The 72,089-nt window shown below is 33.7% G+C and overlaps 4 protein-coding genes across 4 annotated transcripts; 1 reads left to right on the top strand and 3 right to left on the bottom strand.

Annotated features, from left to right (window-relative positions):
• Positions 1–19,359: 19,359 nt before the first annotated feature.
• LOC139839660 (F-box protein PP2-A13-like) lies at positions 19,360–22,289 on the top strand. Its single transcript, XM_071829792.1, has 3 exons — positions 19,360–19,805; positions 20,612–20,730; positions 21,714–22,289. Exons 1-3 carry the CDS (start codon positions 19,464–19,466, stop codon positions 22,105–22,107), a joined length of 855 nt encoding a protein of 284 aa, XP_071685893.1. The 5' UTR covers positions 19,360–19,463; the 3' UTR covers positions 22,108–22,289.
• Positions 22,290–24,502: 2,213 nt separating this feature from the next.
• Positions 24,503–28,010, bottom strand: LOC139841501 (uncharacterized). The gene is made up of 10 exons (XM_071831717.1): positions 27,937–28,010; positions 27,631–27,755; positions 27,347–27,483; positions 27,201–27,267; positions 26,956–27,008; positions 26,665–26,719; positions 26,497–26,571; positions 26,263–26,380; positions 25,705–25,751; positions 24,503–24,721 (listed from the first exon to the last, which is right to left on the bottom strand). The coding sequence occupies exons 2-10, from the start codon at positions 27,739–27,741 to the stop codon at positions 24,611–24,613; spliced, it is 774 nt and encodes a 257-aa protein (XP_071687818.1). The 5' UTR covers positions 27,742–27,755; positions 27,937–28,010; the 3' UTR covers positions 24,503–24,610.
• Positions 28,011–29,029: 1,019 nt separating this feature from the next.
• LOC139840212 (bifunctional dTDP-4-dehydrorhamnose 3,5-epimerase/dTDP-4-dehydrorhamnose reductase) lies at positions 29,030–32,509 on the bottom strand. The gene is made up of 2 exons (XM_071830438.1): positions 31,962–32,509; positions 29,030–29,941 (listed from the first exon to the last, which is right to left on the bottom strand). The coding sequence occupies exons 1-2, from the start codon at positions 32,409–32,411 to the stop codon at positions 29,486–29,488; spliced, it is 906 nt and encodes a 301-aa protein (XP_071686539.1). The 5' UTR covers positions 32,412–32,509; the 3' UTR covers positions 29,030–29,485.
• A 5,749-nt stretch (positions 32,510–38,258) lies between these two features.
• LOC139839662 (protein phosphatase 2C 29-like) lies at positions 38,259–44,308 on the bottom strand. Its single transcript, XM_071829793.1, has 4 exons — positions 42,396–44,308; positions 41,233–41,346; positions 39,923–40,187; positions 38,259–38,855 (listed from the first exon to the last, which is right to left on the bottom strand). The coding sequence occupies exons 1-4, from the start codon at positions 44,181–44,183 to the stop codon at positions 38,731–38,733; spliced, it is 2,292 nt and encodes a 763-aa protein (XP_071685894.1). The 5' UTR covers positions 44,184–44,308; the 3' UTR covers positions 38,259–38,730.
• Between the last annotated feature and the right edge of the window lie 27,781 nt (positions 44,309–72,089).

Raw genomic sequence — 72,089 nt, forward strand, 5'->3', positions numbered from 1 at the left:
TGTGTTGAAGACTTTTGTGGTCGGTATATATAATACTTTTGACCCCATATAAGTAGTGCCTCCAAGTCTTTAATGCAAAAACAATCACGCCTAATTCCAAATCATGTGTCGTATAATTTTGTTCGTGAATCTTCAATTGTCTAGACGCATAAGCAATCACCTTCGTTCGTTGCATTAATACACAACCAAGACCTTGCTTTGATGCATCACAATAAATCACAAAATCATCATTCCCTTCAGGCAATGACAATATAGGTGCCGTAGTTAGCTTTTTCTTCAATAACTGAAACGCTTTCTCTTGTTCATCATTCCATTCAAATTTCTTCCCTTTATGCGTTAATGCAGTCAAGGGTTTTGCTATTCTGGAAAAGTCTTGGATGAACCTTCTGTAGTAACCAGCTAGTCCTAAAAACTGACGTATGTGTTTCGGAGTTTTCGGGGTTTCCCACTTTTCAACAGTTTCTATCTTTGCCGGATCCACCTTAATACCTTCTTTGTTCACTATGTGACCGAGGAATTGAACTTCTTCCAACCAAAATGCACACTTTGAAAACTTAGCGTACAATTCTTCCTTCCTCAATACTTCTAACACCTTTCTCAAATGTTCACCGTGTTCTTGGTCATTCTTTGAGTAAATAAGTATGTCATCAATGAAAACAATGACAAACTTGTCAAGGTATGGTCCACACACTCGGTTCATAAGGTCCATGAACACAACTGGTGCATTAGTTAAACCAAACGGCATGACCATAAACTCGTAATGACCGTAACGTGTTCTGAAAGCAGTCTTTGGAATATCATCTTCTTTCACCCGCATTTGATGATACCCGGAACGTAAGTCAATCTTTGAATAAACAGACGAGCCTTTTAGTTGATCAAATAAGTCATCGATTCTCGGTAGTGGGTAGCAGTTCTTGATGGTAAGTTTGTTCAACTCTCGGTAGTCGATACACAACCTGAATGTACCATCTTTCTTCTTGACAAACAAAACAGGAGCTCCCCACGGTGATGTGCTTGGTCGAATGAAACCACGCTCTAAAAGTTCTTGTAATTGGCTTTGTAGTTCTTTCATCTCGCTGGGTGTGAGTCTGTAAGGAGCACGAGCTATTGGTGCAGCTCCTGGTACAAGATCTATTTGAAATTCAACAGATCGATGTGGGGGTAATCCCGGTAATTCTTTCGGAAATACATCGGGAAATTCTTTTGCAATGGGAACATCATTGATGCTCTTTTCTTCAGTTTGTACTTTCTCGACGTGTGCTAGAACAGCATAGCAACCTTTTCTTATTAGTTTTTGTGCCTTCAAATTACTAATAAGATGTAGCTTCGTGTTGCCCTTTTCTCCGTACACCATTAAGGGTTTTCCTTTTTCTCGTATAATGCGAATTGCATTTTTGTAACAAACGATCTCCGCTTTCACTTCTTTCAACCAGTCCATACCGATTATCACATCAAAACTCCCTAACTCTACTGGTATCAAATCAATCTTAAATGTTTCGCTAACCAGTTTAATTTCTCGATTCCGACATATATTATCTGCTGAAATTAATTTACCATTTGCTAATTCGAGTAAAAATTTACTATCCAAAGGCGTCAATGGACAACTTAATTTAGCACAAAATTCTCTACTCATATAGCTTCTATCCGCACCCGAATCAAATAAAACGTAAGCAGATTTATTGTCAATAAGAAACGTACCCGTAACAAGCTCCGGGTCTTCCTGTGCCTCTGCCGCATTAATATTGAAAACTCTTCCACGGCCTTGTCCATTCGTGTTCTCCTGGTTCGGGCAATTTCTAATAATGTGGCCCGGTTTTCCACATTTATAACAAACTACATTGGCATAACTTGCTCCGACACTACTTGCTCCGCCATTACTCGTTCCGACACCATTTGTTCCTTTCGTTCTATTAACCCCTGGTCCGTAGACCTCACACTTCGCCGCGCTATGACCATTTCTTTTACACTTGTTGCAAAATTTGGTGCAGAACCCCGAGTGATTCTTTTCACACCTTTGGCATAGCTGCTTCTGATTGTTGTTGTTGTTGCGGTTATTATTGTTGTTGGGATGATTGTTGTAGTTGTTGTTGTTGTTGTTGTTGTTGTTGTTGTTGTTGTTGTTGGGCCGTTTGTTGTAGTTGCGATTGATGTTGCGATTGTTGGGATAATTGTTGCGATTATTGTTGTAATTGCTGTTGTTGTTGTATTGGTGATTCTTATCACCGTTTTCCTCCCACTTTCTTTTGACTTGCTTCACATTGGCCTCTTCAGCAGTCTGTTCTTTAATTCTTTCTTCAATTTGGTTCACGAGTTTGTGAGCCATTCTACATGCCTGTTGTATGGAGGCGGGCTCGTGTCAACTTATATCTTCTTGGATTCTTTCCGGTAATCCTTTCACAAACGCGTCGATCTTCTCTTCCTCATCTTCGAATGCTCCCGGACACAATAGGCACAATTCTGTGAATCGTCTTTCGTACGTGGTAATATCAAATCCTTGGGTTCGTAACCCTCTAAGTTCTGTCTTGAGCTTATTGACCTCGGTTCTGGGACGGTACTTCTCGTTCATCAAGTGCTTGAATGCTGACCACGGTAGTGCGTACGCATCGTCTTGTCCCACTTGTTCTAGATAGGTATTCCACCATGTTAACGCAGAACCTGTGAAGGTATGCGTAGCGTACTTTACTTTGTCCTCTTCAGTACACTTACTTATGGCAAACACCGATTCGACCTTCTCGGTCCACCGTTTCAATCCGATCGGTCCTTCGGTTCCATCAAATTCCAAAGGTTTGCAGGCAGTGAATTCTTTGTAGGTGCATCCTACACGATTTCCTGTACTGCTAGATCCAAGGTTATTATTGGTATGTAGCGCAGCCTGTACTGCGGCTATGTTTGAAGCTAGAAAAGTACGGAATTCCTCTTCATTCATATTCACGGTGTGTCGAGTAGTCGGTGCCATTTCCTTCAAAATAGTTAAATGGAACAAGTTAATCATACAGAATATTAAGAGTAGTTAATAGTATTTCGTAGCATAATATGAACTCATTTATAAAAGCTTTTTCTTCATATTAGCGTTTTATAAGTTTAAATTCGGGTAGTACCTACCCGTTAAGTTCATACTTAGTAGCTAATATACAATTCAACTACTACAATTCTATATGAAAAACTGATTATAATAATATTTCGCGTTCAAACTTTTATACAATATTTTACAAACTTACAATACCGCTTATTTTACATAAAGCATGAAATATAGCACACAATAACTTTGATACAAGATAGTTGTGAAGATAATTCTAGCTAGTACACAAGTCGTTCAGCAAAGGCAATAAAGACACGTAATTCATACGTCTAGAAACAAGTCATGCATTCTGGTTTTACTAGGACTACTTCCCATCCTTGGTCTTGTGCAACATAACCGTTATGGCCGTTGATAAGACAGCGTGTTGTAACGTCGTCAAAGGGAAGAGGGTTACGTAATGTCCAACAGTCCCGTAATAATCTAAAAACCTCATTTCTTACCCCAATTACTGACTCCGTCACTTGTGGAAACGTTTTGTTTAATAGTTGTAGCCCGATGTTCTTGTTCTCACTTTGGTGAGAAGCGAACATTACTAATCCGTAAGCATAACATGCTTCTTTATGTTGCATGTTAGCCGCTTTTTCTAAATCACGAAGTCCAATATTCGGATATATTGAGTCAAAATAATTTCTTAACCCGTTGCGTAAAATAGCATTTGGGTTCCCCGCAATATATGCGTCAAAGTAAACACATCGTAACTTATGGGTTTCCCAATGTGATATCCCCCATCTTTCAAACGAAAGTCTCTTATAAACCAAGACATTCTTGGAACGTTCTTCGAATGTCTTACAAACTGATCTCGCCTTAAATAGTTGTGCCGAGGAATTCTGGCCGACTCTAGACAAGATTTCATCAATCATGTCTCCGGGTAGGTCTCTTAAAATATTGGGTTGTCTATCCATTTTGTGTTTTTAAACTGTAAAATAGACAAGAGTTAGATTCATAAAAAAATACTTATTAATACAAGCAATTTTTACATATATCATAAAGTATAAGAACACTATATTACATATATTACACCACACGAATACAACTATCTTATTCCGACTCGCTCGTTTCTTCTTCTTCGGTTTTGGTTCGTTTTGCCAAGTTTCTAGGGATATATGATGTTCCCCTAATACGAGCCGTCGTTGTCCACATTGGTTTAGAAAAACCTGGTGGTTTAGAGGTTCCCGGGTCATTGTTACAACTTAAGGACTTCGGGCGTTGACGATACATATAAAGTTCATCGGGGTTGGAATTAGATTTCTCTATTTTTATGCCCTTTCCCTTATTATTTTCTTTTGCCTTTTTAAATTCAGTTGGGTTAATTTCTATAACATCATCGGAATTCTCGTCGGAATCCGATTCATCGGAGAATTGGTAATCCTCCCAATATTTTGCTTCCTTGGCGGAAACACCATTGACCATAATTAACCTTGGTCGGTTGGTTGAGGATTTTCTTTTACTTAACCGTTTTATTATTTCCCCCACCGGTTCTATTTCTTCATCCGGTTCCGATTCTTCTTCCGGTTCCGATTCTTCTTCCGGTTCCGACCCTTCTTCCGGTTCCTCTTCGGGAACTTGTGAATCAGTCCACGAATCATTCCAATTTACATTTGACTCTTCATTATTATTAGGTGAGTCAATGGGACTTGTTCTAGAGGTAGACATCTATCACATAATATCAAACGCGTTAAGAGATTAATATATCACATAATATTCACATGTTAAAAATATATAGTTTCCAACAAAATTTGTTAAGCAATCATTTTTCAAGTAAACACGGTCGAAGTCCAGACACTAATGCATCCTAACAAATTCGATAAGACACACTAATGAAAAATTCTGGTTCTCTAAGACCAACGCTCGGATACCAACTGAAATGTCCCGTTCTTATTGATTAAAAACGTTCCATATTAATTGATTTCGTTGCGAGGTTTTGACCTCTATATGAAACGTTTTTCAAAGACTGCATTCATTTTTAAAACAAACCATAACCTTTATTTCATAGATAAAGGTTTTAAAAAGCTTTACGTAGATTATCAAATAATGATAATCTAAAATATCCTGTTTACACACGACCATTACATAATGGTTTACAATACAAATATGTTACAACAAAATAAGTTTCTTGAATGCAGTTTTTACACAATATCATACAAGCATGGACTCCAAATCTCGTCCTTATTTAAGTATGCGACAGCGGAAGCTCTTAATAATCACCTGAGAATAAACATGCTTAAAACGTCAACAAAAATTTTGTTGAGTTATAGGTTTAACCTATATATATCAAATCATAATAATAGACCACAAGATTTCATATTTCAATACACATCCCATACATAGAGATAAAAATCATTCATATGGTGAACACCTGGTAACCGACATTAACAAGATGCATATATAAGAATATCCCCATCATTCCGGGACACCCTTCGGATATGATATAAATTTCGAAGTACTAAAGCATCCGGTACTTTGGATGGGGCTTGTTGGGCCCGATAGATCTATCTTTAGGATTCGCGTCAATTAGGGTGTCTGTTCCCTAATTCTTAGATTACCAGACTTAATAAAAAGGGGCATATTCGATTTCAATAATTCAACCATAGAATGTAGTTTCACGTACTTGTGTCTATTTTGTAAATCATTTATAAAACCTGCATGTATTCTCATCCCAAAAATATTAGATTTTAAAAGTGGGACTATAACTCACTTTCACATATTTTTACTTCGTCGGGAAGTAAGACTTGGCCACTGGTTGATTCACGAACCTATAACAATATATACATATATATCAAAGTATGTTCAAAATATATTTACAACACTTTTAATATATTTTGATGTTTTAAGTTTATTAAGTCAGCTGTCCTCGTTAGTAACCTACAACTAGTTGTCCACAGTTAGATGTACAGAAATAAATCGATAAATATTATCTTGAATCAATCCACGACCCAGTGTATACGTATCTCAGTATTGATCACAACTCAAACTATATATATTTTGGAATCAACCTCAACCCTGTATAGCTAACTCCAACATTCACATATAGAGTGTCTATGGTTGTTCCGAAATATATATAGATGTGTCGATATGATAGGTCGAAACATTGTATACGTATCTATGGTATCTCAAGATTACATAATATACAATACAAGTTGATTAAGTTATGGTTGGAATAGATTTGTTACCAATTTTCACGTTGCTAAAATGAGAAAAATTATCCAATCTTGTTTTACCCATAACTTCTTCATTTTAAATCCGTTTTGAGTGAATCAAATTGCTATGGTTTCATATTGAACTCTATTTTATGAATCTAAACAGAAAAAGTATAGGTTTATAGTCGGAAAAATAAGTTACAAGTCGTTTTTGTAAAGGTAGTCATTTCAGTCGAAAGAACGACGTCTAGATGACCATTTTAGAAAACATACTTCCACTTTGAGTTTAATCATAATTTTTGGATATAGTTTCATGTTCATAATAAAAATCATTTTCTCAGAATAACAACTTTAAAATCAAAGTTTATCATAGTTTTTAATTAACTAACCCAAAACAGCCCGCGGTGTTACTACGACGGCGTAAATCCGGTTTTACGGTGTTTTTCGTGTTTCCAGGTTTTAAATCATTAAGTTAGCATATCATATAGATATAGAACATGTGTTTAGTTGATTTTAAAAGTCAAGTTAGAAGGATTAACTTTTGTTTGCGAACAAGTTTAGAATTAACTAAACTATGTTCTAGTGATTACAAGTTTAAACCTTCGAATAAGATAGCTTTATATGTATGAATCGAATGATGTTATGAACATCATTACTACCTTAAGTTCCTTGGATAAACCTACTGGAAAAGAGAAAAATGGATCTAGCTTCAATGGATCCTTGGATGGCTCGAAGTTCTTGAAGCAGAATCATGACACGAAAACAAGTTCAAGTAAGATCATCACTTGAAATAAGATTGTTATAGTTATAGAAATTGAACCAAAGTTTGAATATGATTATTACCTTGTATTAGAATGATAACCTACTGTAAGAAACAAAGATTTCTTGAGGTTGGATGATCACCTTACAAGATTGGAAGTGAGCTAGCAAACTTGAAAGTATTCTTGATTTTATGTAACTAGAACTTGTAGAATTTATGAAGAACACTTAGAACTTGAAGATAGAACTTGAGAGAGATTAATTAGATGAAGAAAATTGAAGAATGAAAGTATTTGTAGGTGTTTTTGGTCGTTGGTGTATGGATTAGATATAAAGGATATGTAATTTTGTTTTCATGTAAATAAGTCATGAATGATTACTCATATTTTTGTAATTTTATGAGATATTTCATGCTAGTTGCCAAATGATGGTTCCCACATGTGTTAGGTGACTCACATGGGCTGCTAAGAGCTGATCATTGGAGTGTATATACCAATAGTACATACATCTAAAAGCTGTGTATTGTACGAGTACGAATACGGGTGCATACGAGTAGAATTGTTGATGAAATTGAACGAGGATGTAATTGTAAGCATTTTTGTTAAGTAGAAGTATTTTGATAAGTGTATTGAAGTCTTTCAAAAGTGTATAAATACATATTAAAACACTACATGTATATACATTTTAACTGAGTCGTTAAGTCATCGTTAGTCGTTACATGTAAGTGTTGTTTTGAAACCTTTAGGTTAACGATCTTGTTAAATATTGTTAACCCAATGTTTATAATATCAAATGAGATTTTAAATTATTATATTATCATGATATTATCATGTATGAATATCTCTTAATATGATATATATACATTAAATGTCTTTACAACGATAATCGTTACATATATATCTCGTTTAAAAATCATTAAGTTAGTAGTCTTGTTTTTACATATGTAGTTCATTGTTAATATACTTAATGATATGTTTACTTATCATAGTATCATGTTAACTATATATATATCCATATATATGTCATCATATAGTTTTTACAAGTTTTAACGTTCGTGAATCACCGGTCAACTTGGGTGGTCAATTGTCTATATGAAACATATTTCAATTAATCAAGTCTTAACAAGTTTGATTGCTTAACATGTTAGAAACATTTAATCATGTAAATATCAATCTCAATTAATATATATAAACATGGAAAAGTTCGGGTCACTACAGTTTTACCGTTTACATTTGCCGGATGCTGAGTATGACCATCTTCCTCGTCGGACGAAAAACAATCATTGTCATCCGCATCAATCATCTCATCTGAATTAACCGAAGCTTGATCTTCCTCTAATGGAACATGTTCATCAGTCTTATCTTCAATGTCAAGATCAACTTTTAAAATATCTCTCACATCTTCAAAAACACTTACATAAAATGGTGCTCGATTCTTACAATCAACTAAAACTGAATCATTTATAACGTGTGGATCTTTTACTTTGATTAGCATTCGTTCAATCGTTAGGTTTTGGTCGCCCTCTAACTTGCAATTCTTCTTTTCCAAAACTTCACCCCACCAACTCCCAATCTTTTTGAAAGTAGTTTCATTCCACACCATAACTGGTACCCCAAGAACATTTACCCACGTAACCCTACCGGACGAAAAATAGGTGTTTTCCCATTTTCTAAGGTTGTTAATCTATCTCTTAATGCCATGATGCTCGTTCTGTAGAATGTTATTGACCGCTTCTGATGAATTGAGAATTAGCATTACGTCTAACCCACCGATATACTCGATGGTTGCATCGATAAGTCCTTCAATCTCACATAGTCTCTTAACTTGGTGCATTAGGTTGTAGTCTTTGACCTCCCCCACAATGGCCGTATTAAGGGCCATGGAATTGTCGGATTCATCATTGAGTATGACCATTCTAATATTCTCATCACCGTTAAAACCTGCGTTTCTTACTTTAGAGTCTCGAAATTGTACAAATTTACGATCAGGTTGTTTTTCCTTATCTTTCTTGTTGAATACTTCTGAAGGTGTAGGGTTATTTCTGATGAAATCATTCTCCTGGTTCTCATCTTGCTTTGGTACTTCTTTCCAAACTTTTTTGTTTTCCTTTGGATTTTTGGACACATTCATCTTCCACACCACTTCTTATTTTCTAACATAAGAATCCCTAGAGTTAAATTTCCCGTAAGTATTGTTCATTGCCTTTGCGTGGAAATGATTCTCTCCGTCTCTTTCCTTTGCCCTATAAACCTTCAACCCCCATCCAAGAATTTGAACCCTATTTAGGGTACGTAACAGCCGATCCATTTCGCTTTCACATACACCTTCAAACCTAACAAACCCGAATCTGTGGCCGTTTTGGAGTCGTTTTCTAGCAAGATTAACATCCATAACAACACCGAACTTCTTGAAAGACCCCCATAGTTCAGCGACTCCCCAGATTTCTGGAAAGTTATAGAACATAAATGACGTTAAGAGGCGTTTGTTAACACCCATCGATCGATCCCTGTAGCAGTTACCCTTGCGTGCTCCTCGTTGTTTCATCCATCCATCTTCGACGTCGTTCAATCCATCTGTCGAATATGCAGAAGCGGTTTCTTTTTTGTTTCTCTCTCTAAATGTTTCTCTCTCACACATGTTTTTTGTTTTTGAAATAGTGGGGTTTTAGATGTCAACATTTTAAAAAATAATAACGCATTTATTTATATATAGTAACATAATATTATTCATACAACGATTTTAAACTGTAATTAACTAGTTTTGTAATTAACTAGTTTACAAATTATTAGCTTAAAAAGATCAATTTATTATTATTTAGCCAACAACTACTAAATAACCTAAGCTCCGGTCAACAAGTCTTATTTGTTTTTAATTTTTAGCTAATATATTAAGGTCTCATTATTATATCTCGAATAAATTCTCAAAACTAATGAGACGGCTTGATTAAACGTTCGTAAAAAAATGATTTGGCACGAGTGAAATATCGTTTGGATAGACACCGCCAAGTGAAAGTAAAAGAATCCAAGTGAATGGTTTGACCCTTGTTTTTGTATTTTTTAGAACTAGTTAGTAGATTTTAAGGAAAAAGAAAAATTCCTTTTTCATATAAATAGAATGAGTTTCGGATCACGCGTTGCGACGGTTGCAGTTGGATATACGTTGTTTGGTACCTGTTCGTAGTATCAGACAATATTTATGTACAAAATGCCTACATATGTTTACTACCTATTACATACATATATAAAATAAAATGTACATTTGAAAATTTGTGAACACAAATATTTATAGAAAACACGATATTTCCGAAAGTAACATATTTACTGATTCTTTCTCTTCTTTATTTCTATCATAACCACCAAGCCTTGTTGAAGAACTCGATCGTCAATGTACCATCTTGTACAACCCACTTTAAATGACTCATCGTTAATTCGTACATAATCTTTTAATTGGATGTAGAGGGAAAATTTGTGTTTGTTGGAACAATTGACTAATTAAGTCATTGTAATGTTGTTGATTTGCGTCCCTCCTTAGTTTCTCGGTAGCGAGGTGGTAACTTAATAAATTTTGATGATAAAAAAAATATTATCGTGTTTTCTTTAATTCTCTCAAAGAGAAACAAATATACCTAATAGCCCGCGGGTTGCGTAGGAACATTTTAACGTCTTTTATGAAACTTAAATGTTGAGCGATAACTGAGATAAAAAATTACGAACAAAAAGAAAGAAAAAAGGGGCATGAGGACTCGAACTCATGTCTTTTTCCCCTTACAAAATCATGAACTTACATGTTGCTCTAGCTATTTAGTTGATATAATTAATTGATTTGGTTATATATATTATGTATCTAAAATGTTTACTTTAAAAGAAACTCCGTTTCGAATATAGTTAATTGCGTTTTGTTCGTAAAATTATTTCGAGTTGAACGGTGATGGCGGATAAACCTAACTCGCATCTAAAAAAGCGATAAATCCGGTAAAAAAAGTTGGTGAATTTTATTTATTGATTATTATAAGAAATTGAAAAGTTACAAGTTACTGAACATTTACAACTTTTACCCTTGAATAATTACATCTTTAATCCGGTAAATATATTCCTTTGGCCAAAACTATACTCCCTTATAAGTAAAACGACCAAAAAAGGGTTGGTATTAGTATATATTGAAATGAAATGAAATGAAATGGTTAGATGGGCGTTTAATATTTTTCTATTTAGGTATTAGTATTTTTTATTTTTTAAAAGCTTAATCCAATTACACTCTAAAAACAGTATTAATTATGCATTTTTCAAACATACTTAAACTAGTGTTTTAGACCATTCTCTATGCATATTGATAATGTTGTGATATTGTGGTGTTGTGGAGGGATTTTTGTTGGCGTGCCTTTGTTGCGGAATTAAGTGGACATTGTGGTAAATGTATTGTTGTGCCGTTGTGTTGTTGTGGGATGATGATGTGACATTTATTTTTTATTTTTGGTATATTAAAATATTGATTAATTATTTAAGTTTACATAATTAAAATGTTAAAAAAAACGAAATTATTAAATACTAAAAATTAAAATACACTCGTTAAAAAAAGAATAAATAGATAATTTAAATCCTAAAATACGTTAAAAATATCCTAAAAAAAATACATAATTAAAAGTCCTAAAATATAATAATACGAGTATATAAAACATTGTTTAATTTTTTCCGTCGAACGAGTCCTGACTCACGTAACCTGACTCCAGGCTACTTGAATCATATGGCGCCCGATTAATAGCTGATTCGCTCATGTTTACAAGATACAATTCAATTCGACAAGGTCGTGTCTTGGCTCGCTCTTTTTGCTTATCTCATTGCTCATCCGTAAACAGAACCATCAGCGATTGGTGCTCTTCGTCAAAATACACAATATTTGTAAACACGTATGGTGTTTCTTTTTCGAGAAATTTTTTCAACTTTGACCAATCAAAGTCGGAAACGTCAACATCTTCAAAAGATTTTTTTTCGCCATCAATGTATGACTTCCGGTCATACTCAGCTCGCCCCTTGTAATGCACATCAATGGAAACTTTGTTTGAATTCATGGTGTGAAATTGTGTTTGAGAGAAATGGTTATAAAATGATTTGAAATGTGTGATGTTTGAGAGAAATGTAAATATGAAATGTGTATAAAAAATGGAATTGAGTGTATATTTATATTGGAAATTAATTTTTTTTTTATTTTGCAAACATCCGTAAATGGTCGACATTTTCAAACATTCAAACCGCCAACCAATCAAATTGTGCCATCTGGACTCGCTGACCGTTGTATCCTTCGTGGTTTCTTCCCACAACGGCATAACGATGCTGTCGACAATGGTTGCACAGTGGCCGTTGTCGACGTTGTGGAACAACAAAAGGCCTCCGTTGACACGCGTAGTGAGTGGTCTTAATGTCTTGTATTTATATTTATAGTTAGTGTCATAAATTTTAATTATTAATGTAATCACTTTTATTAATGTGATATTTATTAATTATTAATGTAATATTTATTAATTATTTTATGTATTTACATGTAATTTAGAAAATGTTCTGGACAAAACATTCATCAAAATATTGTATGATTGGTTTTGACTTGGATGTTAAGTTCATGTTTATATTAGTAAATCGAATCGGATGAATATCTATTAGATCGAATGTTAATTATCATTCAGAATCTCCACTATTAATTGTGTAACCAAGCGATCAATTAAACATCCACTTTTAATACACAATTGTTGTGGATACATTAATTTTGATGATGGAAATATCAATTCTCATTAATCAATAAATAATTTAGTACGAATATTGTGTTTGGTGAAAATAGTTGTAGTAGGAGTTTGTAATTAAAGTTGGAGTTTGTAGCTGTAGTTGAAACTTATAGCTGGAGTTGGTAGCAGAATTTTATTTTTGAATTCTGAAGGTGGGAGATGCATATTATTATTTTTATGTGTTTGACAAAATATACACAGAATTAAATTGAATCATATTGATTTCTATAAACTTATTTTATAAGATACTTTCTAATTAGGTTTTTTTTATGAATTTTCTATTGATAACTTTAGCGACTGTTATTAGGAGATAAATTATGCAAAACCCAATAGTACATTTGTTGGTTGATGGTAGTTTTTTTCATGAAAGTGGACGGTTATTTTAAATTTACAAATCATTATTGTGTGTCTAAATTTTTAATGATAACTTTTAGGGTTGTTATTAGAAAAATCTTTTTTTTTTTTTTTTAAGAAAAAACTTACTTTTTTTTCCAAGTTCTAGTAAATCTATCACGTAAATATTGCTGTTAGTTTGAAAACGGAGAAGAAAAAAAATAGTTTATGTTATAATAATAATAATAATATAGATATGGATAGTCAATTTTGGTGTATACATATAGTCAATTTTGGTACACAAAGTATGTATTTTTATATTGAGATTTTAGGCTATAAATACTCATGAATGCAAGCATTAAACTTGCACCATTTCTCACACTTACAAAGTGTTTCTTTCTTTCTCTCCATTATCATCTTTGTTCTTACACTTCATTATTAGTATTCTAAATCAAGAATCAAATCACTAAAGGTAGTTATAAGCCTACTGAATTATAACATCAAGAATCAAACCACTAAAGGTAGTTATAAGCCTACTGAATTATAACATCAAGAATCAAACCACTAAAGGTAGTTATAAGCCTACTGAATTATAACACGTTATCAGCACGATAATCTTAATACTAAATATGGTTGGCTCTGCCACCAAAATGATATATGGTCGGTTATACCACCAAAATGATATATGGTCGGTTATACCACCAGAATGATATAGGTCGGTTATACCACCTGAAAAAATATATGGTCGACACTGTCGCCAAATTTTCATTTATGTTTACTAATATTTATATTTTTGTTATATAACATTTATTTATGATTGCTTACACATGGTCGACACTGTCACCTACTTATCATTTATGTTATATTAAATTTATGTTTAATGTTTATATACTTATGAATATAAATTGACTCTAATTTATCATGATGTTTGTTTTAATTTTTGATAATAGAAAATGTCGAATCTGGAAAAGCTTAAATTTACTCCTTTAGAATCAACTGGAAACAACTACATGCCATGGGTTATAAAAGTAAAAATGCATCTTAAATCAATGGGCATTCTTGAAACCATAAATGAAAACAACACTTGTTCTGAAAAAGAACAAGCTACGGCATGTTGCTTTATTCATCAACATATTGATGAATGCTTACAAAATAATTATGTGACTGTAGAAGATCCCCATGTTTTATGGGAAGGTCTCAAAAGCAGATTCAATAATCAAAGAGAAATTTTACTTCCAGCTGCAATGGAACAATGGAGAACATTAAGGTTCCAAGACTTTAAGAAAGTAAATGAATACAGCTCAGCTCTGTATAATACATGTTCACAACTTAAATTCTGTGGACATGAAATTAGTGATGCAGACATGATGGAGAAAACTTTCTCCACAATGAATGCTGCAAACATCACAGTGCAAAGAAATTTGAGAATGCTAAAGTTCAAAACATATCCTGAACTTAATTCATATCTCTTAGTTGCAGAGCAAAATGATGAGCTATTAATGAAAAATCAGCAATCCCGTCCTACTGGTACACTTGCAATCCCTGAAGCAAATACTGCAAATAATTATAAACAGGGACAAGGACGCGGGCAAGGTCGTGGTTATAATAACCATCACCATCATCATGCCAAAAGCCATAACTATGGTAGAAACCATCCTTATGGTAATGGTAATGGGCGTGGACGTGGTCGTGGTCGTGGCCGTGGTGGTCAAAGAAATAGTAATCCACGAAAATATAAATATCAACCACAAAACAAGCCCATTAAACAAGATGTTGAAGAAAATTCTTCTAAAAATTCTGAAGAATCTTGCTACAGATGTGGTAGAATGGGCCACTGGGCTAATACTTGCCGAACATCTAAACATCCTGTTAAGATGTATCAGGATTCGCTGAAAGGTAAAGAAAAGGAAGTAAATTTTGTGGATAATATTGATCCAACAGTCACTGAGAAACCATCTGATTTATATGAAGATTTCTTGAATGTTTAAGTTGTGTATCTTTTGAAAAATAAACGATTTAATATCGTCTGTCTTTGTCATTATGTTTGCTAAATGTTTCAGTACTATCTATTTGCGTTTAAAATATTGTGTAATATTAATGTACTCACTATTTATTTCTTATATATGAAGTTCAATATGAATTTTGCTGGAATACAACATCAATCAAGTGGTGGAGATCTCTGTATAGCAGACAGTGGAACTACACACACTATACTTAAATCCGAGAAATATTTTATTGATCTAAAACCAACGGAAGGAACTATACATACAATATCAGGACCTGCTAACTTGATAAAAGGGATAGGAAAGGCAAATTTCATACTACCAAATGGTACAAAATTTTTAATAAATGATGCCTTATTTTCTCCCAAGTCAAGCAGAAATTTATTGAGTTTCTCCGACATATACCTTAACGGGTATGATTATCAGTCAGTGACAACAGAAAATGAGAAATATTTAAGTATCACTGACAAGAGTCATGTGGTTGAAAAACTGCCAAGACTTAGTTCTGGATTACATTATACACATATAAATGTACCAGAAATACATATGGTAGTTAACGAAAAATATATTGATCCTGGTGTATTCAGTTTATGGCATAACAGATTAGGCCATCCAGGATCAACAATGATGAAAAGGATTATTGAATGTACTCATGGACATCCACTAAAGGATAGAAAAATCCATCATGATACAATGGTTCCATGTACATCTTGCTCTCTTGGAAAATTGATAACTAGACCCTCACCACTTAAGGTTGAGAAAGAATCACCAATGTTTCTTGAAAGAATTCAAGGTGATATATGTGGACCAATTCATCCACCATGTGGACCATTTAGATATTTCATGGTTCTAATAGACGCATCTAGCAGATGGTCTCATGTTTGTCTGTTATCAAGCCGTAATGTGGCATTTGCAAAATTTCTTGCCCAAATTATTAAATTGAGAGCTCATTTTCCTGATTACACCATTAAAAGGGTGAGACTTGATAATGCTGGTGAATTTACATCTCAAGCATTTAATGACTATTGCATGTCTATAGGAATTGTTGTTGAACATTCTGTTGCTCATGTGCATACACAAAATGGTTTAGCCGAGTCATTGATTAAACGTTTACAGTTAATCGCTAGACCATTGATAATGAGAACAAAACTCCCTGTATCTATATGGGGTCATGCAATTTTACATGCTGCTGCATTGATTCGCATCAGACCAAGTGCAAGTCATAAATATTCCCCCCTACAACTTGCTTTTGGTCAAGAGCCAAATATTTCCCATCTTAGAACATTTGGTTGTGCAGTGTATGTTCCAATTGCGACACCACAACGTACAAAAATGGGTCCTCAAAGGAGGTTGGGAATATATGTTGGATATGAAACATCTTCAATATTAAGGTATATTGAACCTATGACAGGTGACGTTTTTACAGCACGTTTTGCTGATTGTCATTTTAATGAAACATTGTTCCCTAGATTAGGGGGAGAAATGAAAAATAAAGAAAATGATGTTTCATGGTGTGAACCTCAATTAAAGTATCTTGATCCTCGCACAAAAGAATGCGAGACAGAAGTTCAAAAGATAATGCATATACAAGAACTTGCAAATCAATTGCCTGATGCATTTACAGATACAAAAACGGTGACAAAATCATATATACCAGCAGTAAATACTCCAGCTCGAATTGAAATTCCAAAAGCTGGCAATAACGTCACTCATGAATCTTTGCCACGTCAGAAACGTGGAAGACCAATCGGTTCAAAGGATAAAAATCCTCGAAAAAGAAAATCAGCTGATAATGAAGTAAAAGAAAGTGTTCAAGAAGAACCACAAATCAGTACTCCTACTGCAGAGGAGATTGATGATGTCAATACAGAAATTGCAATCAATTATGCATATTCAAAAATATTATGGAACCGAAATGAAATGAAAAATCTTGATGAGAAATTTTCATTTAATGTTGCATATGACATCATGAATAATGATGATGATCCAGAACCAACATCTATGGTTGAATGTCAAAATAGACATGATTGGGCTCAATGGAAAGAAGCAATACGAGCTGAATTAGAATCACTCAATAAAAGAAAAGTTTTCGGATCCATCATTCTCACTCCTAAAGATGTGAAACCTGTAGGATACAGATGGATTTTTGTCCGAAAAAGAAATGAGAAAAATGAAGTTACAAGGTATAAAGCTAGACTTGTAGCTCAAGGTTTTTCTCAAAGACCGGGAATTGATTATGAAGAAACTTATTCTCCTGTTATGGATGCAATTACTTTTAGGTACTTAATCAGTCTGGCAGTTTCTAAAAATTTAGAAATGCATCTCATGGATGTTGTGACTGCTTATCTATATGGATCACTTGATAGTGATATATATATGAAGATACCTGAAGGATTTAAGGTACCAGAAGCATCAAATGCAAAACCCAAAGAAATGTATTCGATTAAATTACAAAGATCTTTATATGGGTTAAAACAATCGGGACGTATGTGGTATAACCGATTAAGTGATTACTTGATAAGCAAAGGGTATACAAATAATCTTACTTGCCCTTGTGTTTTCATTAAGAAAACAACATCCGGATATGTGATCATAGCTGTTTATGTTGATGATCTTAACATCATAGGTACAAATAAAGAGATCCATGAAGCCATTCAACTTCTAAAGAAAGAATTTGAAATGAAAGATCTCGGAAAAACCAAGTATTGCCTTGGTTTACAAATTGAGCATATGCCTAATGGTTTACTTGTACATCAAACAACATATACTGAAAAGATTTTGAAACGTTTCAATATGGACAAGGCAAAACCATTAAGTACTCCTATGGTTGTTAGATCACTCAATGTTGAAGCTGATCCATTTCGTCCATGTGAAGATCAAGAAGACATTCTTGGACCAGAAGTACCATATCTTAGTGCAATTGGAGCTCTTATGTATCTTACAAATTGTACAAGACCTGACATTTCTTTTGCAGTTAATTTGTTGGCAAGGTTCAGCTCTGCTCCTACCAAAAGACACTGGAATGGGATCAAACACATATTTCGATACCTTCGAGGAACTACTGATTTAGGATTATTTTATTCTAACGAATCAAAACAAGATTTGGTTGGTTATGCAGATGCAGGTTATTTATCTGATCCACATAAAGCTAAATCTCAAACTGGATATGTATTCCTAAATGGAGGTACTGCAATATCATGGCGTTCTCAAAAACAAACACTTGTTGCTACATCGTCAAATCATGCCGAAGTGATTGCATTACATGAAGCTACTCGAGAATGTTTTTGGTTGAGATCAATGACACAACTCATTACTGATTCTTGTGGACTAGAACGCGATAAAAGTCCAACAACTATCTATGAAGATAATGCAGCTTGCATAGCACAGATGAAAGAAGGGTATATCAAAAGTGACCGAACAAAACACATACCACCTAGATTCTTCTCATACACTCAAAATCTCATTAAGGACAACCAGATTGAAATGAGATATGTGCAATCTAGCAAAAACTCTGCTGATCTTTTCACGAAAGCACTTCCAACTGCTATTTTCAGAACACACGTTCATAACATTGGCATGAGACATGTTCAAAAGATGTAACAGCTGAAGCGATGTCTACTTGAGGGGGAGTCAACTCCATGCTGCACTCTTTTTCCCTTAGCTAAAGTTTTTTCCCACTGGGTTTTCTTTAGCAAGGTTTTTAACGAGGCAGTAATTTATAGTTGATCTTCAACAAAATAAAATTGCTATCCAAGGGGGAGTGTTATAATAATAATAATAATATAGATATGGATAGTCAATTTTGGTGTATACATATAGTCAATTTTGGTACACAAAGTATGTATTTTTATATTGAGATTTTAGGCTATAAATACTCATGAATGCAAGCATTAAACTTGCACCATTTCTCACACTTACAAAGTGTTTCTTTCTTTCTCTCCATTATCATCTTTGTTCTTACACTTCATTATTAGTATTCTAAATCAAGAATCAAATCACTAAAGGTAGTTATAAGCCTACTGAATTATAACATCAAGAATCAAACCACTAAAGGTAGTTATAAGCCTACTGAATTATAACATCAAGAATCAAACCACTAAAGGTAGTTATAAGCCTACTGAATTATAACAGTTTAAACTTTCATAAATTAGTACTCGTATAAAGTATATAAAGTTGTCAGCAAAAGAGAACGTATATAGTTCCCTCCATTATAAAACGCACCTTCTATTAAATAAAATAAAATGTAACATTATAAAACACCCACTTCCTTTATCAATCTCACCCCCGCAACCCACTGAGAATTTTCAGATAATTCATTAAATTTTCAGATCAAAATTAAAACCCCTTAAAAAAAATCTGATCTTGAGATTGGGTTTTTGTCTATGGGATCCGGGCTTTCATCATTTCTTCTTATGTGTAGTAGCACCACCAATGCTCCGGTGAAGTCGCCGGAGCCGTGTCTCGGTGATCTGCCGGAAAGTGTGGTGGGTTCTGTTCTGCTGTACTTAACCCCACAAGATATATGTAGACTCGCATCTCTTAACCGTGCTTTTCGTTATGCATCAACGGCTGATTTTGTCTGGGAATCAAAGTTACCAAACAATTATGATTCTATTATTTCCAGGGTGTTTGATGATAATAAAAATAAATTTTCATCTACCCTTTGTAAAAAAGAAATTTATGCAAGGCTGTCTACACCTAGTCTAATTGATGGTGGTACAAAGGTATGATCTTTATTTATTAGCTTTGTTTTGGTTTATTTTGTGATATATTTACAATTTTGATCCAAAAAATACTCAATAAATATGTGTTTGTGACTTTTTGTGTGGAATTAGATTAAAGTTTGTTGCTTTACGCCTTGGTTATTTGATTTTGGATGAATAATGTATTTTTGGTACAAAAAGTCTTTAAATATATAAATATGTGTTTGTATGAACTGAGGTGTGCTATGCTGATTAGTGACCTGGGTTTATGTGAAAAAAGGAAAGATCTTGAAAAATTAGATGAATTGGATTGTAGTTAGTTTGAGTAAGTACTAATTATATGCATTTCTTGAGCTCAAGTAAGTAGTGCAAACCATAAATAGCAAAATTTTATCTGTGGTGCACTTGTTTTCTCTTCTTGTGTTGTTGTTTGTATCTTGGTTGTTCAGAAATCAAATTGGGTGATTTACTTAAACCGGATTATATAATTGATTGATACGTTAATCGGATTATGAGTTTGTAAGTTAGAGATAGTTAAGGTAATTTTACATTGAGTATATAGAATTTAGTTAGTAGTCTTCTTAGAACAACTCCTTGCATGTTTCTCCTAAATAATCATATACCATTGAAGATTGTTTCATCAACATTCCAAAAAAATGATTACAACTTAAAGCAACAATATAATTAGTTTACACGAACATGATCTAAACACCCCCAATTATAATTTGAAAATCATAGAACCAGATTATGTGATTTTGGTTTTTCCTTAAATGGAGTCTTGTCCTTAGATAAAGTTTTCTAATATTATTTTAGAATACTTTATGCAGAAAGTTTGGCTGGATAAAGGTACAGGAAAAGCGTGTGTATTGATATCTTCCAACGGATTAGCAATAACGGGGATTGATGATCGTAGATATTGGAGCTGGATTTCGACCGAAGAATCTAGGTGAGTTTTTGCATTTTTTTTATTACCTGTATATTAAGATACTCTTTTCATGATATTTTAGATTAGAGTTGGCAATTATTTACAGAAGTTTTTATATTTAATATATGTTCGATAAATTTTAGTCTATTGTTATTGATGTCATTCACAATGAATCCAATGTTAGTCCGCGACAAAATTATGTGTTTCTTTGGTAGGTTGGTATTTCGAATATGGTAATCATTTTAGAAAGTTGTTATTTCCTTGGCTCCAAATATGGGCGGACCTACCGGTCCATACATGGCCCGAAAAAGATATTTTGTGGTGCTTTCAACGTGTTATTTGGATTCTTCTTTTAAAAAACTGGTTATTGTTATCATGTTATGTTATGTTTAGAGCCAGTGGCAAATTCTAGATCAAAGCTCAATGGGCTCCTAATTTTTTTTTTTTCACAACTAATTATATATATATTTTTGTTTACCTCTAAAAAACTATAAATCCTAAAAATATATGGGGTCATGTAGTAAAATTTAGTGATCTCCTGTACAATTTGAAGAGTACTTCGTTCCAGACTAGTGGGGTCACGGGACCCCACTCCCTATTACCTAGACTCGCTAGTGTTTAGAGTTTACCCTAGACAAAAATCTTGATTAGATCCACCACTAGACTCAATCCTAAGAGTAATCTTAGTAGTTGATGTTAAGCTTGTTCTTGATATGCTTATTTAGATATATGAACTTTTAGTGAAGATATTGATGAGCAAAATTCAATCAGACAAAACATACACAGTTTAAATAATGTGTAATTGATGTTGTTTGATGGAAAACTATATTCTCGGTTGATGGAAAATTCAGAAATCTTTTGTTTTGTATGTGTCGTTATCATGTATTGTCCCAAACAAAATGGGAGTCACAATCACAAATTTCATTTTTTGACCCTATATGCACATGATGAACACACTGAAAATGATAGATGAGTAAAACAAATGAGATTTTTTTATTGTGTAGATTCCGTTCCGTAGCTTATCTTCAACAAATCTGGTGGTTTGAAGTCGATGGAGAAATTGACTTCCCTTTTCCATGTGGGACCTACAGTCTCTTCTTCCGTTTACAACTTGGGCGGTCCGGCAGGCGGTTTGGGCGGCGAGTTTGCAACTCCGATCACGTCCATGGCTGGGACGTAAAACCGGTAAAGTTTCAGCTTTCGACTTCAGATGGTCAAAAGGCGATAAGTCAATGCTATTTAACGGAACCTGGAAAATGGAATCTTTATCGAGCTGGTGATTTTGTTGTTGAGGATTCAATGGTACCGATGAAGATCAAGTTTTCGATGACGCAGATCGATTGCACACACACTAAAGGTGGACTGTGTGTGGATTCTGTTCTCATTCGCCCTAAATGAAGATTTGAAAGTTTTGTTTGATAGATGATGTATAAATGTAGGTTAAAAGCAATATTTTTTATTTGCAACTAACCTTTTTTAGTAGAGTGCTTCTTGTATATGTATGATAGTATATATTATATAAATAGTGAGGTGAGATCAATAACTACGTAGTATTAATTAGTGATTTGTAGTTTTGTACATTTTTTAAATTGCTTTTGATAATTTATAGCTGTGTTTGGTTTGTTATACAAATCTTCAAGGTTTGATTAAATTATTTAGGCTTTTTTTAATATTATTATTATTATACATTTGGATTTGATTCGATTTGATACATAGAATATATGCATGGTTAGTTAGATAGCATGGTGCTTTTACCTAAAGTGCACAAAAAAGCTCAGCTATTAGTGTGTATAGTGAACAAGATCAAGATTTATGAACAACTAATTAGTACCCCCTTTATTAGATTTGACTTTCGGGTAACGTGTACCACAGCTTCTAGCTTGGTGGTATCTCTATTCCTTGTGTTTGGGGCTGAGGTTGATGTCATAAGTTCGAGCCTCGCTCAGCTCACCCCTTTAATTAATCTGATTGAAATATGGAGCTCAATTATTCGGGTCTATGTGAGACGTCATTCGAAGGTTTGATTCGATTACTTTTCGAATATATTTTTCATAACTAATGTTGGGTATTATAATCATAATGTATTCCGTATAATCTATATTTTCTGTAACGTTGCTTAGCTATGTATCAAGCACCTAAAAGTGCAATAGACCAGTAAAAAAAAAAAGTTAACTAGCATATGACTGAAAAAATGATCTAGCTATATTTTGTATGTAAGCTTCTGGTTACCAAGAAAACACGCATCATGTTCAATTTCTGAATTATTCGAGTTTGGGTCCAATGATTAAATTCGACATAAACTTGCAAATGTATTCTATTAACTTTTTTCCTTTATGTCCTTTTGGGTTTTCTCGTATAAATATGTATTCGCTATAAGAAAAGATCATATGTTCGGCTATAAAGCACGAAAGATTATGTGTTGAATTATATATATTCAATAGCCACTCCTTGTAGGAATCATCAACATTATTAGGTAGCATTTAGTGATTAGAGTTTAATTTGGACTTATACTCAAACTTTACTAGCTCTAAACTCTAGTTCTCTAAACACTACACAATGGACAAGCCTCGTTTAACGCTTCATACTACTCTTTCCCCTCTCTGTTGCCTCGTATGGCTTATTTCTTTCCATTCAGGTTTTAATTGTATCTCTATGATACAAGATTTTTTTCGAGGCCGTCATGTTGGATGGAAGTTCTGGCTCTTATATATCTGTAATTAGGATTTTGTCGTTTCTTCGTGGTCGTAGCAATCACTTCAAGCAGTGAAAACAACCAAAGATGCGCTCTAAGTCCTTGGGCTGTTGAACAGAATCCAACCACACTGGAATGGATGGTACAAAATCCTCCAGCTTTTAATATTTTTGAAGAACTTCTAGCTATCAAGGGGACGAAAAGCTCTGTGAGGTAAAAGAAAAAAAAAGTCGCCAATTGCTACTAAGGACCTAACAGAACTTTTAGAAATTAATCATTTTTCGGCATGGTTATCTGGAGAGTTAACGGTTGGTCACCCAATTCTCACATGATTTGCACTCGGGTAATTTATTTACTTGATCATCCTTCTCGCCCAGCATCCACGATTTTTTTTCTTCCCTTTTTTGATTGGTTGAAAACTATATTTGTCTGTCCATTTTAACTCTAATACTGATCTAAACAGTGACTCACACTCTTCTACTTTTCACTCTAGTATTTCCAGACTATGAACAAAACCCGTTTCTACTCCTCGTGTTGTAATGTGTCCGCTAGTACCACGTCTTTTCATATATAAAATTTAATTTATTTATTTAAAAGCATGCCCGTATATATCATCAATCATCAAGTATTCGAGTGAGATATTTTGTTGACAGCCTTGATCCAGCTAGAATATACGAATTACTCGTAATGTCAAATGTCATATCTCACCCCCACAACCATTCAAAACCAAGGAAATGTTTCTATTTATTTTTAAGCAAAACTAACTTAATAGTGAGGGGACATCATTTGATTTCAGCTTCAAATGTATCTATTATATTGTCACATCCATGTATACCAAACTTCTTTAGTAACTTCCCAATCAATGGAACCACGTTTTTAGAAATATATGATAAATCAACATTGAAGTTCGATCAATAATGACTATTTGTCCATGGTATTAAATGGGAAATGCATCCTGATTCCTGATCACCCACACTTGAGTTTCTAGACTACATGTACTTAGTCAAATACCAAACAAAATTTCCACAGATCATCAAGTATAATAATAATATAATAATATAAATTAATTTAGACCAAACCAAACTTCTAGAACATCTGCCATAATCTAAAAATTTAAATAATTCAAATACACCAAACTTTGAATGGCAAAACTAAAGCATGAAGTTAGGTGCTTGCATTATACATCAATAAAGCAATAAAGTAATGGTTCTAACTTTCTTGTTGGTTTTCGTTTGGTCTTCGATACGGCATGAATCTGTGGTCTTTTGCGGCGTTTTTTCTCCTCTTTTTCTCAATAAAGGATGCAAGCTGGCCAGATGCCTAATAGATTATACAGGGAAAATAAATATTATATTAGGATTGATAATTTTGGACATGAGAAATATATATAGGAAAAGTGAAGATAAAAAAAAGTGTTGTTAGAATTTTATTCTTTGATTTTTTATTGGGTCAGAGCCAGTGGCGGATCAAAGATCGAAATTAATGTGGGTCCTTAATTGGGAAGATAACATAATAAGGTCTAATCTGTGGGTCGGGTTAGATCATCAATGTAAAACATAAAACATATATTCAATTATAGTACCTAGCATCTTTCGTAGACGTGGCTTTATAAATTACTACTCCGTATCTCACATATTTCAATAGATTACACAAAAAGTCATTCAAAATATGGCTAATCTTTGGTTTTTCATACTTTAAAAGAGACTGATTTGAGCAAAAACAATTTAGTACCCTTCATAACATGATAGTTAAGCCTTTTAAGTTGCTGTATATATAATGGCTAAATATTACTACGTATTAATCACTTTGATAGCTGTGTAAGTTACATGACGTGTATATACAATACAACTGTTTATAATAGTAAGGTAGTAAAGTTATGAAAAATAAGAATCCTTAAATTCTAGTACTACACTATATTACAAATAGAATATAGATTATAGTATGGGTAATTTTACTTTTCTTTAAAAGAATACATATATAATGAGAACTTAGAAGTAAAGGGCTGTTTATATTTAGGGACATATTACATATATATAAGATAAGAATAAAGAAAAAATAAGGTTGAGGATTAAAGTCGAACTCAACTCGGCTCCTTCAATGGATCAAAACCAAAAAAGATAAAACCTCTAAGTTGGCCTCTATTGTTAAAAAATTCTTTTAAGGTGGTTCTAATACGGAGTACTATTTAAGGTGGTTTTCTAACCCGTGAACATGTCAAAAATCAAAGTTTATAAACTAGAAAATGCTAGTTTCTGCATCTAAATATAAAGTTTGAAGAGGAAATCACACATAAAACTAAATACCTTGAGTTTCTTGAATTTCTCAACAAGTTCCTGCTTTCGGATTTCGGCTGCAAATGAATAGAGGACACAGTTGATTAATTAAGGGCATCAAGGTACTCACGAAAGGATAAATAAATAAAACTTGCCAAAAGATACAAACAAAAACTGAAATCTGGAACATTAACTTATAATTGGGTCAATTTGGCCTATCTTTGATCTCTAACGGGTCAAAGGGGGGAAATAAAAACTAAGGAAGTAGAAACGGGTTAAAATTCCCCTGAAGTGTATTTGTAACTTGAAGAGCATTTTCTAAATCCTATTACCGAAAAAAACATACTACATAGTAACAAAATAATTCATATTTCACCCACCAATGGATTATACAAAATACTTAAAACTTGGACCAAGAAGTGTACTGAGTTCAGCGTACACCAAACCCATACCAAATAGTTGTCCACTTTACAGTTACTCAATGTGACCGACCTATCCATTTAACCCTACCAGCTACATACTCTGAGAGAGAGTGAGAGAGAGAGAGAGAGAGAGAGAGAGAGAGAGAGAGAGAGAGAGAGAGATTACTTTTCTTCAAATAAAAAGGTTTTTTCCCTTGTTTTGCTGCCTCTCTTTCCTTCTTCTTGTGCTTTACAAGAATCTCTTTATCAGTATGCTTTGTGGATGCTGATTTCAACTGCTTGTCCTAGCACAAACATAAATATAAATAATAATATAAAAAAAAAACACTATAATACTACAATGCTAACACGTGACTTATATCATATTCATATCCATTTTGGTAAGTAAGGCCCTACTTACAATCCACGCTGCTCGCTCTTTCAACTCATCAAAGGCTTCTGGGTCCTTTGTTTTCTTCATCTGCTTCTTCAATCTCTATCAACACCATAAAATGTATTTAACAAAAACTGTTGTTTACAACATAGCAAATCTATTAGGGTACACACGTTTTGAATTCTACAAATGTACCTCTTTCTCAGCAGGAAGTTCAATATCATATAGAAAGTTATATCTCTTCTTGAACCTGCAAGACACAAAGTATAAACTATTAGATCTCTTCGACACCGACAGATTTTCTAAAAAAGGCAGTAGTTAAATAGAGTTCACAAGTTCATTAACATTTGCAGTAACTATTGGCATATTGGGAGCTCAGAAGACAGTTAAACAACTGTTCTGTGAGGACAAAGTAATCAACTAGACATAGCAATTTTGAACTCCATACATCTTACACAGATAACTGAAAGGGTAGATATAAATTACCCATCTACGTCTAGTGTTCCACATAATGATTCAAATCGCGGGTCACGAATAACCTGGTTAAAAATGATGGATAAAAAAAAAAAAAAAGAATTAACATCACCATTTTTAAAGAAACTGAATAACACTGTGATAAGCAAGCAAAAAGTGAACGCGTTGTGATTATGCGGCAGAGAATAAATATAGAGAAACTAGTTCGCAATTAATTGATTACCCAAATTATGTGACATATTCAACGCATAACTCACCTTTTTAGGTGCCTGAATGACTTCTCTAAACCTACCAACTGGTTTTTTGCTACTAATCTCCATTGGCCTGAAAATAGAAAACCGCAACCATTCGCAACTCAACCAAGAATATGATCAAACAAAAGTAAATTGAACAAATAAAGTACCTATTCTTGTTCTCTCTTTTACCCTTCCTCTCTAACTTAGGCTTCGAATTAACCACATGTGATCCATCCGAACGTGCCTTCTGCAACTCCTCAAACGTAACATTTGCAAGCACTTCATGTATCTCGTTCTCCTCATCCTAATCACACAGTCATCACATAATTAACGAACTTTTCAACAAATTTAACACCAATATATAATTGAGTGTATCATATTCATAATGTTACATCATACATAACTACAACACATCAATTTCAACAATGTAATTGAGTATAATAAGACTCACATCTTCAGAAGCTGATTCTTCTTCAGCTACTACTACTTCTGATTCTTCGTCGTCGCTCACATCGAATTTGATTTTACTCGACGTAGGCATATCATCATCGCGAATCTTCATATTAATCTCCAAATCTACATAAATTTGTTTAAGATGTCATTATTATCAACCTAATTACACTCTAGATTCTCAAAAAATTAAATATAAATCAACTGAAAACAACATAAATGACCTAAATTGCAGCTGCTAATCACAGCAGGTCAATTCGATTTTTATTAAAACTTGATAAAGTCAAAAGAAAGACTGCAACTTAACTAGCAGGATGATGCGTCGAGTTGTTAATGGAAATATATCGATTCACCGAAAGCTTTGAGTGAATTTGTGCGAGAATGAATCAAGCAAGGGTGGAACGGAACGGGCGAACGGCTATCAATATAGGTCACACTTAAATCCAGTAACAGAGCCTATGAAAGCAAAAACTATTCGGCCCACTAAGTTTCAACCGGCCCATCTTATGTACGAATTTATATAAACAAGTTAAAGAGCCCGCGGTTCCCAGCGGAACTCCAAAGCAGGTTCTAATGTTAAATTCAGTGTTCGAAAAAAAGAAAAAAACCAACGTGTATGAAAGGTGGACCCAACTATTTAGCGTTTTTTAAAAATCATCTGTTTTGCGAGTAATTAGTTGCGTTGTGTTCGTAAAATTATTTCGAGTTGAACGGTATTGTTGGAAAATTTTAACTCGCGGCGAGCGAGAAGATATGGCCCGTTGAAAATTTAGGTGGAGTTTATTTAAGATTTTTTGTGAGAATTTTGATTTGACATTTTGACCCCCTGGTTGGGAGGCCGATTTGTATTTTGACCAAAGTTAAAGGGTCAATTTGGAAAAATCGAATTTTAGCATTAAAATAATACTATGAATAGTAAAAACATAGTTTCTATTAAATATATATTTATAATTATAATTATAATTATAATTTGGTCCAATGGTCAACCGCTTAAGTAGTGACACGGTGACATAACGGAGACACCAAGGATGTGTTTGTTTATGTCTTAATTGAATTGTTCACCATTCAAGTCTAAACCATTCCACATTTTTTGTTTTTGTTTCATGACTTTTGATGGACATGTGCGGTTGAAGTTCAATATTTAGCGTAAAACTATTCAGAGTTGAAACACTCTCTTAACCATTAATCACTTGAACTTTCTGCTATATCCTGCTACTCAATTCCAAAACACTTAACAAACAAGTATATGGAATTATTCAATTAATATATTGTTAATTCAAAATGATTATCAAACAGCTTATTTACATTCAAATGAAAATTTATTCAAAGATTTTATATCATTTAAATTATAAATTATTCAACGCTAAATCATTCAAATGTACTCTGTATCAAACATCGTGAGTTCCTCTTAATTGAAACAAATTAAAAATAAAATAAAATAGTAGTAGTATAATATAGGTACTATTTTATAGCATAGAGTACAATACAAGTACATAGACATTATTTATGACTTCATGAGTACCAAATGATTGTTGTGACTTGTGAGCATGATGGAATGCCTCAGTTTGATCAACAGCCCACAACAAAGATCCATTCTGAATAAGCTAACTACTGCTGAGTAAATCTGAAGTATCATTTCACATGAACATAAGAAAATAATTTCATTCATACAAAAAAAAAAAAAACTATATCATTTCCAACAAGTTTATTCAATATCAAAACAATCCAGAAAATAGAACCCGAAAAATACGCAATATCGTAAGAAAATCTTCAATGGTGCCCCATGTAGTTTGAACATACAACAATAACATTTTCAACAAAACTAGCCCGAATAAAAGCAACTTCAAACCTTAAGATTAAGCTGCAACGGGGGTCTTGCGGTTAGGCTCAAACACAAACTTCACAAGTGATTCTTTGATCGATAAGAGCTCGGGAAACTCAGTTTTCAACTTTGTTGTATCGAGCTCGTTGTTGCTTCTTGGTGCAACAATCACTTTTGCTTGCTCCTCAAGATTGAAGTTCTTCCATGTGTACGTTGGGTCAATGTACTCACGGTACAACTCCAATACTTCGTTATGGCTAACACAACCGGGGTTAGTGAAATTGTAGATCCCGGTTAGGTTTCTTTTAGCCATTTCTATGGAGATTGGAAGAAGTTCGTCGAGAATGGTCATCGAGTTTGGGATGTTGACCACTTTTTCATAACGAGAGATTTTTGTGATGAAGTTTCGGGGGTTTGTAAGATCTGATGAGATGGGCATTCTTACACGTAATGTGCATACATTTTCGTAGTTTTTGAGCAGTTCCTCTACCTGCAGGTCAAACGAAATAAAAACATAAATTTCACTTCAACTTTGACATAAACATCTAAAAATTCCCACATTCATCAAGTTCAAACAAGAACATCATAGAACACATATCATTAGAAATGGTCATTGCATAGATCCCCATATTTGTATTAAGGTTCGATAGAATGAAAAAGAAATAGTACAAGATTTCTAAAATGTTTACCGTCATGATGGTCCTCATTTCATTAAGTTTTACTCCAATATTAAGGTGAGAATGACATTATTGCTACCACAAGACAAAATTGTACAAACCTTTAATATGTGGGTGTCCCACAAAACATAAGATCCAATACAAGGTAGATGCACAAACTTTCAATATTGTACTCAGGTTAAGAGGATGTCTTATCTTGAAAGGCATGTAACAAATTTTCTTATGAAATCTTAGAGCGCTCCCAACCATGACACTCCCAACCATGACAGGGTTTCTTCCAGGACTAACCAATCATTCAGCGCCACATCAGCACCTCCATCCCACTTTCTTCCCAGGACTAAACCTGGACTAAACACTCACAACAATGACATACCTCCTCAAATAAATTGGGACCCACTTAAATTATTTAATTAAAGATGTTACAAGCTTTAATGCTCATGGTACAAGCAATATATACGTCCAGCCGTCCTCAAATATGTTGTAAATGGACAAGAACCTGGGCGGAAGAGCTGGGCTAGACCCCTGGACTAGAGCTGGGCTAAATGGTGCCATCAGTGTCCTGGACTAAAACTTGGGCGGAGCCTGGGCGCATGCGTTGGGAGCACTCTAACGTCTCTAACCATTTGACCGTTGGTCTCTGGTTACATAATAATGATTCAACGACACTGAATAACAAGGTGTCACGAGGTAACTTTTGTTTAGTCGCGATATTACAAACTTCAGCAACACTTTTAGATTGATATGTTTGGTATCAATCAACTTTAAACTAAATCTTGTGGTCTAATGCATATTATATAAACCTATGAATTTCACTCAACCTTTTTGGTTGACACTTTAAGCATGTTTTGTCTCAGGTGACGAATAAGATGATTGCCATGAGTGCTACTTGATGAATTGAATGCTGCTACATGGACCATGGTTCTTTTGTTGGTTGACTTTTTTTTATTTTATATGTACTTAATACCTAAAGAACTGCTACATTTCATTTAGTTAGATAATAAAAGATAATTAACATAAAACATACAAACTAATACAAACCAAAGAAAGATTGGTTTTTTCTTGAAGATGAAAATTAAGATCTCATTTGCCACCAAGATGGCCTAGTGATGGGTTCCAAATCATTTATCAGTTGATCTAAATAGTACGGATACATGAAACAAGACATAGTGCGAAAATAACCCGACGAAATCTTATGTTTTTTTTTTTTTTTGCATCCAAATCTCAGATGCACCACATTTTGGTAAGAAACTCACACGAACACAATATCATAACAAAATATTGCACAACTCTTCAGCATTGCCTTAATAGTTATTAAAAATTGAAACTTGATATAAAAAGGCTAACTTTTCTTACACTATCTCTAGTTTAAGTGAAAACATAACATGGATCCATGAAATGAACATCTAATTAGATTAAAGTTCAGGGTTTTCTTAAGGATGCACATCTAGACCTTAGATCCATCACACTTGTACCACCAAATGAACACATAAATAAATAAATAAATAAATATACCATGGCACAAATCTTCAACATTATACAAAATCTTCAAGATATACAGTAACAAAAAAACCAAACATGTTTATATATCTTGTGGGTCCCAAACTAATAATAAACTAATACTAACATAAACCCATGAAAACTTCAATGAAATCTAAGGTTTACCATACCAAGATCTTAGATCCACCCTATTATTAACATCATATTCGCATAAAACATGGAATCACGAAAAGGGTCATCACAAAAATCATCAAAATCACACAAATTTAAAAGGTCAACCAATAACAACAAAGAGGTTAGGTAAGTAAAACAATAGAAAAGTGAAAACAAACATACCATAGCTTTAGTCTTGGAGTAAAAAGATCCAGTAAAATTAGGAATATCCTCTTCCTTAAACCCATCACCCGACCCGAGCTGATGACCCGAATCATACTCAAAAATACACCCAGTAGCATAATTAATCAAAATCAACCCCTTTTCACGGCACACGTCAGCAAGAGTCAAAGTTCCAACAACATTAGTACGAATAGTCTCAACTTTATGTGACTCACACCAGTCAACATTTGGTCGGCCGGTGACGCCAGCAGCGTTGAACACGTGAGTAGGGTTAACGGTAGCAAGGTCAGCGATGAGGGTGTCACGTGACTCGAGCCTGCCGGAACCGTAAGTGTATTGGATGTTTTGAGATTCACAGATTTTGCCGAGTAGACCGCCTATCCAACCGGTTCGACCGTAGATCAGGAACTTTAGTGGGGCAGCGGTTGAACCGTTGGATTGAGAAACCATTTTTAGTTATTTGTTGTTTGTTGATTATTGGTGTAGAGGTAGAGTGATGGAGTGATTGTGTTTATAGGGGAGTGAAGAAGGTGGAAGAGAAATGTCATATTATATTTGGGGATTTAAAACTGTAATAATATTGTAAAACTAGTGTCGGTTTGTGATAAAATTATAATTTGTGTTATAGCATTCCCAATCATGACGGAGTGATTAAGACACTACTACATCATTATCACATCACCATTTCATTCTTATTTTTTTCTTATCACTAACACATCATATATCACTCTTAATTAGGGGTGTTCATTTTCGGATATCCAAAATTTCGGATATCCGAAAATTCGGATAGTGAAAAATCCCATCCGAAATCCGAATCCGAAAATCGGATATCCGAAATTTCGGATTCGGATATCGGATTATCCGAATATCCGATATTTTTGAAGAACTTCGAATATTTTCGGATAATTTTCCGGATATTCGGATAATTTTCCGGATATTCGGATAATTTTCGGATATTTATCGGATATTTCGGATATTTTTCGGATTTTTTCGGATTTTTTAAAATTTTCGGATATTCGGATATCCGAATATCCGAAAATTTTAAAAACTCCATCCGATATCCGAATCCGAAAAATCGGATATCCGATTTTCGGATATCCGAATTTTAGGATATCCGATTTTTCGGATATTTTCGGATTCGGATTTCGGATAATTCGGATTCGGATTTCGGATTCGGATATTTTGAACACCCCTACTCTTAACCATCACACTCAACAACAACAACAACAACAACAACCCAATACCACCTGGGTGGTGTAAGAGGAGGTGAGATGTAGACAATCCTTCCCCTATCCGAGAATAAAAACAAGTCATTTCTCCACCCAGAGTGAAACACTCTCAAAAGTAGAGAAAGTCATCACTCTCTATATTCGACGGATAGAGAGATTGCTTCCTAGTGGACCTCCGGCCAAAAAGTAGGAATTTTTTTTTTTAAAATAAAATAAAATTGAGCCGCCATGAAAATGATAATATCAAATTTCCACGGGCTTTTAAATCATGCCTGAAATTACCTTTAGGCTCTAAGAGTCAGTCAAGTCGTCAATAAATCGACGATTGCTATCGACTCAATAACTAGAGCCGTTTTCAACCATAACACTCAAACACTATAGATTAATTAATTAAATTATAGTACAAATATTAAAATAAAATGTACAAGTATTTTTAATAAATTCATCTGTGATGAAAAATGTTTAATATTGACGAAATGAAAGACTAAATGTTATTGGCATAACTTTAACAATTCACTCCTAGTGGTGCTAAACATTGGCTAGCACATTGGCGATGTATTGGGAATGCTCTTAGAAAAATAAATAAAATCTCAATTAAAAAAATGTTAATTTTGTATTGGTACGCGTCGCGCAGGTCTACTGACGGGATTGATTGATATAATTAAGGGATTTAAGGGTAAAAACGTAGTTTAATAACTAAAACCGTATAAGGTGGGCATTGAAACTATTTTCAATTCATTTCTTCACTCCACTTCCAGAAAACTTAGTGAGAGAGAGATAGCTTCATCTTGAGTTTCTAGCGTGAGAAAACTCTCAAATTGGAAGAGATCGAGGACTTTTGGGTGTGCATAAACTTTAATAGAGATCATCCTCGATCATAGAGCGTGTTCCAGCTGATTTTAACTTCTTTACTCAATATCACTCAATTGGTAAGAACCTTAACTTTTGCTTTGTGATTTAATTTAGGGTTTTAAGGTTTGGGTTGTGATTGGGGGTTTGTGTGACCCAAACATTGTGCCCAATTTAAGTGTTAATGTTTTAAAAGCTGAAAATTTGTATGCGATAGTGGAATTAGGGTTCTTGAGTTAGATTTACGAAAACTTATAAGTTTGGGTCTTATTATCATGTATATGGACCTTTGTAAGTAAGTTTTGGGTAAATTTATGTTAGGAAGATTAGGTGCATGATGAAGGTGATTATATGGGTCACTTCAATCAATAGGGGTTATGGTTGACTTTAGAAAAATTTGTTGGCTTAATTGTGTGTGTGTGTGTGTGTGTGTGTGTTGGGGGGGGGGGGGGGGGTCTTGTTTGTTTAGGTGTGCTAAGGAGCAGTGTTGTAAAAAAATCCGATTACTCGCCGATTAATTCCCAATTAATCATTTTAAGAGGAATCTGTTCTGATTTTTTAAAATCCGTTTAATTAATAGGTCAACGTCAATTCATGGTTCAAAATCGAATTTAGTAATCAAAGTCGGTCAAAGTCAAAATTGATCAACATTTTAACATGAATTTAAGCTAGAACATTATAGTTTTTAAACAAAATGAAAAATTTTAAACATAAGTTTATGTTTGTGATTATGATTTTCTTATATATTTACACATATAATTTTTGAGATTTAGTATTTAAATGTATAAAGTACAATCCGATTAATCCCCGATTAATCTTCGAATTACCGATTAATCCTTTCAAAGTCCCGACCGATTAATCCCCGAATAGCGAATTTTGCAACATTGCTAAGGAGATTAAATTTCTTGCTAATTGTCCTCGAGTATCGTCTACTACAAGGTGAGTTCATAGTCGTAGGATCATTCTTGAGAAATGAGTGGCGTCTTCGGGTTAAGGGAAGATGGTCCAACTCGGGGGTTCCCAAGAGTGTGATCTCGTTATTTCCTTATTAGTTGTGTTACGATAAATTATGTGAATGCCTTTGGAATCATGTTCGTCTTTGGGAAAGAAATCAATATGGTCAGATTGCACCCATGCAAGAGACACTAATTGTATATCCTTGGGTTCCCGAAGAAGGGCGTAGGCACATCCGAATGGAGTTTCCCCTTTTTTGTCCGTAAAAACTCAAATTGGGTAATGAAGGATATGTATGGTAAGGTAACGTGTAGATAGAGGCTTAACATGTTAGTTCACGGGTAAGTAAGTAATTAAAGGAATAAGAGTCCGATGTTTGTTGTTCTTGTTGTATTACTCTTTATTGAAATCAATTGATGATAATGTTCGTATTGATTATGTACTCCCTAAGCAATAAAGCTTACTTGTACTTTGTGTTGTGTTGTGGGTTAAGGTGTTGGTGGCTCGAAGACGACTCGGGAGGGCAAGCAAGTGGCTAAGGAGTGATCAAGAGTCTCAAGAGTAAGCAAGTTCATAAACTCCCATTTTGTTGGTCTTTTACTTTGGGTGAACTATGCTTTAATGGCAAGTGAATGTATGTAGATATGGTCGGCTCACAATTGTGCATTGTATTTTGGGATAAGTTTGTTGTATCAATCGCATTGGAACGATTTGTGTTAAAGTCATGAAGCTCTTTATGTAGTATTTTGAATGTCAAATTGCGTGTTGTAAACAGGTTATAAGCATAAATAAATGTTGTAAGCATTTTCAACGTTTTGGTTGAGGCTTAAAAGTTAAAGTTGGTACTGCAGTTCAGATCCTTTGTTACTGCGTGTCACGCAGTTATGTGCGCGTCGCGCAGTATAGTGTGAAATGGTACGCATCGCGCAGTTGAAGCGCGCGTCGCACGCTAAGACATGTTTTGGATGTCGAAGCTAGATTAAGATTTTGGGCATCTGGCACAGTGGTGCTGCGCGCCGCGCAGATTTTGGCGTGTCGCGCTAGAATACTGAACTGAGGACTAATAAAAAAAATAACAAACAAAAATTTAACAGGTTAAGTTCTTTCACATTATGCAAAAAGAAATCATTAAAAAAATTAGAACACGACATATATTAAATAGTAAATCAACTAGCAAAAGTGACCCGCGCGATGCTGCGGGCCTTTCGGGTTGCATAGCATAGTTGACGTATAGTAGCGTTATGTATTTACAGAATTAAAAACGCTTTGCTACGGGTGTGTTTGGATACACGGGGTTAATACCTAGTATACATAATGGCCTGCGCGTTTTTAATGGCGGGAAGATTGCGTACAAAAGGGAAACGGAGTCATCGATATGATGTAGGTAGTTAGGGTTGTTTATTATACGTGTATTATATAAGTATGAAAGATAGCCCGAAGTATTTACCGTTTTTTGAAAAGCGTCCGTTTCGCGTATAGTTAGTTCCGTTGGGTTCAGAAGATTATTTCGAGTTGAACGGTGGCGTCGGAAAAATTTAATTCGCAGCCAGCGAGAAGGTATGCCCGTTTAAAAATGTGGGTGGAGTTTATTAATTAAAATAGTGATTTTACGTTTTATACCCCTGATTTGGGGTTGAAAATGCTAAGTGTTAAAAGTTTTGGGGGGACCCTTATTTTTTTCATTGTCGTTTGGCTTTGGTTTTTTTTTTGGCCAAAACGACCAAAACTCTTAGTGTTAAAAGTTTTGGGGGGACCCTTATTTTTGTTTCATTGTCGTTTGGCTTTGGTTTTTTGGCCAAAAGGACCAAAACTCTCGTGGGGTTTTGTATGTAAAAGGTAATGTATAAGATTAGTTAAACATTATATTTTATATTAATATATTACACTAATAGTAATGAACATTCTCACATGCTACATCTATTAAAGAAGGCTTTGAACAATTAGAACCAAAGTTCCAGTTACTTACATAAATACCCTAAATTACTATTCATGAACTATCCACAATTTTTATAAGAAAAAATTAAAAAAAATTAGAACAAAACATATATTAAATAGTACATCAATGCATAAGTTATGTTAAAAATTATATTTTATATTTAAATATATTACACTAAGGGTGCGTTTGATAAAACTGAATGATTTAGTGCTGAATGATTCAGAATCTGAATGGTTCAGAGCCTCTGAATAAGATTTGCTCTGAATGAAAATAAGTTGTTTGATAATCATTTAAAATGAGCGATATGAACTGACTAAAACTACCTTATTAACGTGTGACATGAATAAAAAATTCAATATACTTGTAAGTTAGGTGATCAGGATATGATTTGAGAAGAATATTATAGATAATTTAGGTTCTTAATGGTTAAGAGAGTGTTTCATCTCTGAATGATTCAGAGCTGAATTCTGAACCATTCAGCACCATATGTTATTCAGAGGTCAGAAACAAACGCACTGAATGCTGAATGATTCACCATTCAGTGCTGAACCATTCCATTAAGAGGCAAACAAACGAACCCTAATCGTAATGAACATTCTCACATGCTACATCTATTAAAGAAGGCGTTGAGCAATTAGAACCGAAGTTCCAGTTACTTACATAAATGCCCTAAATTACTACTCATGAACTATCCACAACTGTTATATATAGTAATAAATAGTAAATAGTAAATATAAGAGATATCTAACTTCTAACTCTTAACTAAAAAGTAAGAGAAAGTGGTAACTCCATCATCATATATAAAAATATTGAATCTTAACCATCTAAATAACTTTAAAACTATAATTCAACCATCAATTTCCTAATAAAGTTATAATTGTCTATTTCGTCATATCAAACCATTTATTTATTTATTTATTTATTTGAATCTCAACTATTAAATGTAACAAATTCAATTACGCAACCACCACCACCAACACAACCACTGAACCACCGAAACACCACCAAACCATCACCGGATCAACGGAACACCACCAAAACACCACCACGTCACCATCGTACCACCAGACCACCACCATATAATATCAATACTAGCTTTAATTACGTCTCGCGAATACGCGGGTGATAAACTAATTTTACACCAAGTGACAACATGAGCAAATTCAACCGGTTGTACAGTACATCAATCTATCAGGAACAATTAAATACAAATTCAGCAGACCCTTAGCAATGAAAACTATATTTAATCATTTGACAAGTTTATTTTTCCAACCTATTTTAACACATGTAGATAAAATATTAAATAAAAATCAAGATTGCATTGCCACCTATAAACTAATTCATATGTTTGGATTGGGCATCAAAATTACATATTCACTTTTGCAAGTGAAGATTTGTCAATGTCAATAAATGTAACAAAAATAAAGGAAAAAGAAAAAGAACCCCCTCCCCCTCAAGATTTCCCATCTATGCAAAAATCTAACAGAAAGTAAAACTAAAAAACAAATAATAATCCATTCTTTACCACCCCCCCATCACCTAAATTAGAAAAATAAACACGTCCCTCTGTGTCAACAAGAGCAATTACCTGTTCATATTTTCACCAAATTTTTGAGCATATAGTCCAACTGCAGATCCCAAGTAAGCACCTTTTCTATGAATATGTTTATGATGCACTTATGGTTGAGTTTGAGACCCACGAAAAGTAGGCCCTTGTTGAAACCTCTACTCCATTTGTAGGGTTTTAACTTGATGATCATGATCCAAAACTGTGATATATATGTTCGTCTTTAATGTTGTTTTAGAGGTATTTTCCAGATGATTTCCAAATTCTTCCTTCAAGAGAAATGACCATGACTGTAACGTCGTCATGGTATTTCCTACGATCACCTTGTGGGATTTCCAATAATTCATGTAAATCCATCCCTGTAGGGTAACATATAAATATCTCATCAAATCAGTTCAGAAGCTGCAGATATTTAACATGATCAGACCAAAGTGCTAAATCATTGTCTAAAAGATTAACTCCAAATCTGTATCTAAACTACGGGTAACATTTGTAAATGAAGGTGACAATTTTGGCCCGGACAGGTTGGGTAACAAGTTGAAGTGTTTGGTACAGGTAGGGTTGAGCTGGTCGGCAGACACATTTCTTGTCCACTTATGTAAAGTAATAAATTCATAAATATGATTATGAAAACTACACCATTACAATGACGACTAATATGGATGTAAAGTTTTTCCCTATTCGGGGTTACCGGAGGGATTCCGAACCCATACTCTAATGTCCGCGACCGAGGCGCCCAGCCGGATTACACGATGGCCGTTTCCAACCCATCCAAGGCAATCACAAGATTCAAAATTGACACCTCTTGCAAGGATATCAGGGCCCAACCATTGGGCTATCTTATCGTATGAAAATGATTTCATAATGGGCGTTGTTCAACCCATTCCTATTAATGTTAGAAGAATAATTGAGTTAGTTACAAGATTGGTCCTTGTGGTTATGCTGAAATTACTAGTTTCGCCCTTTATACTTTTATGTTGATAATCCTTTATTTCAAAACTTGTTACACGGATGGTCCTTTAGACTAGCTTCCTTAAGGCTTGTTCATTTATTTGTTGTATACAGATTTTACTAACTTTTTTATCTAATTCTGTTTCCTCTCCCCTCAAGTCTTTCATGTAATGAATCCTAAGAAAGAAAGGAAATGAAAAAAAAAAAAAAAAAAAAAAAAAAAAAAAAAAAACTATAACCCCTCTTTTCCCCCATCTCTCCCTTATCCCTCTATTTTGGTGACACTACATAATGTGAGAAAATTGCTGTATTTGAAAAACCATTATAGCAAAGCTTGAACAAATAAAGTTCCAATTTTAGTGAAGACTTGGCAATTTCATGCCCAGTCATTTTTTTTAATCCAAGCGTAAAATATAATTTTACTTGTGATTGTTCAAACAACAAAGACTAAATGAGCAAAGATAAGGAAAATTACCAGCTTTCTTGGCTGCACGTAAAAGAAGCTCTTCAATCAGGTGTTGAGCTGGATCACCGTCAGGAAACTTCTCCATGAAATTGTCAACATGTGAAACGACTTCCTGATTACTAAAATACTGATAAAGCCCATCCGATGAAAGAACCAGAAACTGATCTCTTGGACATAATTGATGGTGTCGCAAAGAAGGAACACAAGAAATGTAGGGTGCGTTTCCAATGAACTCATTGCGAAACATCTCCAATAATGAATCATTCCATTTCGCCTGAAACATTCACAATCCAACGTGTTATAACACTATATTGTGGCTGCAGTAAATCAATTTACATGTCATTTAAAGTAAAGCTTCATGCACTATATTGAAACAAACGGGTCGAAGGTCATCATGTGTGTCTTAAAGCATAAAACCTCCTACGTCACTTAGTCAAAAGGACTCGAGTTTATTACGAAGTATATAATAATAACAATACTGAATGTAATACTAATTCACACATTAACTAATTTAATAAAGTAATCAAACTAATGAAGGAAGCAAGTATTTGTGGCTCAAACCGAACCCATTTGACATGTTAACCCCTCACCCCACCCATATATCCATAAAGTAATGGAGTCAAGACTGATAATGATACATGAATATTAACACGTGATTAAACCTTTTAATCTTGCATTTTCTTCTAATAAGTGCATGTCTGTAATCCTGACTAATAATTTTTATATCTTCTTTTTAGAGGACTAAGATGACATTATAAAACACATAAATTCTTTATATAGATGCCAATCCCAGATAAACAATATATGGTTCAAACATAAAAATGACCTCTATCATAAGCAAGGTTGAAAAAGACGCGAGAAGGGGCGAAACGGTAGCGACCTCAAAACGTCGCAACGGAAAAAACGGGGCCGAGACGGGGTCGGAACAGATGTTGACTAATGTTGACTGTTGTATATATAAATATATATTTACACATATTTTAGAGCTAAAAAACCTTCTTTGACAAGTTTGTACCTATAATTGCTATTAGCGTTAATATAATACAAAATGGAATACTAAACTAAGTCAATTTTGATTGATTTGACCGACTTATGACCGATTTTAACAGAATTTCTGACTTTTGACCGGCGTTGACCCAATTTTTCCTGCATTTGACCTGACTTTTGACCGTTGACCGGCTTATAAGAAAACGGGACGGGGTCGAAACGGTTTAGTCACCAAAATGCCGCAACGGGTTTCGCAACGGACGCCGTTTACAACAGTGATCATAAGTGATCACGCACAAAAAGAAAACTGAGCGAAAGGTGAAGCAACTAACCTTTTTAAGGGATCCAGCCCCAAATGCACGAGTAACCTTAAGACGACCTTTGACTCTATCATTGACAATACAATGTTGGTCGTCTGGATGTTCATTTTTTATTCTAGTAACTTCCTGCAATAGTAAGAAGATTTATGTAAAAAATTGAGATATATCTATTAACTTCAACTGATCCTAAACATGAAATAGACAAACAATAGCTTGAAGCCCAAATAATCCAAAATTACTAAAATTGTGAGGACACGTGTCACTCATTAGGAAAATAGCTGAAGTTTAATATAACATGCCAGTTATCTATATAAGATCCTATGAAGCATTCAAATGAGTCAACTTATTTGAAAATTTACAAAATTAAATTTTATTCTATACGAAGACCTTAATCCTTGTTTCTTAATTTGCAAGAAAACATCAACATGAAAGCGTCAAAACATATATCTTAGAATCTTATAATGGGATAGAAAATTCATTGATTGAAACCTTAAAAGATATGTCTCTAACCAAGGACATGTGTCGTAGGTAAATTGTATCTCAATAAATAGAGCATTGTAAAGTGATCATGTAACTTGAAATGCAATTTAAAAGTTAGGAACCAGCCGCCATGACATCAACAAAATTAAAGGGAGAGAAAGCAAAGACAAGGACTATAGTTGACTAGTTGTGTTGCACCTAAACCAATCATGTGACACCCGATTCACTAACAAATGGACTAAAAAGCGTTTTCAAACCAGAAGTATAGCCATCAACCTTACATCAAAGACACATTGTGCGATTAAGATATCTAACAACCGGAGTATTGGTTTACAGCACGATGTGACTTATATTGTTATATCTCTTTTTATCCATATCAAATGAAGAGCATAATTTAGCTACGAATAATATGATAGAGCTATCCAATTAAATAAGATAGAGCTACAAGGTGCAAGTATCACCTTAAGATCCAAGGATACGAGATAATTCACTTGAAAAGTTTCAAATTATTTAACCAATCTATAATGGATGCAGGTTTCAAGAGATTCAATATGTTTCCAACATAGATAACTATAACAATAAACAAACTCTCATGTTAGACAATAAGTACAATAACAAAAAAATTAAGATGATATATCATAGAGTAAACATCAAATGTTTGAATTTATAAGATCGGATCAGAACACAAAACTTACTTCTTCGATGCTTGTGCTATGATCAGTAGACAGTTGCAATGCCATCAACCTTGTATTTTGAGCGGGTACATCACTTGCCACATCATTCCCCTCTTCAACTACACCAACGGATTCGGTAACTACACCTTCAATAACAATCCCATTATCCCCTGAACCAGATGAACCAACTTCTTCAGTTTGATCATGCTGTGCAACAATAGCCCGACTATCTCCTAAATTCATCACATACACATCCTCATCTCTCATCAACACAGCCAATAAGCAGGAACCCATGAGCGCAAGTTCAGGATATTGATCCATAACCTTATCGGTCATATCCATATACGCAAGCTCAGTTACTTCCAAAGCCCGTGACATTGCTTTCAATACCAATGTATGATCTACTGGACCATCCTTTTTCTTCCTACCACTTCTAACGACATTGGCCGTATCTTCTACTCTGTTTTCCACCTCTTTTTGCTCTTTGGCATCCAATCCAAATTTCCATGCAAATAATCGACTACCCTCCTTATGTTTACCGAACCCATTTCTCAACTTTGACAGCAACAACGATCTTCGATTAACTCCTGAGCTGGTTTTGCTTACAGTTAATGCATCATCCACTGAAAACGCAAACCTTTCTGAACCAGAAAGATCAAGCCCGTGTTCAGGTTCTTCCTCTGCCAAATATTCCCATAATCTCTTCCTTCTAGTCACTATCTCTTCTCCTGACCGAAACGAGACCTTCTTCACAACATTCTCAGGAACTGCACTAACATCCGTTACTTCCTCCTCCTCTTGTGATGGTGCCACACAAGAATGATCCTCAACTTGAGCTGGATCATCTAAATCCCAAAACAAACCTTCAAGCTCTTTATACATTGCTTTATACAAATTCCCCATCAAAAATTCAGGTGCATCAGGACCATTAAATCCATCATAAATCCCAACAAACAACCATCCATGCTCTTCTGATACAACCACATGCACCCGATCCTCCCCCGCTTTCCCTAACGCCCACTGCACGTCGCTATCATTCCTCATCTCCGTCTCCTCAGCCCCGACAACTCCTGCAGCAGGAGATTCCTTCCGCCCGCTAACAAAATTTCTAACCGGAACAACCCAAGGCCGAGGGAAGTTCCTATTAAACGCTTTCCGTATACTACGTCTCTTCTTTTTAGCATACATACCCGCATTAAGCGGTGCAGAAAATGGAACACCAGCTGAATCCGAACCGTAATTACTCGAATCCAACGGACCAGATAAAGCACCACGCTCAATCGGACCAGACATAAAAAAAGCTCTCTCCATTTGACCTAACCCTGACCTAGCTGAATCGCCACGTGGCAAAGGTTGCAACGGAAGTGCACTAAACGACGACGTACTCTCAAATCCATTAACTAAACTACCAGACTTAATTAAACTAGTACCAACACCAGCAGCAGAAGCAGCATCACTAGCAATGGCATCATCGTAAATATTTTCAAATTGGATCACAGTTCTAGGAGTTGAAGTATTCGCACTTACCGATGCACCTGAAATCGCTTTAAATCCAGTTTCAGAAACGACACCGCACGGCTGTCGCGATTGCGTTGAGCTAGATTCAAATCGTAAGGATTGAGACGGTGAAACGAATCGATCGGAATGAGTAGGTGAAATGAAACGAGCAGATGAACGAACGTAACAAAAGGAGTGACCTAGGGTTTCATCAAGTGGATCGGTAGTTGAGAAAATAAGTTCCGGTGATTTACTCCGCCGTTTCTCCGCCGGATTAAAGCAGGGGAGAAGCTGCGAGAATCCACTTCCCATCACATTTGATTCACTATACACCAGTCTACAGTCTACTGTTGTTGATTTGCTAACAATTTATTTATTTATTTTTGTTTATTTCAATTTTTGAATACACACAGCAAGAGTGTGATTGTATGTGTGAAATGAAAGTTTAGAAGAGAGAGAAAGTGGGGTGATGATGTTAAAAAATTGGAGAGAGAAAGAAGACTTTTTTCTTTAAATAAGGAAGAAAACTATCCTATGTGAAAGCGAGTCTCGTTAAATTCAAAAACTACATATACATTAGGATGGCAATGGGCGAGAAAAAACCCGTGTTCCGCGGGTACTCGATCCGTGATGGGCGGGTAAAATCATAATATCTTACCCGCGGGCACGGGTACGGGTAAAAAATTATACCCGCAAACGGGTCGCGGACGGGTCGCGGGTACATACTACCCGTCGCGGGTAAAACCCGAACCGCTAGTTTATAATACTTTTTTTAATTTATCTGCAAGTTTATACATACAATTATCAATTTAAAGGGAATTTTACTTGTAATACAATAATGATTAAAAATATAATATTACATATAAGTAAAAAACTTGACTTTCACGTCATATTACACATGTTTAATTGTACATATTGTTTATAATTAATAAAATTTACTCAGTTTTATAGAAAAAAAATAACGAAGTTGTATATTATTATTACCCGTGGGTTACCCGCGGGTCACGGGCATGGGCAAAAAATTTTTACCCGCGGGCGGGTAACGGGTCTCAACGAGTAAAAAAAATAACCCGATGGGCGGGTCGCGGGTATATAGAACCCGTACCCGTTACCCGCGGGCGCCATCCCTAATATACATATATATATATATATATATATATATATATATATATATATATATATATATATATATATATATATATATATATATATATATATATATATATATATATATATATATATATTATTGATATTTATATTTATCTTTTTAATATTACCATATTAAATATTAGACAAAAATGATGAATAGTATCAAGGGTATTTTCGTCATTTTGCCTTCTTTTTTTTTACTTCCACCTTGCCAAAAAACCCCCTACACTTTGTTCAAACATTAAAACTGCCCCCCAAACAGGGGGTAAAGTGCCAAATCAACATTTTCATAAAAAATCTTAAATAAACTTCACCTAAATATTCAACAGGTCATATTTTCTCGCTTGCAACGAGTTAAATTTTTCCGGCATCATCGTTAAACTCGAAATAATTTTACGAACACGTCACTAACGAACCGCAAAACGAATTCTTTTTAAAAAAACGCTAAATATTTGGGGTACTTTTCATACACGTTGATTTTGCGTTAAATTTTTAAAAGTCGACAATTTCATAGCGAAACGCGGAGATGCACATATATTGTTAATTTAAAATAACATTTAAATCTTTCACGGGTTATACCTTTTAGTTCGACTCGAGTTGCGCTTCAACGACATCATCGTTAGCCACGAAATAATTTTACAAACTAAACGCAATAAAATACATTGAAAACCGAACCCCTGACGCGAAGCGAGGGTTCAAAAACAATTGTTTCATGGATGATTTTTTTTAAATTTGATATGAATGACCTTAAAGTTTCCAATTGTTTCAATTGAGACCCTAGCATTAACGATCGTTAGTGTTTATTCGTTAAGTGGGATCGCGTGTATTGCATGTGAAAGTATTTTCATCCGTTTACATTTCCTTTTCCATTCTTATTTATCATCATTTTTTATCTTTCAATTTAAAACCTCATCGCCTTATCTTCATCCTCCATCTCCAAATTAAAATCTTCAACTATTTTCAATAAAATAAAAATTAAAAAAAAGAAACATAGTATATTGAAATCACGTACTAACATCATCTGATTGGGATTGCAAAAATGAAAACTAAAAGATTAATAGATAGAGAAATGTAGTATGAAACACAAAAGAAAGATGAAAAATATAAAGGCATAAGCATCGTAACCAAATATCGATGTTCAAAGCATCCTACAAATTAAACTGTAAATTAAAGCAGAAGCTACCATTTAAACTGTAAATACAATGAAACTACAAATGAAATTTTATCCCTCTTTTCATTTCTCTAATTTTTCCTTTCTATTAAATTCGTCACAATTCGTTTGTCACCGGACTTGCAAGATCATTGTCGGAACTTTCAATTGTCTTGGCGAGTTTAACTGGTGATTTCAGTTTTTGATGAGTTCGTTAAATCTGGAAAGTTCGTTACATTCGACGAGTTCAGTTTTCGAGGGGATTTATTCAATGAAATCTTTTCCTGAGAAGGGAGGGATGTGGTTTTGTTTTAAATTTTCTAAATCACTGATGAGTTCGTTGTTTAGTGATGTGTTGCTTAGTTGCCATGACTAAAGTAGAGTACTTCATATACAATTATTTCATAAATAAATATTATGTGGTTATAATTCATTCAAAAGTAACTAAAACTTTCTTTGATGGTTAAATAACTTTATTAATAATTTTGTTGTGGATTTTCAAAAAACATACATGCAAATTTCAATTTTAGTGATTTTGTTTTATATTTTCTTTTTAATTTTTAATCTGATGAAAATATGTGGAGATTTGATTTGGAGGTGGAGAATTAAGTTAGGATTTTAAATAGAGAGATAAAGATGAGGATAAAAAGAAATGGAATAAAAAAGGAAAATTGACGAAAATAGCCTGACATGCCACACACTTGATTTCACTTAACGGATAAACACTAACCATCGTTAGTGCTAAGATCTCAATTGAAACTATTGGAAACTTTAAGGTCATCCAGATCAATTTTAAAAAAAGGTCATCCATATAATTTTTGGCAAACTTTGAAGACCAATAGCGTAATGTATCTATTTATAAATTAGAGTTGTCATTTAGAAATTTAAACACTAATAATTTATTTATATTGAAGAAGATAACTTGTCACCCCTTGAAAATAACTACTCTCTATAAACTCATTGTAATACATAGTAGTACTACTTTAAGCATGAATATAATATAATATAATTTTTAATTTTTTTTTAAAAGGCAAACTCACACACACTTTACACAAATACTTACAATAATCTACGAAATATGTCCACAACGGAACTTGAACCCTCAACCTCTTAGTTAAAAAGGTCACCACGATACTGTCAGGTCAATGGCCCTTTGGTAATATAGCTACTATCTATTTTCTTAATAATAATCATAAGGACTGTCATTAATATTTTTATTATATATGCACTCATATATTTTCTAACGACGCTACAGTGGGTTACTCCGTATTATATAGAGAATTTGAATATGTTTTTAAAACCGTTTTTGTAAATACAAAAAGGTAATAATGTAATTATGTTATCTTTATTAAAATATTGAATATTGATCATTTGACATTTAATTTAATTAGTTTATAATATAACTGTAATTTTTATTTATTAATTTAGTTAATGATGTCATAATCAGTGGCGGATCCAGAATTCTCTTTCGACGGGGGCAAAAATTTAACCAAAAAAATATCTAAATGCATTATAATTTATATAAAAAAAATATTACTACTACAAGTCTCGAACGTCCAGCCTCTAACTAATTTGCTGATAACAACAGTATATTTTGGTAAAAAAAATATGTGTGATGCAGGTCTCGAACATGCGACCTTAATACTTACAACTTACAACTTACAAGGGAGTGTTGAATCCAACTGAGCTAAACAAATAATGTTATAAATTTCATCCATTTATTATATAACTACGTAACATAGTATCATTTTCGCTTAAAATAAAAAAAAAAATCGTGAATAATTTTTTGTCATCGGGGGCGGATGACCCCGGTTGCCCCAAGGTAAATCCGCCCCTGATCATAATTACCTTTCTCTTTATATTGACCATTGAATTAAAACCTTAATAACTGATTTTATTTTCACCTATGAATTTCTATCAAACTCATTTGTCTTTCTTATATATAAAAATAAAACAAAATCAATTTTCTTTCAAATAATTTTTGCTGTATTTTAACTATATTGTTTTCACTTAGGATAATTAATTGAAGATTTCATTTAAAACAAATAATTTGAGACATCTCAACTAAATACTGAACAATATAATATAGACATGAGAAATACAATTGTGCAAACGTAAGTTCTAAAAATAGTTTTTATACGTTCAAATAACTACAAAAATATATATGAACAAAGTCTTTATCAATGCAACATATAAAATAATATATAATATAAATTGTTAAAAGTTCATGGTCATTGTAAAATAAACAATTTAAAACGCACCGTTACATCAGTTATAATGAATTTTTTCAGACCTTTTTTACTAAGATGATCGATCATGTCCCGGACTAATTAAATCGATCACTTATGTAAAAATAGGTTACGTATTTTTGTACAAATATCTTTTATAACATTTGTAATTATACAATACACTTAAGTCGCAATAACCTCACCATTGCAACGCGCGACACCTTACTCACTGATAAGGTAGTGTGACAGTTCTCCAATCGATAAAAATATATAATACGTAGTAATAATTAATATTAACCTAATGAAGTTGTTATGTTGTCCAGCGGTTAGTGGTCTGCCTCCTTTAGGGGAGCTCAGGAGTTCGATCTCCGTTGGCTACATATTAACCCACAATTTCATCCCTGCCATGAAGTTCCACCCATGACACATTTCTCACGTCGCGCTGAGGTAAAGGGAAAGGGGGTTTTACCGTCCATGTCCAGTATGGGATTGGTGCGGGTTTTCTCCTGGGCACGCAATTAGGGGCGGGTATAACTGTATAGGAGATGAACGCGTAGGTGGTTAAGTCCTCCATGAGTGATCCTAACATATGTCCAAAAAAATTATTAACCTAATATAAGTTCTAACTCTATATACAAAAAAGAAAAGAAAGTATAATTGAGTAAACATATTCAGTCCCAGCCATTTATAATGGTTGACTTGATCATAAATTTCACCATTAGTTTAGGTTATAATGTCTTATTTGTGTCTCTCATATTCCAAACCATTATTTTGATTTGCAACCATTCATTTAAATTTCAACCATTAAATTAAAATTTCAACAATTGATTAGCATTACAATAAATAAAAAAACTGTATTTATTTGTCCATGTCGATAATTAATAATTAATTATGGAGTAATTGTCCCTCCTAAATAATTACTATTACTGTAAGATTTTGATAACATGATTGTCGTTAATGTGCATAAAATAGTTGTACTTGACGTTTATAATTGACATTTATAGTGGCAGATTAATTGTACAATATATCATTATATGTTAACGACAACCCTAAGGGTTGTAATAAGCGGAATTCTAATTATTAATCATTCGATTTAATACAATAGGAACATTGGTAATTGGGTTGGTACGGTTCGCATCTTTTCAATTATATATATATATATATATATATATATATATATATATATATATATATATATATATATATATATATAAATGTTAACGGCAACTCTTAAGGTTGTAATTAGCAGAATTCTAATTATTGATCATTCAATACAATACAATAGGAACAATGGCAATTGAATTGGTACTCTTCATACTTTTCAGATTGAACTTAGTGTTCGAACTCTCGCTTCGCGCCGGGGTTCGGTTTTCAATGTATTATATTGCGTTTAGTTTGTAAAATTATTTCGTGGCTAACGATGATATCGTTGAAGCGCAACTCGAGTCGAACTAAAAGGTATAATCCGTGAAAGATTTAAATGTTATTTTAAATTAACAATATATGCACATCTCCGCGTTTCACTATGGAATTGTCGACTTTTAAAAATTTAACGCAAAATCGACGTGTATGAAAAGTACCTCAAATATTTAGCGTTTTTTAAAAAAGCGTTTGTATTGCGTATAGTTAGTGACAGTGTGCTCCTAAAATTATTTCGAGTTTAACGATGGTGTCAGAAAAATTTAACTCGTTGCGAGCGAGAAGATATGGCCCGTTGAATATTTGGGTGGAGTTTATTTAATTTTTTTTTTTTATGAAAATGAGTATTTGACACTATACCCCCTGTTTGGGGGGTCGCTTTTAATATTTGAACAAACTATGGGGCCTTTTTTTTAAAAAAAGGTGGAAAAGGGGGAAAAAGCGAAAGGACGAAAGCGCCCCTGGTGACTATTAATCGTTTTTGTCTATTAGGTAGTATATAAAGTATGTGGTCGATTTATAATGAATGAGGAATTTAATGGTTAAAATATAAAATGTTAAAAGTGTGTGGTAAGTTTATAAAAACCATAAAGTTAACGATTATGTATTTTGGGGCTAAAATTTAAGTAAGTAAAAGATTGGGGATAGTTTGTGAAAATTGTAAAGTTTACTATTCACTTTGGATTTGCAATTTAGATATATGGATATATTCACTTTGGATTTGCCTTTTAGACATATGGATATAATATATATAGACATAATATTAATTAATATTGTTGATTATTTAATTATTAATAAGCAATATCGTGATTATAAACTAATTAATAATTAATCGTTTGGTTCATATGAATATGAACGGTGATATTTAATAATAAGAGTAAAGTAGATTTTAGGAAGGGAAGTATTTTTATTTTATTTTTTTTGAATTTTTTTTCACAAGCATTAATATCAGGTGTAAATATGAATATTTAAAAAAGTTACTTTGTAATAAATGTTATTATTTTGATCAGAAAACGCTCGAAGAAATAACATTCATCGATAAATGTTATTCCTGAAAACATTCGTTGTGATGAATGTTATTCTTCGAGCGTTTAGAATTTGGAACACGGTGAAAGATGATATGTTTGGACAAAATCCACCCAAGAGAGTTAACCTACAATTGTAAGCCGCACTTGGAGGAGAGTTTTTTTATTAACTCTTAGGTTGGGACATCATTTTTCAAGAAACTAGAAAGGAAATTATCTAATATATTATACACCACCCGAGAAGTTAATGATTGGCTCACGTTAGTAATTCATGGAACTTTTTCAACTGATTTTATATATCGTCCGATAAGTTTGGGGGAGGATGACCCCACTAAGAATTAAAAAATATGGAGTCGAGTCGATAAAACAACTCATTAATAAAAGAAATAAAAGGAAACTGTGGCAATGCGGAGATGTTAAGAGACATGTATGCAATTTGATGATTACTTGTGGAAATGGCTTTTGTTCAGTGTATTTCTATTTCTCTTACATTTTTGTCCTCTAGAATTTATTATTTTAGTCTTATTTCATATAAATGAGGGCATTACATGATTTTAAGTTCGGGGTGGGGAGATAAATTCTCGTGAACTTATAATAATGCAAATTTTCACCTAATTTTGAAAATTTTCCAAGTATTTTGTTGGATTGTCAAACAGCTTTGGTAAAAAAAAACTATAACTTACCATAGGATATATTTGTTCCTTCATAAAAAAAAGTAAAGTCTTCCGAATTGCCATTCAATTGATGTAGCATCTTCCTAAACTACATTAATTTCTACCAATATTATATTACGATATAAAGGTACTATGGGGAGAAGAGTCTTGAACTCTTGAACCAATTGCACGGTGAGGTTTAAATTCGGGGCGGTTGTCCAGAATAACAACTGGAGCAATGGCTTCATAATAGCGATAGCTTAGACTCCGCATTTGTAACTATTAACCCAGGTAATCCACTTTGGTTGACGACTTATGTACAAGTTGTCTTGAGATCGAGAGAAATATCGCGTTAGGGGGCGCACGGTTTGAATCCATGTGACTATTAACTCCGATACCGGTGAGGTATAAATTTAGAAAAACGGTTATTCCGTGAACATTAGAGCCTTTTGGGGCTAAAGCAAAAACACGAGAGCTACTCGGGGACAAAGCCAAAAACGGTTTAACTCAATATAAATCACGTGGGACTTAAATTCCACGACCCTCCTTCATTTGTGCACCTTGTTCTAGAGTCACTAGCAGTGGCGATTGTCCCAATTTTTTTCAGTACTAATTATATTTGAATATATTTTAATGGTTGTTTACCTTTTAAAAAAAGCTACAAATTCGAAATATATATGAGGTCCGACTAGTATTTAGTGGTATCCTTTACAGTTTAAAGGAAAGGCCATAAATTCGAAAAATATATGGCGAGTTAAATTTAATGGTGTCTTATACATTTTAAATGATATTTTGTACAAAAAATTTCCAAAATAGCGGTGTCCCGTGACCCCACGTGCCATAAAGTAAACTCGCCACTGGTCACCAGAGTGGTCGTTCTACACTAACTACTCGCATTACAGAGTCTTGATTGAGTTTTTATTTACCAAACTTTCATCTTATAAATAAAACTAACGAAGGTGACATAACAGTTAGGTCTTGGGAGGAATTTGATACCATATCAAAACATTAAGGATAAGCATGAAAAAAAAATAAGGTCCAAGATAAAAAAAAAATTGCAAACTTTGTGGACGATTTGCATAATTAAGTCAATTAATTTCTCATCATCGGGACATTTCATAAAGGTATATAACAATCAAAGTTTTATATGCATCTTGTAACTTTAATATTAATATTAATAATTACGTATATTATTTGTTGTGGAATAATAGGAATAACAAAGCTTTTTAAGTAAAAGTAAAAAAAGTATGATGATCACTGATGCAAGCTTGTCGTTAAAAAATAAAAAAGTAGTTCGATGACACTAAACGATTTCAAAATCACACTCTTCTATCGGATATCCCTAGGATTAAAGAACAAAAAAATTAAGTGGCAAACTTATGCATCTTGTAACATTAATATCAATATTTATAACTATATTATTTGTTGTGGAAAAATAGGAATGACAAAGCTTTTTAAAAAAAATTGAAATAGTTCAATGACACTAAACGATTTTAAAATCACTTCCTTCTATTGGATATCCCTAGGATTAGAGAACAAAAACAATTAAGTGGCAACTTGGCTTTTAAATCCAGGATCTAATGTTATGTAGATGTTGCTTTTCAAAAACGGTTGATTTTCTGAACTGTTTGCTAATTTTTGAAAATACGTCTTTTACCCTAATTTATCATGCATGTTTATTAACGAGTTATGCACTAACCCGAACCCCGAATTTAACGTTATGTGAGGTTAGACTTCCCCACACTTAGCTGACGACATGTGAAGTCACTAGAATAGGTTCCACGAATTAAAATAGTGAGCCAGTTATTTACATCTCGGGTGGTGTATAATATATCAATGGGTTTAAAGTTTAGACCCACCCGATCGTCACTACTTAATTCTTTTTTAAGTGTAGCTTTTAGTAAATGGATATGTCTCTTTTCTGGTTCTTGGTCAAATGGATCGTTATATACCGACATACATATTTCTTTAGGGTGGACAATTCCTAACATTTCCTTCCGTTCATTCTCGGGATCAAAGTTTTCACCTCTATTACCCAATTGGGTAAAATTCGAGGTGTCAATATCTATTACAGCTCGTAGTTCATCTTCGGTAGATGACTCGTCTATTGAGAATATTGGGTTGGAAGGTTGTGGAATGGTGAATTTCAGGATCGAAGCAAATTCTTCTTCTTTAACGGTCCTTATCGGTCCCACCACTTTGGTCTCGGGGGTAAAATTTTTAACGTTATCATTTTTCTAAGAGTACCAATTTGTCACACTTACTTCTTCTTCATCAATTGATGGATCGATGATTTTGTCGGTTGAGGCTAATGTGTCGATATGTTGTGAAATTGGTAAAACTGAATAAAAAGTATCATCGGGATAATTGGTGATTTCGGAGCTCTCGAATTCATCAAAATTCGATGATATGGGATTTTCTTGCGCAATACTCCTCAGATTAACAGGTGTATAGTCTGATAGAGTTTCAGCCTGCCAATTTGCAAACTCTCTCATTTGTTCATTTTGAGCGTCAAATTCTTCGAGTTTGATTTTCATATAATCTAAAAAAAATTCAGACACATAATTTTTCACGTCCTCTGGTTGTTGAGTTTGGATATATTCTTAGGAATAATCCCAATTTGAATTGTGTTCCTCATAATCATTCCATTCAGGTTCCATGGGTGCCTAATTTTCCATAGGAACGTAATAATAACATTCTCATATTGAGTGATAATCTCCACAGATTTCACAAGCAGTTATTGTTTCGTCATTCGTGATCCAAGTTTGACCGAATGAATTTTCATCAACACTCATTTGAGAGTATTTATTTAATTGATTTCGCATGTCAGAAAGAGTTTCCAACATATTCTCGAAATTTTCCATAATACACTTTTTACCAAATTTTAGCTACAATGTGGTGCATTTACTAATTATTCTATTAGTTATAAAACTAAAAATTATATAAGTTATCAAATTAATAGACTTTTCTCCTTTTGCCCACGTTTCGAATAGCCAATAGATGCAGCAGCTGGCCAGGACCCTTTAAATCGGAAGCCCACAACTCGCCACTAACAAATCCAACTATTACTACGAACCAGAAAATTGGCGTCTATTAATTTAATCGCTTAAAATAATTTTTTTGTCGAAATTTAAAGATTAAAAATTCTATGTCCTAAAACTAGCGCGTGAAAAAGAAAAAGTGCGTCGAAAAATAAGAAGTCAAAAAACAAACGTCGAAAAACAAAAAAAATCGAAAAATAATAATAAGAAATTAAAGCGTCGTAACTTAAAATTCTAAAAAATTAAAAATTTCGTCCAAAGGTATTAAAGCTTAAAAGGAATTCTAAACGGAAAACGACAATTACGCAAAATTCTAAAGCGCCTAAATCTTAATTCTAAAGAAAAAACACTTAAGGGATTTTACGGCAAAACCTAAAAAACTAAAAATCTACGGCAAATCTATAAATAAGAAACTAATATTACGAACCACAAATATTACGAAATAAATGATAAAAATACAAATTATAACTAAAATGATAAAAATACAAATTTTATAAAAATATTATTTTATATTTATATTATATAAAAATATTAAACTATATAATTAATAATAATAATAATTAAACTTAAAATTACTAATTATTATTAAAACTAAATACTAGCTAATTAATAATAAATAATTAAACCCTAATTAATAAATATTAATAAATATTAATAAACCCTATCGTCCTAAATGCGTACCAGGTTTGTGGCCTGTCAAATCGACTCATGCGACCGCATAAGGTTATAGCCTCGTAGTCATGCGATCGCATGGCCCAGGATACCAGAAATGAATATTGGGCTTCGACAGCTTCAGCCCAGTTTCTTAATTTTTTTTCTGATTTATATAAAATATTTATATAATATAAAAAAACTTATATTTTAAAAATCTAAAAAATATATATATATATATATATATATATATATATATATATATATATATATATATATATATATATATATATATTAATGTTTTACATTTTTTTTCTTTTTTTAATTATATTTTTACAAATATAAATTAAAAATATAGCGTTTCGCCGAGTCCCCGGCAGCGGCGCCAAAAACTTGATGTGCGAGCGGAGGTGTAGTACGAAATACTATTATATTTTACTACTAAATACGATGAAATATTACACAAGTTTTATATAATTTATTTACAGATGGGATATACCTAAACTCTGCTACAACACTATAGGCAGTGTACCTAATCGTAGAGTAGTATAGTTTTTAGTAAGTCCGGTTCGTTCCACAGAGAGACGGCTTATTTTACACTATATTTTAAACAACTATATTTGTACAATATATATATATATATATATATATATATATATATATATATATATATATATATATATATATATATATATGTTACAATTATTATTATTATAAAAGGGGGGTTTTACCGTTTAATGACTGGTTTGTCGATTTTATATTTTAAGCGAAGCGTAAAGTAAATGACGATATTTAACTAACGATAAAATAAATAACAATAATTAAAATGATAATAAATAAAAGTACGAGGAAATATAAAATAAAATATATTATGCTTATTTAAACTTCCGTACTCATGATGTTTGACGTTTTGATTTTAATTTATTACCCTGGGTTAATTGTCCTTTGTCCTGGATTATTTGATATGTCCATCTGGTTTTGTCCATAATAGTCCATCGGTCATAATTATAAAGTGCGAGGGTCTTTGCCAAATTAACCTTATACCCGAAGTCAAATATTCCAACTAATTGGGGACTTAAACTGTAATAAGGTTTTAATACATTGTTAATGATTACACCAGGTTATCGACTGCGTGTAACCCAAGGTTTTAATACTTTATTAACAATTACACCAATTTCCCTTGAATGTAATCCACCCCTGTTTTAATGAGTCCATTGACTATTAATCCATCCCCGTGTCCGGTCCAATGAATAATTATTAGTATTTATAAATATCCCGCTCACCGTACCCAGTCAAGCGTATGTGGTTATATATAGATACGTCAAATTATAAATCTCTATATTAAATTAACAAGATATCATTTAGTTAATCAAATATAAAGCCCATTAATAGCCCATAGTCCAATTTCCACAAGTGTCGGTCTTTTGTCCAAACCCCAATTATGGTCCAAAGTCCAATAACCCCGTCTTAATATTTATCCCAACATCACGATTACTTCGGCTCAAATATGCATAATAATAACTTAAGTACGATACATAATTAAAAAGGGAGAATTTAGCTTACAGTGATTATTAATCGCGTAGTGTTACAGGGACAGAGTCCCGACTTTAAAACACGTAAAATAACTTTTACATTACCCAAACTAACTAATATAAAACTAAACTATACTATATATATATATATATATATATATATATATATATATATATATATATATATATATATATATATATATATATATATATATATGAGAGATATATGATATTGGTGTGTGTTTCATTCGTCGAAATTCTGGCCAATTTATAGACCTGACCATACTTTGAGAGCCATGCGATCGCATGGCTTTCCTTTGTTATTCCCATGCGATCGCATGACCAGGCTGGCATGCACCCATCCTTCATTTAAAACGTGGGCTGCTCGATTTATATAATATATAATATAATATATAATTTTATATAATTATATATATATATTATATTATATTTTTGTGCATAGTTGACTTTTAATTTTAGCTCCGTTGACTCGCGCGTTGATGCTCGGTTTATGTCTCGATTTCGGATTTTCGAACGTCTTTTCGTACGCTTTAATATCTTGTACTTTATTTTTCGCAATTTATAATTTGCACAAAAAATTATTTTCCTTAACTCCCAAAATCCGCGCAAGTCTTTAACTCACTTTTAGTGGCACTTTTGAGTGCACTATGGCTTTAGTGGCACTTTTTCTTCAATTTTTTAATCTTCGTACTTCGTCTTCACATTTATTTATTTAAACGATTACAACTTAAAAATAGAATAATTACAACTAAAAATTTTATATATTGGGATGATATTGCGACTAAATATATGTTTAATTGGAGCACTATCAATAATTATAGGAGTAAATAAATAGAAATAAGAAATCGGCCATTTTATTTTGTAAATAAATGTGACTTGATCTTTTAACTATAAGAGTCCTAACCCAACACAAACTATATCCTTAAACTAACTTGAACTCAATCCTAACCTCATTCAAATTTTTAACTTGACTATATCCAAATTTTGTGGAATTCAAGTCCCACTCTAACCCAAACTCTTAGGTTATAAATAAAGCCCCAAACATCACCAATTATCTCATTCATTCACCATCACAAAAAAAAAAAAAAAAAAAAAAAACTAAAACCCTTGAGTTCCTGCTGTTTTTGTCGACCCAAAACAACACCAAACAGCCCCACTTGCTGCTGCCCAATGAAATGTCCCGTTCTTATTGATTAAAAACGTTCCATATTAATTGATTTCGTTGCGAGGTTTTGACCTCTATATGAGACGTTTTTCAAAGACTGCATTCATTTTTAAAACAAACCATAACCTTTATTTCATAAATAAAGGTTTAAAAAGCTTTACGTAGATTATCAAATAATGATAATCTAAAATATCCTGTTTACACACGACCATTACATAATGGTTTACAATAAAAATATGTTACATCGAAATCAGTTTCTTGAATGCAGTTTTTACACAATATCATACAAACATGGACTCCAAATCTTGTCCTTATTTTAGTATGCAACAGCGGAAGCTCTTAATATTCACCTGAGAATAAACATGCTTTAAACGTCAACAAAAATGTTGGTGAGTTATAGGTTTAACCTATATATATCAAATCGTAACAATAGACCACAAGATTTCATATTTCAATACACATCCCATACATAGAGATAAAAATCATTCATATGGTGAACACCTGGTAACCGACAATAACAAGATGCATATATAAGAATATCCCCATCATTCCGGGACACCCTTCGGATATGATATAAATTTCGAAGTACTAAAGCATCCGGTACTTTGGATGGGGTTTGTTAGGCCCAATAGATCTATCTTTAGGATTCGCGTCAATTAGGGTGTCTGTTCCCTAATTCTTAGATTACCAGACTTAATAAAAAGGGGCATATTCGATTTCGATAATTCAACCATAGAATGTAGTTTCACGTACTTGTGTCTATTTTGTAAATCATTTATAAAACCTGCATGTATTCTCATCCCAAAAATATTAGATTTTAAAAGTGGGACTATAACTCACTTTCACAGATTTTTACTTCGTCGGGAAGTAAGACTTGGCCACTGTTGATTCACGAACCTATAACAATATATACATATATATTAAAGTATGTTCAAAATATATTTACAACACTTTTAATATATTTTGATGTTTTAAGTTTATTAAGTCAGCTGTCCTCGTTAGTAACCTATAACTAGTTGTCCACAGTTAGATGTACAGAAATAAATCGATAAATATTATCTTGAATCAATCCACGACCCAGTGTATACGTATCTCAGTATTGATCACAACTCAAACTATATATATTTTGGAATCAACCTCAACCCTGTATAGCTAACTCCAACATTCACATATAGAGTGTCTATGGTTGTTCCGAAATATATATAGATGTGTCGACATGATAGGTCGAAACATTGTATACGTGTCTATGGTATCTCAAGATTACATAATATACAATACAAGTTGATTAAGTTATGGTTGGAATAGATTTGTTACCAATTTTCACGTAGCTAAAATGAGAAAAATTATCCAATCTTGTTTTACCCATAACTTCTTCATTTTAAATCCGTTTTAAGTGAATCAAATTGCTATGGTTTCATATTGAACTCTATTTTATGAATCTAAACAGAAAAAGTATAGGTTTATAGTCGGAAAAATAAGTTACAAGTCGTTTTTGTAAAGGTAGTCATTTCAGTCGAAAGAACGACGTCTAGATGACCATTTTAGAAAACATACTTCCACTTTGAGTTTAACCATAATTTTTGGATATAGTTTCATGTTCATAATAAAAATCATTTTCTCAGAATAACAACTTTTAAATCAAAGTTTATCATAGTTTTTAATTAACTAACCCAAAACAGCCCGCGGTGTTACTACGACGGCGTAAATCCGGTTTTACGGTGTTTTTCGTGTTTCCAGGTTTTAAGTCATTAAGTTAGCATATCATATAGATATAGAACATGTGTTTAGTTGATTTTAAAAGTCAAGTTAGAAGGATTAACTTTTGTTTGCGAACAAGTTTAGAATTAACTAAACTATGTTCTAGTGATTACAAGTTTAAACCTTCGAATAAGATAGCTTTATATGTATGAATCGAATGATGTTATGAACATCATTACTACCTTAATTTCCTTGGATAAACCTACTGGAAAAGAGAAAAATGGATCTAGCTTCAATGGATCCTTGGATGGCTCGAAGTTCTTGAAGCAGAATCATGACACGAAAACAAGTTCAAGTAAGATCATCACTTGAAATAAGATTGTTATAGTTATAGAAATTGAACCAAAGTTTGAATATGATTATTACCTTGTATTAGAATGATAACCTACTGTAAGAAACAAAGATTTCTTGAGGTTGGATGATCACCTTACAAGATTGGAAGTGAGCTAGCAAACTTGAAAGTATTCTTGATTTTATGAAACTAGAACTTTTGGAATTTATGAAGAACACTTAGAACTTGAAGATAGAACTTGAGAGAGATCAATTAGATGAAGAAAATTGAAGAATGAAAGTGTTTGTAGGTGTTTTTGGTAGTTGGTGTATGGATTAGATATAAAGGATATGTAATTTTGTTTTCATGTAAATAAGTCATGAATGATTACTCATATTTATGTAATTTTATGAGATATTTCATGCTAGTTGCCAAATGATGGTTCCCACATGTGTTAGGTGACTCACATGGGCTGCTAAGAGCTGATCATTGGAGTGTATATACCAATAGTACATACATCTAAAAGCTGTGTATTGTACGAGTACGAATACGGGTGCATACGAGTAGAATTGTTGATGAAACTGAACGAGGATGTAATTGTAAGCATTTTTGTTAAGTAGAAGTATTTTGATAAGTGCATTGAAGTCTTTAAAAAGTGTATAAATACATATTAAAACACTACATGTATATACATTTTAACTGAGTCGTTAAGTCATCGTTAGTCGTTACATGTAAGTGTTGTTTTGAAACCTTTAGGTTAACGATCTTGTTAAATGTTGTTAACCCAATGTTTATAATATCAAATGAGATTTTAAATTATTATATTATCATGATATTATCATGTATGAATATCTCTTAATATGATATATATACATTAAATGTCTTTACAACGATAATCGTTACATATATGTCTCGTTTAAAAATCATTAAGTTAGTAGTCTTGTTTTTACATATGTAGTTCATTGTTAATATACTTTATGATATGTTTTCTTATCATAGTATCATGTTAACTATATATATATATATATATATATCCATATATATGTCATCATATAGTTTTTACAAGTTTTAACGTTCGTGAATCACCGATCAACTTGGGTGGTCAATTGTCTATATGAAACATATTTCAATTAATCAAGTCTTAACAAGTTTGATTGCTTAACATGTTGGAAACATTTAATCATGTAAATATAAATCTCAATTAATATATATAAACATGGAAAAGTTCGGGTCACTACAGTACCTACCCGTTAAATAAATTTCGTCCCGAAATTTTAAGCTGTTGAAGGTGTTGACGAATCTTCTGGAAATAGATGCGGGTATTTCTTCTTCATCTGATCTTCACGCTCCCAGGTGAACTCGGGTCCTCTACGAGCATTCCATCGAACCTTAACAATTGGTATCTTGTTTTGCTTAAGTCTTTTAACCTCACGATCCATTATTTCGACGGGTTCTTCGATGAATTGAAGTTTTTCGTTGATTTGGATTTCATCTAACGGAATAGTGAGATCTTCTTTAGCAAAACATTTCTTTAAATTCGAGACGTGGAAAGTGTTATGTACAGCCGCGAGTTGTTGAGGTAACTCTAGTCGGTAAGCTACTGGTCCGACACGATCAATAATCTTGAATGGTCCAATATACCTTGGATTTAATTTCCCTCGTTTACCAAATCGAACAACGCCTTTCCAAGGTGCAACTTTAAGCATGACCATCTCTCCAATTTCAAATTCTATATCTTTTCTTTTAATGTCAGCGTAGCTCTTTTGTCGACTTTGGGCGGTTTTCAACCGTTGTTGAATTTGGATGATCTTCTCGGTAGTTTCTTGTATAATCTCCGGACCCGTAATCTGTCTATCCCCCACTTCACTCCAACAAATCGGAGACCTGCACTTTCTACCATAAAGTGCTTCAAACGGCGCCATCTCAATGCTTGAATGGTAGCTGTTGTTGTAGGAAAATTCTGCTAACGGTAGATGTCGATCCCAACTGTTTCCGAAATCAATAACACATGCTCGTAGCATGTCTTCAAGCATTTGTATCGTCCTTTCGCTCTGCCCATCAGTTTGTGGATGATAGGCAGTACTCATGTCTAGACGAGTTTCTAATGCTTGCTGTAATGTCTGCCAGAATCTTGAAATAAATCTGCCATCCCTATCAGAGATAATAGAGATTGGTATTCCATGTCTGGAGACGACTTCCTTCAAATACAGTCGTGCTAACTTCTCCATCTTGTCATCTTCTCTTATTGGTAGGAAGTGTGCTGATTTGGTGAGACGATCAACTATTACCCAAATAGTATCAAAACCACTTGCAGTCCTTGGCAATTTAGTGATGAAATCCATGGTAATGTTTTCCCATTTCCATTCCGGGATTTCGGGTTGTTGAAGTAGACCTGATGGTTTCTGATGCTCAGCTTTGACCTTAGAACACGTCAAACATTCTCCTACGTATTTAGCAACATCGGCTTTCATACCCGGCCACCAAAAATGTTTCTTGAGATCCTTGTACATCTTCCCCGTTCCAGGATGTATTGAGTATCTGGTTTTATGAGCTTCTCTAAGTACCATTTCTCTCATATCTCCAAATTTTGGTACCCAAATCCTTTCAGCCCTATACCGGGTTCCGTCTTCCCGAATATTAAGATGCTTCTCCGATCCTTTGGGTATTTCATCCTTTAAATTTCCCTCTTTTAAAACTCCTTGTTGCGCCTCCTTTATTTGAGTAGTAATGTTATTATGAATCATTATATTCATAGATTTTACTCGAATGGGTTCTCTGTCCTTCCTGCTCAAGGCATCGGCTACCACATTTGCCTTCCCCGGGTGGTAACGAATCTCAAAGTCGTAATCATTCAATAATTCAATCCACCTACGCTGCCTCATATTCAGTTGTTTCTGATTAAATATGTGTTGAAGACTTTTGTGGTCGGTATATATAATACTTTTGACCCCATATAAGTAGTGCCTCCAAGTCTTTAATGCAAAAACAACCGCGCCTAATTCCAAATCATGCGTCGTATAATTTTGTTCGTGAATCTTCAATTGTCTAGACGCATAAGCAATCACCTTCGTTCGTTGCATTAATACACAACCGAGACCTTGCTTTGATGCATCACAATAAATCACAAAATCATCATTCCCTTCAGGCAATGACAATATAGGTGCCGTAGTTAGCTTTTTCTTCAATAACTGAAACGCTTTCTCTTGTTCATCATTCCATTCAAATTTCTTCCCTTTATGCGTTAATGCAGTCAAGGGTTTTGCTATTCTGGAAAAGTCTTGGATAAACCTTCTGTAGTAACCAGCTAGTCCTAAAAACTGGCGTATGTGTTTCGGAGTTTTCGGGGTTTCCCACTTTTCAACAGTTTCTATCTTTGCCGGATCCACCTTAATACCTTCTTTGTTCACTATGTGACCGAGGAATTGAACTTCTTCCAACCAAAATGCACACTTTGAAAACTTAGCGTACAATTCTTCCTTCCTCAATACTTCTAACACCTTTCTCAAATGTTCACCGTGTTCTTGGTCATTCTTTGAGTAAATAAGTATGTCATCAATGAAAACAATGACAAACTTGTCAAGGTATGGTCCACACACTCGGTTCATAAGGTCCATGAACACAGCTGGTGCATTAGTTAAACCAAACGGCATGACCATAAACTCGTAATGACCGTAACGTGTTCTGAAAGCAGTCTTTGGAATATCATCTTCTTTCACCCGCATTTGATGATACCCGGAACGTAAGTCAATCTTTGAATAAACAGACGAGCCTTGTAGTTGATCAAATAAGTCGTCGATTCTCGGTAGTGGGTAGCGGTTCTTGATGGTAAGTTTGTTCAACTCTCGGTAGTCGATACACAACCTGAATGTACCATCTTTCTTCTTGACAAACAAAACAGGAGCTCCCCACGGTGATGTGCTTGGTCGAATGAAACCACGCTCTAAAAGTTCTTGTAATTGGCTTTGCAGTTCTTTCATCTCGCTGGGTGCGAGTCTGTAAGGAGCACGAGCTATTGGTGCAGCTCCTGGTACAAGATCTATTTGAAATTCAACGGATCGATGTTGGGGTAATCCCGGTAATTCTTTCAGAAATACATCGGGAAATTCTTTTGCAATGGGAACATCATTGATGCTCTTTTCTTCAGTTTGTACTTTCTCGACGTGTGCTAGAACAGCATAGCAACCTTTTCTTATTAGTTTTGTGCCTTCAAATTACTAATAAGATGTAGCTTCCTGTTACCCTTTTCTCCGTACACCATTAAGGGTTTTCCTTTTTCTCGTATAATGCGAATTGCATTTTTGTAACAAACGATCTCCGCTTTCACTTCTTTCAACCAGTTCATACCGATTATCACATCAAAACTCCCTAACTCTACTGGTATCAAATCAATCTTAAATGTTTCGCTAACCAGTTTAATTTCTCGATTCCGACATATATTATCTGCTGAAATTAATTTACCATTTGCTAATTCGAGTAAAAATTTACTATCCAAAGGCATCAATGGACAACTTAATTTAGCACAAAAATCTCTACTCATATAGCTTCTATCCGCACCCGAATCAAATAAAACGTAAGCAGATTTATTGTCAATAAGAAACGTACCCGTAACAAGCTCCGGGTCTTCCTGTGCCTCTACCACATTAATATTGAAAACTCTTCCACGTCCTTGTCCATTCGTGTTCTCCTGGTTCGGGCAATTTCTAATAATGTGGCCTGGTTTTCCACATTTATAACAAACTACATTGGCATAACTTGCTCCGACACTACTTGCTCTGCCATTACTCGTTCTGACACCATTTGTTCCTTTCGTTCTATTAACCCCTGGTCCGTAGACCTCACACTTCGCCGCGCTATGACCATTTCTTTTACACTTGTTGCAAAATTTGGTGCAGAACCCCGAGTGATTCTTTTCACACCTTTGGCATAGCTGCTTCTGATTGTTGTTGTTGTTGCGGTTATTATTGTTGTTGGGATGATTGTTGTAGTTGCTGTTGTTGTTGTTGTTGTTGTTGTTGGGCCGTTTGTTGTAGTTGCGATTGATGTTGCGATTGTTGGGATAATTGTTGCGATTATTGTTGTAATTGCTGTTGTTGTTGTATTGGTGATTCTTATCACCGTTTTCCTCCCACTTTCTTTTGACTTGCTTCACATTGGCCTCTTCAGCAGTCTGTTCTTTAATTCTTTCTTCAATCTGGTTCACTAGTTTGTGAGCCATTCTACATGCCTGTTGTATGGAGGCGGGCTCTGTGAACTTATATCTTCTTGGATTCTTTCCGGTAATCCTTTCACAAACGCGTCGATCTTCTCTTCCTCATCTTCGAATGCTCCCGGACACAATAGGCACAATTCTGTGAATCGTCTTTCGTACGTGGTAATATCAAATCCTTGGGTTCGTAACCCTCTAAGTTCTGTCTTGAGCTTATTGACCTCGGTTCTGGGACGGTACTTCTCGTTCATCAAGTGCTTGAATGCTGACCACGGTAGTGCGTACGCATCATCTTGTCCCACTTGCTCTAGATAGGTATTCCACCATGTTAACGCAGAACCTGTGAAGGTATGCGTAGCGTACTTCACTTTGTCCTCTTCAGTACACTTACTTATGGCAAACACCGATTCAACCTTCTCGGTCCACCGTTTCAATCCGATCGGTCCTTCAGTTCCATCAAATTCCAAAGGTTTGCAGGCAGTGAATTCTTTGTAGGTGCATCCTACACAATTTCCTGTACTGCTAGATCCAAGGTTATTGTTGGTATGTAGCGCAGCCTGTACTGCGGCTATGTTTGAAGCTAGAAAAGTACGGAATTCCTCTTCATTCATATTCACGGTGTGTCGAGTAGTCGGTGCCATTTCCTTCAAAATAGTTAAATGGAACAAGTTAATCGTACAGAATATTAAGAGTAGTTAATAGTATTTCGTAGCATAATATGAACTCATTTATAAAAGCTTTTTCTTCATATTAGCGTTTTATAAGTTTAAATTCCGGTAGTACCTACCCGTTAAGTTCATACTTAGTAGCTAATATACAATTCAACTACTACAATTCTATATGAAAAACTGATTATAATAATATTTTGCGTTCAAACTTTTATACAATATTTTACAAACTTACAATACCGCTTATTTTACATAAAGCATGAAATATAGCACACAATAACTTTGATACAAGATAGTTGTGAAGACAATTCTAGCTAGTACACAAGTCGTTCAGCAAAGGCAATAAAGACACGTAATTCATACGTCCAGAAACAAGTCATGCATTCTGGTTTTACTAGGACTACTTCCCATCCTTGGTCTTGTGCAACATAACCGTTATGGCCGTTGATAAGACAGCGTGTTGTAACGTCATCAAAGGGACGAGGGTTACGTAATGTCCAACAGTCCCGTAATAATCTAAAAACCTCATTTCTTACCCCAATTACCGACTCCGTCACTTATGGAAACGTTTTGTTTAATAGTTGTAGCCCGATGTTCTTGTTCTCACTTTGGTGAGAAGCGAACATTACTAATCTGTAAGCATAACATGCTTCTTTATGTTGCATGTTAGCCGCTTTTTCTAAATCACGAAGTCCAATATTCGGATATATTGAGTCAAAATAATTTCTTAACCCGTTGCGTAAAATAGCATTTGGGTTCCCCGTAATATATGCGTCAAAGTAAACACATCGTAACTTATGGGTTTCCCAATGTGATATCCCCCATCTTTCAAACGAAAGTCTCTTATAAACCAAGACATTCTTGGAACGTTCTTCGAATGTCTTACAAACTGATCTCGCCTTAAATAGTTGTGCCGAAGAATTCTGGCCGACTCTAGACAAGATTTCATCAATCATGTCTCCGGGTAGGTCTCTTAAAATATTGGGTTGTCTATCCATTTTGTGTTTTTAAACTATAAAATAGACAAGAGTTAGATTCATAAAAAAAATACTTATTAATACAAGCAATTTTTACATATATCATAAAGCATAAGAACACTATATTACATATATTACACCACACGAATACAACTATCTTATTCCGACTCGCTCGTTTCTTCTTCTTCGGTTTTGGTTCGTTTTGCCAAGTTTCTAGGGATATATGACGTTCCCCTAATACGAGCCGTCGTTGTCCACATTGGTTTAGAAAAACCTGGTGGTTTAGAGGTTCCCGGGTCATTGTTACAACTTAAGGACTTCGGGGGTTGACGATACATATAAAGTTCATCGGGGTTGGAATTAGATTTCTCTATTTTTATGCCCTTTCCCTTATTATTTTCTTTTGCCTTTTTAAATTCAGTTGGGGTAATTTCTATAACATCATCGGAATTCTCGTCGGAATCCGATTCATCGGAGAATTGGTAATCCTCCCAATATTTTGCTTCCTTGGCGGAAACACCATTGACCATAATTAACTTTGGTCGGTTGGTTGAGGATTTTCTTTTACTTAACCGTTTTATTATTTCCCCCACCGGTTCTATTTCTTCATCCGGTTCCGATTCTTCTTCCGGTTCCGATTCTTCTTCCGGTTCCGACTCTTCTTCCGGTTCCTCTTCGGGAACTTGTGAATCAGTCCACAAATCATTTCAATTTACATTTGACTCTTCATTATTATTAGGTGAGTCAATGAGACTTGTTCTAGAGGTAGACATCTATCACATAATATCAAACACGTTAAGAGATTAATATATCACATAATATTCATATGTTAAAAAAATATATAGTTTCCAACAAAAATGTTAAGCAATCATTTTTAAAGAAAACACGGTCGAAGTCCAGACTCACTAATGCATCCTAACAAACTCGATAAGACACACTAATGCAAACTTTCTGGTTCTCTAAGACCAACGCTTGGATACCAACTGAAATGTCCCGTTCTTATTGATTAAAAACGTTCCATATTAATTGATTTCGTTGCGAGGTTTTGACCTCTATATGAGACGTTTTTCAAAGACTGCATTCATTTTTAAAACAAACCATAACCTTTATTTCATAAATAAAGGTTTAAAAAGCTTTACGTAGATTATCAAATAATGATAATCTAAAATATCCTGTTTACACACGACCATTACATAATGGTTTACAATACAAATATGTTACATCGAAATCAGTTTCTTGAATGCAGTTTTTACACAATATCATACAAACATGGACTCCAAATCTTGTCCTTATTTTAGTATGCAACAGCGGAAGCTCTTAATATTCACCTGAGAATAAACATGCTTTAAACGTCAACAAAAATGTTGGTGAGTTATAGGTTTAACCTATATATATCAAATCGTAACAATAGACCACAAGATTTCATATTTCAATACACATCCCATACATAGAGATAAAAATCATTCATATGGTGAACACCTGGTAACCGACAATAACAAGATGCATATATAAGAATATCCCCATCATTCCGGGACACCCTTCGGATATGATATAAATTTCGAAGTACTAAAGCATCCGGTACTTTGGATGGGGTTTGTTAGGCCCAATAGATCTATCTTTAGGATTCGCGTCAATTAGGGTGTCTGTTCCCTAATTCTTAGATTACCAGACTTAATAAAAAGGGGCATATTCGATTTCGATAATTCAACCATAGAATGTAGTTTCACGTACTTGTGTCTATTTTGTAAATCATTTATAAAACCTGCATGTATTCTCATCCCAAAAATATTAGATTTTAAAAGTGGGACTATAACTCACTTTCACAGATTTTTACTTCGTCGGGAAGTAAGACTTGGCCACTGTTGATTCACGAACCTATAACAATATATACATATATATTAAAGTATGTTCAAAATATATTTACAACACTTTTAATATATTTTGATGTTTTAAGTTTATTAAGTCAGCTGTCCTCGTTAGTAACCTATAACTAGTTGTCCACAGTTAGATGTACAGAAATAAATCGATAAATATTATCTTGAATCAATCCACGACCCAGTGTATACGTATCTCAGTATTGATCACAACTCAAACTATATATATTTTGGAATCAACCTCAACCCTGTATAGCTAACTCCAACATTCACATATAGAGTGTCTATGGTTGTTCCGAAATATATATAGATGTGTCGACATGATAGGTCGAAACATTGTATACGTGTCTATGGTATCTCAAGATTACATAATATACAATACAAGTTGATTAAGTTATGGTTGGAATAGATTTGTTACCAATTTTCACGTAGCTAAAATGAGAAAAATTATCCAATCTTGTTTTACCCATAACTTCTTCATTTTAAATCCGTTTTGAGTGAATCAAATTGCTATGGTTTCATATTGAACTCTATTTTATGAATCTAAACAGAAAAAGTATAGGTTTATAGTCGGAAAAATAAGTTACAAGTCGTTTTTATAAAGGTAGTCATTTCAGTCGAAAGAACGACGTCTAGATGACCATTTTAGAAAACATACTTCCACTTTGAGTTTAACCATAATTTTTGGATATAGTTTCATGTTCATAATAAAAATCATTTTCTAAGAATAAAAACTTTTAAATCAAAGTTTATCATAGTTTTTAATTAACTAACCCAAAACAGCTCGCGGTGTTACTACGACGGCGTAAATCCGGTTTTACGGTGTTTTTCGTGTTTCCAGGTTTTAAGTCATTAAGTTAGCATATCATATAGATATAGAACATGTGTTTAGTTGATTTTAAAAGTCAAGTTAGAAGGATTAACTTTTGTTTGCGAACAAGTTTAGAATTAACTAAACTATGTTCTAGTGATTACAAGTTTAAACCTTCGAATAAGATAGCTTTATATGTATGAATCGAATGATGTTATGAACATCATTACTACCTTAATTTCCTTGGATAAACCTACTGGAAAAGAGAAAAATGGATCTAGCTTCAATGGATCCTTGGATGGCTCGAAGTTCTTGAAGCAGAATCATGACACGAAAACAAGTTCAAGTAAGATCATCACTTGAAATAAGATTGTTATAGTTATAGAAATTGAACCAAAGTTTGAATATGATTATTACCTTGTATTAGAATGATAACCTACTGTAAGAAACAAAGATTTCTTGAGGTTGGATGATCACCTTACAAGATTGGAAGTGAGCTAGCAAACTTGAAAGTATTCTTGATTTTATGAAACTAGAACTTTTGGAATTTATGAAGAACACTTAGAACTTGAAGATAGAACTTGAGAGAGATCAATTAGATGAAGAAAATTGAAGAATGTAAGTGTTTGTAGGTGTTTTTGGTCGTTGGTGTATGGATTAGATATAAAGGATATGTATTTTGTTTTCATGTAAATAAGTCATGAATGATTACTCATATTTTTGTAATTTTATGAGATATTTCATGCTAGTTGCCAAATGATGGTTCCCACATGTGTTAGGTGACTCACATGGGCTGCTAAGAGCTGATCATTGGAGTGTATATACCAATAGTACATACATCTAAAAGCTGTGTATTGTACGAGTACGAATACGGGTGCATACGAGTAGAATTGTTGATGAAACTGAACGAGGATGTAATTGTAAGCATTTTTGTTAAGTAGAAGTATTTTGATAAGTGTATTGAAGTCTTTCAAAAGTGTATAAATACATATTAAAACACTACATGTATATACATTTTAACTGAGTCGTTAAGTCATCGTTAGTCGTTACATGTAAGTGTTGTTTTGAAACCTTTAGGTTAACGATCTTGTTAAATGTTGTTAACCCAATGTTTATAATATCAAATGAGATTTTAAATTATTATATTATCATGATATTATCATGTATGAATATCTCTTAATATGATATATATACATTAAATGTCTTTACAACGATAATCGTTACATATATGTCTCGTTTAAAAATCATTAAGTTAGTAGTCTTGTTTTTACATATGTAGTTCATTGTTAATATACTTTATGATATGTTTTCTTATCATAGTATCATGTTAACTATATATATATATATCCATATATATGTCATCATATAGTTTTTACAAGTTTTAACGTTCGTGAATCACCGATCAACTTGGGTGGTCAATTGTCTATATGAAACATATTTCAATTAATCAAGTCTTAACAAGTTTGATTGCTTAACATGTTGGAAACATTTAATCATGTAAATATAAATCTCAATTAATATATATAAACATGGAAAAGTTCGGGTCACTACACCCAAGTCGCATGTTTCTGCTCCTGTTTTGACTTCAATTCAGGTTAGTCTTTCCTGCTACATTCGACCTCCTGCTGCTCGATAAAACCGCCACCCAAAGGCTGTTGAGAACAGCCACTGTTGCCGCCCTATTACTGCTACTAAGCTGCTGTTTTCTGCTCAGTTTCACCACCCAAACCACCACCTTTGCTGCTGTCTTTGCAGCCACGAACCACCACAAATCACCACCATCGAACACCACAAAACCACCAATTTTGATCGCTGTTGCTGCTACTAAAATGCTCCTCTGCTATCGCGAATTGTAGCAGCTTCTACTGCTGCTATTTGGGTCGAATTTGACCCCTTGTTGGGCGACCTTGCTGCTGCAAATATGCTGTTGTGTCTGCTCCCATTTTCTGCTGTAAACCAAGACCCATGATCACCATTCACTTGTCTTTCTCGAAGGTATACCGTTATCCTAACTTGAATATTAATTGGTTAACGACTTTCTTTAATTAGTTATTGTTCATAATGCTGATCGAAACTAACCAACATTAACCGAGATAAACTTGTAAAGCCATATGTTCGGTTAAAATATATATTAGGAAGTTCAAGCCTTAAAGTAAATTGGTTATAAGCTATATGGATTCCAAGATATCTTAACCTTGTATAAATTATGATATGTAATACTCGGTAATTAGATGAAAGAGATGGGGATAAATGAATTACAATATATATATATATATATATATATATATATATATATATATATATATATATATATATATATATATATATATATATATATATATATATATATATACTCTGTTTGTGTTTCGAATTCACGTATAAAGAAGATGAAAATCTTAACCAAAATTTAATATTAATCTGCTACTAAGTTTTAATAATCCTATAGTGTTTATAACTATGATTGAATGTAACCGAGACCAACCGTTAAACTCGTCGTTCGATGACTATACTTAATGTTTCGTGATTTAGAATTTCAACATAATGCTAACTTGGAACCTAATAATTTAAACTCATACATCATTATATGTTGGTACTTGGTACTTGCTTACTAGTAATTTA

This window comes from Rutidosis leptorrhynchoides, chromosome 4, assembly GCF_046630445.1.
Source record: "Rutidosis leptorrhynchoides isolate AG116_Rl617_1_P2 chromosome 4, CSIRO_AGI_Rlap_v1, whole genome shotgun sequence".
In the NCBI taxonomy this organism is placed as follows: domain Eukaryota; kingdom Viridiplantae; phylum Streptophyta; class Magnoliopsida; order Asterales; family Asteraceae; genus Rutidosis; species Rutidosis leptorrhynchoides.

Bases quoted from the DNA above. Each gene is read 5' to 3' on its own strand.
- LOC139841501 (XM_071831717.1), bottom strand. From the start codon at position 27,741: ATGAAGATTCGCGATGATGATATGCCTACGTCGAGTAAAATCAAATTC. The intron at 25,752-26,262 runs GTAATCTCTCTC...ATTCATTTGCAG, and splicing joins ACCTTTTTATTTGAAGAAAA to CCGAAATCCGAAAGCAGGAA. The intron at 24,722-25,704 runs GTATTTAGTTTT...ATAATCTATTAG, and splicing joins AGAAATTCAAGAAACTCAAG to GCATCTGGCCAGCTTGCATC.
- LOC139839662 (XM_071829793.1), bottom strand. From the start codon at position 44,183: ATGGGAAGTGGATTCTCGCAGCTTCTCCCCTGCTTTAATCCGGCGGAG. The intron at 40,188-41,232 runs GTTAGTTGCTTC...TGAATGTTTCAG, and splicing joins GGGCTGGATCCCTTAAAAAG to GCGAAATGGAATGATTCATT. The intron at 38,856-39,922 runs GTAATTTTCCTT...GTTACCCTACAG, and splicing joins ACGTGCAGCCAAGAAAGCTG to GGATGGATTTACATGAATTA.
- LOC139840212 (XM_071830438.1), bottom strand. From the start codon at position 32,411: ATGGTTTCTCAATCCAACGGTTCAACCGCTGCCCCACTAAAGTTCCTG. The intron at 29,942-31,961 runs GTATGTTTGTTT...TTTGACCTGCAG, and splicing joins ACTCCAAGACTAAAGCTATG to GTAGAGGAACTGCTCAAAAA.
- LOC139839660 (XM_071829792.1), top strand. From the start codon at position 19,464: ATGGGATCCGGGCTTTCATCATTTCTTCTTATGTGTAGTAGCACCACC. The intron at 19,806-20,611 runs GTATGATCTTTA...TACTTTATGCAG, and splicing joins TAATTGATGGTGGTACAAAG to AAAGTTTGGCTGGATAAAGG. The intron at 20,731-21,713 runs GTGAGTTTTTGC...TTTATTGTGTAG, and splicing joins ATTTCGACCGAAGAATCTAG to ATTCCGTTCCGTAGCTTATC.